At 42.0% G+C, this 51,817-nt stretch overlaps 3 protein-coding genes across 3 annotated transcripts; 1 reads left to right on the top strand and 2 right to left on the bottom strand.

Annotated features, from left to right (window-relative positions):
• Window positions 1-587: 587 nt before the first annotated feature.
• On the bottom strand, window positions 588-5,091 carry LOC308280106 (collagen alpha-1(II) chain-like; the record flags this gene model as incomplete). Its single annotated transcript, XM_080720369.1, has 5 exons — window positions 588-734; window positions 1,702-1,944; window positions 2,469-2,659; window positions 4,180-4,519; window positions 5,044-5,091. The coding sequence occupies 5 exons, from the start codon at window positions 5,089-5,091 to the stop codon at window positions 588-590; spliced, it is 969 nt and encodes a 322-aa protein (XP_080576495.1).
• Window positions 5,092-6,919: 1,828 nt separating this feature from the next.
• LOC308280105 (uncharacterized protein) lies at window positions 6,920-23,431 on the bottom strand (the record flags this gene model as incomplete). Its single annotated transcript, XM_080720368.1, has 18 exons — window positions 6,920-7,025; window positions 7,789-7,847; window positions 8,094-8,201; window positions 9,220-9,273; window positions 9,656-9,763; window positions 10,807-10,914; window positions 11,597-11,758; window positions 12,822-12,875; window positions 13,190-13,297; window positions 16,390-16,443; window positions 17,337-17,390; window positions 18,878-18,931; window positions 19,452-19,559; window positions 20,128-20,191; window positions 20,925-20,969; window positions 21,066-21,124; window positions 22,555-22,608; window positions 23,426-23,431. The coding sequence occupies 18 exons, from the start codon at window positions 23,429-23,431 to the stop codon at window positions 6,920-6,922; spliced, it is 1,365 nt and encodes a 454-aa protein (XP_080576494.1).
• A 2,129-nt stretch (window positions 23,432-25,560) lies between these two features.
• Window positions 25,561-26,334, top strand: LOC308280104 (mitochondrial ubiquitin ligase activator of nfkb 1-A-like; the record flags this gene model as incomplete). Its single annotated transcript, XM_080720367.1, has 1 exon — window positions 25,561-26,334. One exon carries the CDS (start codon window positions 25,561-25,563, stop codon window positions 26,332-26,334), a length of 774 nt encoding a protein of 257 aa, XP_080576493.1.
• Between the last annotated feature and the right edge of the window lie 25,483 nt (window positions 26,335-51,817).

The following is a 51,817-nucleotide window of genomic DNA, read 5'->3' as shown; positions in this document are numbered from 1 at the left end:
CGGATTCCTTAACGCTTCCCTTTAACGATTCCCATATGCCTAGGTGGTTCCAAATGGACCCTTAAGCCTCTATCAGAGTCCAGGGTGAAGAGCTATTCACTTCACCGCGTTGTAGTTTCCTAGCTATCACCTAGGTTTTGTTATGTATTTTTAGGTGATAGCTATAGACAACTACACCGCGGTGAAGTGAATAGCTCTTCACCCTGGACTCTGATAAGAGGCTTTATAGGTCTGTAACTCTGAGAGGGTACAAATGGAACCACATTTTCGTACCATTTGTACACTCAGAGTTATATGATGGTGCTTGAAATTTACAAAAGAGTTTGTGAACCAACCGGTATTGTAATTGTACAGCAGATGTGAAGTCCACATAATCAGCCTCTGATGGTGTGATAAAAAAAACGTTTTCCAGAAACGGCCCTCATCAATGTTGGATCCGGTTCCTCCGGATCCCAGCCCTACTCACCAACATCAAATTGTGCTTTTTTAGTATTATTTCTTTTTTTTAATCAATAAAACACGAGGAGTCCAAAGTCACTTCATCCACTTATGTATACGAAAGTCTGGAACGTTTGGGGACCACTGTTCTATGAGAAGCACACGGGTCCAATGTCCAGACCGAACTCCTGGTCGGCGCCACCGATGTCCATGGGAGCTACGTCCGCCACGGGCAGCCTGGCCGTGGTCTGAGTCCTGTACTCCATTACCGTCCTGCCCCACTCGCCGTTGGACTTCTGTTGGGAGTACCAGAGAGATGACAGGGAGATGGATGTCAGACACACTCGTTGTTAAATGCAATGCAGTGGTGGAAAAAGTAATCTATCGGGCAGTGTTGATTTCATCCACTAATACTATGACAAAAAAATAAAAAATGTTAGGGAGGGACTAGTGGAGAAGAGATCCCTGAAAAACAACTCGTTTTATGTTTGGTTGTGCTCGGGTGCTGCACTCTGAAAATACCCGATCTACAAGCTCACAACGTGTCGCGCTGGCCTACATCTTTTCACAAAAAGGCTCATCGTTTGTTGCATGCCCAGGTTCACATTGGCCAAGTTTTGCGGGATGCCTAACGAAATTAACTGATAAATAGCATTTATTTCTGAACAATAAGATTTGGGTTGAAACATTCATTATAGTTTAGTTTTACTTCGTTTTGTCTTCTAATTCAGTTAGTTTTAATTAGTTTTTAGAGCGGGTTTGCTAGTTTTTATTAGTTTTATGACAACCCTTGGTTTTAGATTATTTGGCTGCGACGAGTGGCTGCGGCCGTGCGTTTTTTTCTCGATCGAACCCAGTTCGATTTGTGCGTCTTGTCGCATGCAGTAAAAAAACTCATCTCTCCTTTTATGACTCCTTTTGGGATCCGCAGCGCCGATTCCGCACAGCATTGCACACCAAATCCAATGCGTTTTATTCATGCAGCAAACGAAAAAAAAAAAAAAAAACGCAACTGTCCTGTGTGCAAAGGGGCTTAAGTAGGCCTATTGTGTAATGAAAACTCAACAAAAGATACCATTTTGTTGGTAAACGAGAAAAACTCAATTTTGCCTATCATTTCAGTTCATTTCAGTTAGTTTTGCAAACACACACAATACAGTTTTAGATTTTTTTTAAATTCTAGTTTCAATTTAAGTTTTCGTTAACTATAATAACCTTGCCCCCCCCCCCCCCCCCCCCCCCATGCAGTGGCAGCTTTCTTACCGAGCAGCCGTCCTCCAGGACGGTGTAGCGGAGGCGGGCGTTGCCCTGCGCCCTGATGTCCTGGCCGTTGGCGCCCCTGAGGATCAGGGCCTTCTTGAGGCCGCCGCCCAGCTCGTCCTTGTAGGCCACGCTGTTCCTGCAGTGGAAGGTGACTCTCTGGTGGGCCTCCTTGGAGAGCAGCCGCAGCAGCTTCATCTGCACCGCCACCACGTTGGGGCGCTCGCCCTCGTTGCCGTAGTTGAACTGGAAGGAAAAACGGAAAGCGGTTAGAGATGATTCGCGACAAGATCGGATCGATGCGATTCAAGGATGTCCTAAAGGCTGCACGAAATGGACAAAATGTCATATCTCAGTATTTATGCCAAATATTTCAATATTGATACGATATACGATATTACCGTACAAGGTTTGTATTCAATATGTTAAGTGTTGCAACAGTGAAAACTAAGCATTATTCAAAAAAGATATAAGAGCAATTCAATGTCAGTCTTGATGTTACCATTGTGGTACCATTGTGTTCCTGTATATTCAAGTGTAACAAAAGTGAAAACTAAGTATTTAAAAAAAAAAAGCAAGTCAGTCTCACTCTTATTTTGAATTTTTCTGACTGAAAGTAAAATGTAATTCTGTGTCAAGCTTGCGCAGATAATCTGTAGTATCGCCAAACTGAATGAAACATAGCATTGCAATACAGTCAATTATTATTCCTGACAAAAGTGTCTAACTCATTATATTCACAAGTACATAAAACTCATGCATATGCTTACTCTAGTTCCTCCGTTGATGTTGGCTTCAAACCAGACTGGTTTGTTGGGCGCGGGAGTGGATTTGGTCCACCATGCTTTGCGTGGAATGGTCGCTGGGTTGGCAGAGATGCAGGTCTCTCCCGTATCCATGTCGCAGTGCACTCTGATGGCATCCTTCGTGCTGCCCTGGTTAGGATCGATCCAGTACTCCCCTGCATTGATTGGGTGGAGATGGAGCATTATCAACCCATTTGGACTTGAGGGGCAGTGGTGTAAAGCAGGGGTTTTCAAAGTGGGTGACGGGGCACCCAGGGGTGCCGCGACGGCAGTCCAGGGGTGCCGCGAGATCATTTGATAATATTTGGAATTTATTTGGACACTTGAAAAAATATTTAGGATCATTTTAAACTTGAAGTACAAAGTTATTTTCAGTCAGTCCTAACCAAAATGGCTATTACCGTATCTCAACGTTTTCCTCGCAATATAATCACTAAAATATCGTTACTGTCAGGCAGAAACCTCTGTCGCACAAAACTAGTGAAAACAGCCGATCTGCTGTTTTCACTAGTTTAGTACATTTTATAGATGATAAATACAAAACGAACCATTTTGGACATACCAGGTTTCCACCCGACAACGATGATATGCTATAAATATAAGGTGCTTGGAGTGAAAATTATAATGTAGGGGTGCCTCGGATTAAAAAAATATTTATGGGGTACCCTGAGACGAAAAAGTTTGAGAACCCCTGGTGTAAAGTAACTAAGAACAATTACTTAAGTACTGTACTTGCACTTTACTTGAGTATTTCCAATTTCCAACACTTTTACTTCTCATAGGCCAATACTTTAAAATTATACTTTTACTCCACTACAATTATTTGAAAGGTTTAGAGCTATATTTTCGTCCATGCCTTACCCCTTATCTTCTTTGCCATATGATATGTGTTTAGTAAATTATGGTCACATTCATTTTAAAATGAATGATAAAGCAGTGTGTTTCTAGGCTTTCTACTGGCTATACAGAGTGAATGCTATCGGCCCTCCAGCCAATAGCATTCATTTCCAGCTGCATTTCTGGAGCAGGTATAGAAAGATGGTGGATTTGCACTCGCTGAAAAACAGGCTTCATTTACGGTCTGTATAGAAACCAATGGCGTGGCTATGTCAATTTCTTTTTTACAGTCCTGGACCTTGATATGAAAAAGGTTGAAAACTGCTGGTGTACGGACATAGTGACCAGTGTTGTTTTTGACAGCAAATTTTTATTTAGAATTTTTAGTCATAGTCTTTTGAATAAAATGTCTTTTAGTTTTAGTCATAATTTAGTCGACTAAATATCATAAGATTTTAAGCGACTAAATCTACAGTTGATTTAGTCAACTAAAATGTATTTTGGCAGGCCTTGATGTCATTGTAATGGCTGATTTTACTGCGACGCGTTGTGAGCTTGTAGATCGGCTATTTTCAGCACGCAACATCTGAGAGCAACCAAACATAAAATGACTCTCTTCAGCACTAGTTCCTCCCTAACGTTTTAGTCTAGTTTTTATTTTGTTGACGAAATTGTCAATATATTTAGTCTTAGTTTTAGTCATCACAGCTTACTTTTTATTTCGTTTTTACTTCGTTTTCGTCAGTGAAAAAAACGCAGTCGACAAACATTTTTCGTCATAGTTTTAGTCGACGAAATCAACAATGATAGTGACGACCCCCAGCTCCCAACAACGCACCGCTCTTTTTGAACGGGTAGCACTCCAGGATGTCCTGGCAGCTCTTGGCCGGGTTGCTCTGGCTGCCGTCGGGACTGCGGAGCCCCTGCAGGTGTCCGCTGAGCGACTTGAGCGTGGCCTGGACGCCGCGGTCGGCGCGCGCCACCTCCGAAGCGTTGTTGGGGCGGGCCTCGTCCTTGTTGAACTCGGGCGGAGGCGGAGGGTCGTACTGGAACTCTCCGGCTTGGCCGCCGTCGCCGTCGTAGTCGTACGGGTCCCCGAAGAGCTCTTGGATGGCAGCGGCGGTGGGAGGTCCCGGTGGGCCGGGAAGTCCCGGGGGACCGGGGTCGCCTTGTGGACCCTGATGCAAAAATAAAGAGAGAGAGGAAACTTATCGTTGCTGTCGGGCTCTCTTTTATCTCCATATTTTAACTTTTTGTGTTTATTTTGTAAATCAATGCCCTACTTGCATCAACGCAGTCCAAAACAGTCCAAAACTGATACTTTTACTGTTACAGCAATTACGACGCCATGCCAAAATACATTATAGTCAACAAAAAAATCAACTGTAGATTTTGTCTAAAATCGTATGATATTTAGTCAACTAAAACTAGACTAAAACTAAAACATTTCAGAATACTAAAATTTGATTGAAACAAAATCAAATATTACTGTCAAAATTAACTGGGAGGAATATGTCAGTCCGACGTCTTATTACTCCGACTACGTGGCTAGTACTGGCTATGTGTGGGGTAACGGTTACTGTTAGTAATGGGGAAGAGTCGGACCAATGCAATGTCGGAGTATGCGTGTCGGAACAACTCTACGCGCCCGGAACAATGGAAGGTGGATCATGTAATTATGTTAACAAACAACCGAACTCACCGCTTCTCCCAGGTCACCGCCGGTCCCTCTGCTTCCTGGGGGTCCCATGGGTCCAGGTTGTCCCCTGTCACCCTCCTTTCCAGAGGGTCCCACCACTCCTGGGGGTCCCTAGATATAGTTATCAAACAAAAGTGAAACAAAACTAAATTAAATCATATTCAAGATGACTAAAACTACATCAAAATGTCCTGTCAAACACTAAGTAGACTGCAGAGCCAAAGCACTTTGAGATAAATCTGGTTGATGAGAAATACCCAGGGTTCCCACGGTCATGACATTCCTGGAAAGAAAATATTTTTCCAGTACTGGAAAAGTTTTGGAATTTATCAAGGGTCCTGGAAGGTCCTGGAAAAAAATAGCTATATGCATTGTCTTTGGTTATTGATTTACCTCTGAAATGATAAATTAAACATTGGCCAAATTGTCAAATATTAGAGGCAGAAATTGTGAAAATAGCCGATCTACATGCTCACAACGCCTCGCAATGCGAGGCGTTGTGAGCATGTAGATCTGCTATTTTCACAATAGAAATGTGTTATACAAAATTCCTCAACTCTTAATGCTAGCCAGGGTGCCAGGTCCCCAGTTAAAATATGATTATTTTAGGGTCACAGCTTGAAAAGGTTGAGAACCACTGGCATACACTACCTGTCTTTGAGCATTGCGCATAGGATTAAGCAACCTGTTATTGAGCTGAATTATTGTTATATAGTCCTGGAAATTGGGTTAAATATTCTGGAAAAGTTTGGGAAATTAATTGGTAAAAATGTGTGGGAACCCTGTGAGAAATACCCTTCCTCAAAAGTGATACTGTACACAGTATGTCTTGTCAACTTACCCTGGGGCCAGCGGGTCCCAGAATACCACGCTCTCCATAATCCCCTGGTTGTCCCTAAAACAGATGAGCATATCAAAATTATATATCGTTGTTGTCGGGTGGAAACCTTGTATGTCCAAAACCTTCCTTTTTTGCTATTATTTAAAATAGTGAAAATACATTCACACAACGCCTCGCACTGGGAGGCGTTGTGTGCTTGTAGATCTGCTATTTTCACTACTTTTGTGCGGCACTTTTGTATGATGAAGTAGAGCTTTAATTGACTCTATTTAAATGGCTGAAATGTATACAGAGCTAACATGGTTAATGTATACATTTCTTTTAAATAATAATCAAAATCTACAAAGTAGCTAGTAACTTAAATTGTCAAATAATTGTAGTGGAGTAAAAGTAGAATACTTGATGTAATGGAGTAGAAGTAAAAGTAATGGAAATTGGAAATACTCAAGTAAAGTACAAATACGTATGTACTTAGTTACTTTACACCAGGGACGTGCTGGGCCCCTGATTCAGCCCGGGAAAAAAGAGTTGGAGAGGCCCTCATTGTGCGCTATGGAGAGAGATCTCTCTCTATAGCGCTGCTGCTACTCAAAGATTTGCCATTTCAGATCATGACAAGTGACAAGCCAGTGGGACAATTACTGTACATGAGTTATATTTCGTCGTTGTCGGGTGGAAACCTTGTATGTCCAAAACCGTTTGTTTTGTATTCATCATTTTAAAAATGATTTAAACTAGTGAAAACAGCCGATCTACAAGCACACAACGCCTCGCACCGCGAGGCGTTGTGTGCTTGTAGATCTGCTGTTTTCACTACTTTTGTGCGACGGCCTTGTACGATGAAGCAGGGCTTTGCTTTGCGAAAAAAAAATACAAATTTGAAACTTTTTACCCCCAAAATGGAACGAAGGCAGACATTTTATTTTAATCTTTTTCCTAATGGCCGGCCTGGACCTGCCGGGAATGAACCGGCCGTTCGGGAGTTGTCCCGCTTTTCCCAATGGCCAGCACGTCCCTGTTTACACCAATGCCTTACCGTTATTCCTGGCAAACCATGGAGTCCTGTGAACCCTCTGTGACCTTTCTGACCCCTCTCTCCTTGCTCTCCTTTTGCACCGTGCTCTCCGAGTGGTCCTTGGGGCCCCTGAGAGAGAGAGACACACACACAAGTTCACAACAGTGTTGATTTCATCGACTAAAACTATGACAAATCAAATCAAATTTGATCAAATTGGAATCGGCTATAACAGTAACTACACTAGGGCTGTCACAATTATTACATAATCGTCTATTCGCAATTATTTGACGTAATCGCGATTATTTTTCATAATCGGCATAATCGTTTCCATGTTGAAAAATGTCATATATATTTTTTTAAAGTAAAACATAGTGGAAATAGCAGATCTACAAGCTCACAACGCGTCGCATCGCGACCCGTTGTGAGCTTGTAGATCGGCTATTTCCACTATCAATGTTCTTTTTTAAGTATAAAGTTGTCAAATTATGTCAATAATTTCTTTGTATATTTAGGTTATGTGTCATATCTACCATGTGCAACTTCAAAGCCTAAAAGCCAAACAGAAATGTAATTGTCAATGACAAAAACACAATTAAATAGTTAATCGCAAATATTTAAGTGACAATTACTCTGGGGGGGGGGAGTGGGACTGAGTTACTAGGGCCCAAGGTGGAGGGGCTGCACTGTGAGCTTATATACCTGCTATTTTTCAACAGTTAAAACACAAAATAATGTGTAATAATGCATTCCCAGTCTAATGAAATACATTCATGGGGGGCCCGCAGTGAATCCTTGTACCCAGGGCCCAGAATTTGGTGTGCACCCCTGTATCCGACATATATCTGAACATAACTCATAATGGTAATAAATCATGGCATTTTGTCCTTACCGGCTTTCCTCGTGCACCGTCTGAGCCCTGGGCTCCCGCAGGACCTTTGGCACCCTAAACTCCACAGACACAAACACGGAGACAGAAATAAGTTCAGATGATATAATTTCTTTCCATAACATGGCTAAACCTGATATTTTGGTCCTCATTGTGGTTGTGAATTATTCCGGAAAACGATTCTATTGAAATAAATGAGTAAATAAGAAAGCAATAAGGTGATGTCATTAAGGTGGCGAGAATGGTACAATATGTTGCAAAGTTTGCAAGTAAAAAAAAAAGAAAAGGGACTTGGAACAATGACTCACGTTGGCCCCTCTCTGTCCTGGACCGCCTGGCATGCCCACGGGACCCTCGGGTCCTGTGGACCCGGCAGCTCCGGCGAGACCCTCTGCACCGTTGCTACCTCTCTCCCCCTGCAAGACACAACCACATGCTCTGCTGTCAGTACAGTAACCTGACTCCGCCAGATGGTGGTGGTATTGAATTCAGAATAATCATGAACTTAACTCAATGCTGCCACCATCTGGCGGAGTCAGGTTAGTCAGTCTAACCTATAGACCATACATGGGCAACTGGCGGCCCAGGGGCCACATGCGGCCCCCACTTTCACTTATTGCGGCCCGCAGGTTGATATTGGAGTTGATATATTATTGATTTCAGCTGTTACAATTCCAAACATGGAAAAATGACTCACTTTAATTAGGCTAATTCAGTCTATATTAGTAGCTAAATGACTAGTATTAAAATGTTATTGTATTTTTTACGTCCAATGTATTTGTATTTAAGTTCATTTAAAGTTAACATAAGAACATATAAATGTATTTGAAATTTAAAAAGAAAAGAAGAAAAAAAAAGTTACTTTCAGGATTCCAATTAAAACATAGCAAAAAAAGCAGATCTACAAGCTGAAAACGCGTCGCACTGTGACGCATTTTGAGCTTGTGATCGGCTATTTTTGCTATGTATATATGCATTGTGGCCCTCTGGAGTGAGTGTGAAAATGTAGTGGCCCTCTCCATCATCAAAGTTGCCCACCCCTGCTATAGACTATACATGTCAGTCTAACCACTGTGGCTGGTTCTACAGACAGGGATCTCCATATATGGGCATACATGGGATTGAATGTATGATGTCAGACGTCACTACATGTCAGTCTAACCAGTGTGACGCCATAGGACTTTCAAATAACGAATAACTGGTAAGCATGTTTGGGGTCTCATAGCTTATCTCCATATATGGGTACCAGGGGTCTCGATATATGGGTAAATGGTCTGATATACATCACTGGCCAGATGGCCAAGACATGGCACTTTTCTAAAGGCTTTTCGCTTAAGGGCGAAAGGTCTGTAGAAACCTGACACTGTCCAGTCATTTTACAGTCTATGCATACTGTACATAAACATAAGTTGACTGCTGTGGGTTGCATCTTACCCGAGCCCCTACGATGCCATCCTTGCCAGTTGCGCCATCTGCTCCAGAAATACCCTAAATGCAGAGAGATAGTTAATATCCTGGCCTTCACATCCAAACACAATTCTTTAGATAACATAAAAAGAGTATGCTACAATAACTGATATAAGATAGTAATTCATGTAATACGACACAATAAGCTGTATTGATTCTCCTTCAATGTCTTCTAATCTAGTTTAACCACTGGAACGGCAGCATTCCATATTCCGGGGGGAACGTTAGCCAAAAATAGCCGATCTACTGTTTGGCTATTGTCGTCAAAGAGATTTCATGTAGAGGGGAAAATACTGTGCAAGTACAGTGCAACATCTATCTATGTAGCAAAAGGATTAACATTATTAAACCTGCATGCATTGTTAGAAAGATTAGTACAGTAAAAGCCAAAGGGATAATAAACCTCAGGTCCGCGGTCTCCGTTGGGGCCTCTGGCTCCAGGCGGACCAACACCACCAGATGGTCCTTTGGAACCTGCAACCCCAGTGCCCCCTTTCTTTCCTGGTGCACCCTGGGAAATACATGGAAAAGCTTGATGCTTATTTAAAATAAATAAATACATCTTTTGGCACGTTTCGTATTCAAGCCAACGACAACTTTTACTCATGTTGAAATCGGCTATTGGTTGCTATGGGTTGATAAAGAGACCACCACACAACTGGAATGATCAACATGTTTGTACAGCACATGATATTTAACAAAGACTATTGGTGGTGCGACTAATCAGTGTTGATTTCCTCGACTAAAACTGTGACTGACGCAGTTCATCAACTACCTTTTTGTCACTGACAACAACTAAATAAACGCTAAGCTATTAGTGGGCTGAAGTGGATAGTGTGTTTTGTAATCAAAATCTAAAAAATAACTAGTATGTTTTCAAATAATTGTAGTGGAGTAAAAGTACAATATTTGGATCCGAGGTGTAGTGGAGTAGAAGTAAAAGTACTGGAAATTGGAAAAGTAAAGTACAAATACGTACGTAAAAACTGTAATTAAGTACATTACTTAGGTACAGGGACGTGCTGGGCCCCTGATTCAGCCCGGGAAAAAGAGTTGGAGAGGCCCTTGTTTTTTTTTTTTTTTTTATATTTCGTCGTTGTCGGGTGGAAACCTTATATGTCCAAAACCGTTTGTTTTGTATAATTTATCATTTTAAAAATGATTTAAACTAGTGAAAACAGCCGATCTACAAGCACACAACGCCTCGCAGGCGTTGTCTGCTTGTAGATCTGCTGTTTTCACTACTTTTGTTCAACGGCCTTGTATGATGAAGCAGGGCTTTGCTTTGCGAAAAAAATGTATACATTTGAAACTTGGAGATACAAGGTTTTTGCCCGACAGTGACGATTTACTTTGTTGGCCGCACAGTCCCCAAAATGGAACGAAGGCCCGAGGCCGACATTTTATTTTTATTTTTTTCCTAATAGCCGGCCTGGACCGGCCCGGGAATGAACCGGCCGTTCGGGAGTTGTCCCACTTTTCCCAATGGCCAGCACGTCCTTGCTTAGGTACATTTACTTAGTTACTTTACACCACTGCAAAGGGAACACTCACGGCAGCGCCGGGCAGTCCCATCATGCCCCTCTCTCCTCTGAGTCCAGGTATGCCAACCACACCTCTCTGTCCTGTGGTTCCAGCTGGTCCCGGGGGCCCGTCGGGACCCTGTCAATCAAAACACAAGAATAAAATGTATTGATAGTTGTTTAAAACATACAAAGGAGAGGACAATAAAATCACAAGAAACACAAAAAGAGCTACAGTATTGTCTTAAATGACCTTTACAGGCAGTGGCGTCAGTTCAGCAAAAGCTAAGGTACAGTATGGCAACATGACTGGTGACACCAGTGATACCTTTTACATTATACAACAGGTAGTCGGGCTCTCAATGGAAAATAGGCTCTACAACCGTGCATATAACGAGCACAGATGCACTGTCTCTCATCAAGTAAAGAAATCAGCTGCGTTGGTCACAAAAGACAGCAAGCGGCTTTTCATGTGACGTTCAGGGACATGGCTAAATGTGGCATTAAAAAATTACAAATTCCTATCGAATATCTTAATTACAATGAAATGAAGTTGACGTATTTTTTTTAAGGGCAACAGTTGTATAATCGCAATATTACACGAGAGGGTGTGCATATAACATACTCCAGCCCTACCTACGGAACTCGCCTGTCGGCTCGTTCCTGCGGTAGGCTGTCGTGCAGGATAACCGTGTTATATGCACACCCTCTCGTGTAATATTGCTTAATTGAGCCATACATTGAATGAGAGAGTTTGCACTCAAATGGTCTTTCCTGAATAAGGTCAATACAAAATAAGGTAAACCAAGAACATGACTTACTCCGGGGCCGTCTTCTCCAGAGTCTCCCTTTTCTCCGGGGCTGCCTGGGGCCCCTGCGGGTCCACGCTCTCCCTGGAGCCCATGGGCCCCAGCCTCTCCCACCACCCCGGTGGGGCCCTGCTTTCCTGGTTCTCCGATAGACCCGGCCGCCCCTGTATTACCCTGGATCGGGAACACAAAACATTGATTGGCATCGGGCTACAGCATAGCCACGGGAACTAATTTACAGTAGGAGGGGCTGTCACTCGCTCCTCATGCACGCGCTCGTCACATGCGCAGTGCGCGCCGAAAATTATCGGTTTTATGCGGTTTTGATCGTGTTTATTCGGGTTTCCGCAGTCTATTTTTTTAGCTAAATGTAACACAATCGGGAATGGCTTTCTCTTTGCCTCTCCACATGCACCAGAGAGCAAGATATAGTCTATATTAGATGGATTTCTTGGTACCAACAGACAGACAACACGTGCCAGTTTCATATAATCATTCCGTTCCCAGAGCTTTTCAGTTAATCTACTTAGTTACTTTACACCACTGTCTACAACAGCAAGCATGATGGTTCCCAAACTTTTTAGCCTGTGAACCAAGAGAAATTAAAAGTTAGGGTACCCAAACAAGTAGTAGTGAAAATAGCAGATCTACAAAACGTTGATTGGCATCGGGCTACACTACAGTGATACTGTATGCAATGCATATATCCTGAGCAATGCCTACACATTGCCAATGATTTGCTAAGATATTAACAAGCTTTTGTGCGCTGGTGCTGCCGAGCCGTGGTCGGTGTATTAGCTGCATCAGCTAACCTTGGGTGCCATTTCGGGAAAGACATTTTCAATACATGTATGAGCAATTCCTTCTGTATGTACTGTAATTATTTGCATGACAAAATGTATTTATGAACTGACCTATACAGTACGTCTCAATGACAATGATGTGTGCGTAATTAATGCAGAGTATAATGGTCTTATGATTCTATTTTTGTATTATTATTATTTTTTGTTGTTTTACAGTAGACAATGTACTCACACCAGATCCAGGTCCCCCAACTCCCCCTGGCAGGCCAGGAAAACCAGATGAACCCTATAAACAAGCATATTATATACAGTCACTTACATGGAGCTTAACACTTAATTGACTGTAGAAACAAGACTATTACACTACAGTACAGTATATGACAATAGTTATTAGAGTTATTTGAGTTTCGGTGTGGTACAGTAACATCACCTACCATGGCTCCCTGAGTTCCTCTGCCACCCTTCAACCCTGTCACACCATCAGGCCCCTGGACACAAGTGTATAAAGAGTATAGTTTTGTCATGCTAGAACATCATATGACACAACACAATAGGTTGTAGTACTTTTTAGCTACAAATATATATATATTTTACTCCCCCTAGTATTCATGATTTCTTGAATAGTATGAATTGAATGTGTAGGACCACAAAAGAAAACTATGGAAACAAGCCCTCTGAGACTTTTGTATTATCGTTTTAGCCTTATTTCATAACTGTATCGATCAGTATACTTTTTTGCAAACCGCTAATCGATCAATAAGAACGCGTAGAGGAACTATGAAGTGGCAGCAGCATGCTGTACCTGTAGACCCAGTTTTCCAGCCATGCCTTGAGGTCCCGGAGCTCCGATCTCTCCCTTCTGACCCGCCTCTCCTACTTCACCTTTGTGTCCTGACTGACCATCAACACCCTGGAACCAGAAAGTTACAATGTTTAGACCAGGGGTCTTCAACAGGGGGTCCGGGACCCCAGAGTTACTACAGGGGGTCCTCCGAATCTTTGTGTTATAGGAACCTTTTTTCTCTTTATATCAACCACTTGAACCCTAGCGTCCATCAGAGAACTTTAGCCAAAAATAGCAGATCTACAAGCTCACAACGCCTCGCGCTGCGAGGCGTTGTGAGCTTGTAGATCAGCTATTTTCGGCCATGAGGTTTGGTGTAGAGAGGAAAAAGAGCAGACTAAGTGCAGAGTGAAAGGTCAAATTAATTTGACGGATCAAGTGGTTACCGTAAATATCTGAAATTGACATGAATCCAAAATATACTGAGGATGGTGCTGTCAAACAATTAAACTATATGGAATCTCTGGAAAGGTTGTGGGGGTCCCTGCTTCATCTCTCTTTCAACTAAGGGGTCCTTGGCCTGAAAATGTTGAAGACCCCTGGTTTAGACCCACCTCGGTAAGGTCATGTTTCTCAAAAATGGGACAGGATGGTACAAATAGCATGAATGCAGGGGTCATCGATATGTCCGTACACGGCCAAATGTGTCCGTGGGCAAATACTTGCTTTAGATTTTCTTTTTACACACCCTTATATCGTCGTTGTCGGGTGGAAACCTTGCATGTCCAAAACCGTTTGTTTTCTATTTATCATTTTAAAAATGATTTAAACTAGTGAAAACAGCCGATCTACAAGCACACAACGCTTCGCACCGTGAGGCGTTGTGTGCTTGTAGATCAGCTGTTTTCACTACTTTTGTGCGATGGCCTTGTATGATGAAGCAGTAAAAAATTGCTAAAAAGATTACACATTTGAAACTTGGAGATACAAGGTCTCTGCCCGACAGTGACAATATATAATCTTGTTATTTTGATCGTAAAACCCAATTACTGAATGTCAAATCTCCGGATTTTCTTCAGATTATGTATGACGCTTACTTACTACAACAATATGGCATATTAGGAGTCCGACTAGTACATACAAGGGGTTCTCAAATGTTTTATTTTCAAGGACCCCCTTAACTCTGAGAGTGTACAAATGGAACCAAAATGGACCTGCATTTGAACCCTCTCAGAGTTACAGACCTGTTATGGTCATTCGGGGACTGCTCTTTATGTGTTTCTGGTAATAGTATTGTCCACTGACTTTGTAGGTCCATGGCAAACATTTCATTTTGACAAAAGAATTTCTACCACAAGCCAGCATGGTGATGATGACCCCTGCATGAATGAAAATTAATGAAACAAATCAAGACAAACTTAATAAGGTGAGCAAGGAAATAAACATGGATAAAATAACTACACAACTAAGAAAAAGGCCTTGAAAGAAAATTTCAAGTGATGGAATTTGGGGGTGCAAATAGAAGGATGTCAGACTTTGCCTCATTTAGCCGGAGGAAGTTCTGAAAGGTCCGTTCTTATAAAGTGTGTTAAACCAGGGGTCTTCAACAGGGGGTCCGCGACCCCTAGGGGGTCCGCGGAGGTACTGCAGGGGGTCCGCGAAATTATTGCTTAAAAAAAAAAAAAAAATCACATTTATGTTAAAAAATAAATCATGATTCTATCCATTTTGAATAGATTGAATACATGATTACTATGCAATTGACAGATTGTTGATATTATTGACATTGGTTCTCAGTTAATAAGTAATAGGCCTATGTTTAGAAATGGTAGTGATACGGCCCACCCTGCTCGCTGTAACTTGTACATGTTTAAAATAAAAAATATGTCGTAGCCCCGACCCCCCCCCCCCCCCCCCCCCCCCCCCCACCCTACGAGGTGGTAGGGGGTCCCTGCTCCATCTCCCCATCAGTTTCGGGGTCCCCGGTCTGAAAACGTTGAAGACCCCTGTGTTAAACTGTACGTTCTCACGTCTTTCTTTGTGATATTATGAAAATACGTGTCTCCTCTTGTACATAATGGTACAGGATCAGGCCTCGTCCGTGGGAAATTCTAATGTTTTTGATTATTTTGATCATAAGAATGAATGTCAAGTCTCCACTAGGTTTTCTTCAGATTATGTATGACACTGATTTACAGTGACACTATGTAGGACAGCGGTTCTCTGTTTTAATTTCAACGAACCCCATAACTCTGAGAGTGTACAAACATTTGTACACACGTAATGGTAATTTGGGGCTAGCTCTTTATGTGTTTGTCTACTCAATTTGTATGTGCATGGCTTTACAAAAAAGCTGATGCACACCTCAAAGGTTGGTGACAGGTGCGTAGGACAAAAATACACATAATCAAAAAGGTATCTCTGATAAAAAATACAAAATAAAATCTAAGAAAGGAACCACATACAGTAAAGAACTTGCAAAAAGATTACATTTTTTGTATGTCCATGGGACAAAAAAAAGTCCATCACAAGGCAGCATCGCGATGAGCCTTGTACAGGATGTATTACTAAAAAGCCTCAGATTGCTGGATGAGTGCTAGGGCATTCACGAATAGTGATTTTTAGTATTCTAATTATTCAACCTCAAAGTATTCGAATAGTCGAATATTCGACAGGACTGGTGAAACAGTCAAATATTAAGTAAGCAAGAGGCGAACATTGTGAAAATAGCCGATCTACATGCTCACAACGCCTCGCAATGCGAGGCGTTGTGAGCATGTAGATCTGCTATTTTCACAATATTTATCTGCGGAACCGAGGTAGATTAAATATAATACCTACAATTCCAAGTGCTTGTCAGGGTGGGGGTCCCCAGTTCAAATATGTTTATTTTGGGGGTCACAGCCTAAAAAGGTTTGAGAACCCCTGGTATTGACAACTCATTGTTATGACTTCCTATCTAGCCAAGCTTTATAAACTATATATTGTTTAAAGAGAAAACAATAAAAAAATAAAAATAAGCGAATATTCGACTTGGGTGAACATCGTCGAATAGTGACTTTGATATTCAAATATTCGAATATTTGGTGAATGCCCTAATGAGTGCAGTTTAAGAAGGCAAACAATATAAAGAATACATTATCAATATATTCATCAATAATTTTTTGGATATCATCAGTTTGTGACGAGCTGCCCTCGCCACCTTCGTTACCACTTACGGAAGGTCCAGGGAAGCCGACAGCGCCTATTGGACCGGCCTCTCCTCTGCCACCCTGTCAACAGAACCCAACAACAGCACACACACACATTTACAAAACACAGAAACAACAGCGAAACAACAGCAAATCAACAGCGCCGAAATCTGACGTAATCCACGCATCCTACCTGTGTAATATCGCAGGACATATTAGAACTGAGTTCCAAAAACAAACGTAATGAGCGGTTTGACTCAAATGGATATGCAGAAAACGCTAATGTTTAAGATGACCCAATGTTATTCTCCATAGAGAAATTACTTCCGGGAACCAGAGGACGTCAGGACTTCAGTACTCATAGTGTATTATAGGTCTATTATCTTTGGTTGAATGTCATTTATTTTGTCTTGTTGAGTGAAAACACTAAGAAAGTCAGAATACATTTAGAATACATTTAGTTGAGAAAGACTGCATTAATTAGGCTCTCAGATTGAAATTGAACCGTGTGGGCTTTAGAAAGAATGTGGTTTAACTAGTGTTGATTTTGTCGACTACAACGATGGCGAAAGATTTTCATCGACTACCTTTTTTCACTGGTGAAAACAAAATAAAGCCAAACTAAAACGAAGCTATGATGACTAAAACTAAGACATATATTGTAAATATCGTCAACAAATAAAACATAACTAAAAGGGACTAGTGGAGAAGAGATCAAGTAGAACTAAAAGACAAGTCATTTTATGTTTTGTTGCGCTCTGAAAATAGCCCATCTACAAGCTTGATTTTCATCATGCAACCAAGCTTGTAAAAAATTGTTGTCGACAAAATCAACTGTAGATTTAGTCAACAAAAATGGTATGATATTTAGTCGACTAAAACTAGAACTAAAAAACATTTCAGACGACTAAAACATGAGTAAAACTAACCAAATCTAAAATTTGCAGTGAAAATCAACACTGTGGTATACTCACAGGCTGGGCTCTGGACCCTCTGCGTCCTGAGGGGCCGGGGGGTCCTTGTTCACCCTGGGGGGGAAAAAAACATTTCAATCACATTGATGTAGGGGTGTGTGTGTGTGTGTGTGTGTGTGTGTGTGTGTGTGTGTGTGTGTGTGTGTGTGTGTGTGTGTGTGTGTGTGTGTGTGTGTGTGTGTATGCGTGTGTGTGCGTGTGTTGGGTTCAAGTTTGACCTTATCTCCATTGGGTCCACCGGAGCCAGAAGGTCCAACCGAACCAGCAAGACCCTGTAAACAAACAGTCAAACCAAAGCAGGAACATGAATGAAAGGCTAAAGCAGGCATCCATCATTTGATCCAATGTTATTGGTCTACTGACACTGGCACATACACCTACAGTAGAAAGCCAATGGTGGCATTAAAGGAGTAGTTCACCCCCGAAATGACTTTATTTCTATTGATTACTCTCGCCATCGCGACTTGAGTTCAATAATATTTTTTTGTATTTGTCAAATTGCTAAAACAAAAATTTGATTATAGTCAATTTACCCCCATTGATTCCGGATGGGGGCCCAAATGCATTTGGGTCCCCATCCGGAATCAATGGGGGTCAATTTATTGTTATCAAATTATTGTCTTAAGAATGCAAAAACTCAAAAATATTATTGAACTCAAGTCTCCATAGCATGAGTAATCAAAAGAAAAAAAGTCATTTTGGGGGTGAACTACTCCTTCAAGTGTAAAATAAATGAATATTATTTGAGGGGTAAGTTCAGTTTATAATGTTTTTTAGAAAACCATTAGGATTCAGAAGACATTTTGACATTATTCTTCAGGTCCTAATGGGCATGAATAAGCATTACTCTGTAGCAAAACCAAAATACTATGTGATTGCACAGGATCAAATTCTGTGTCTTGTCAGATTGTCCGTGAGCAAGACATGACGGCTCATTGTAAGCAGGGGCGTCACACCAAATTCTGGGCCCTGGGTACAAGGATTCACTGCGGGCCCCCCATGAATGTTAACTATTGAAAAATAGCAGATATACAAGCTCACAGCGCGGCACCGAGTGCTGTGCTGCGAGCTTGTAGATCTGCTATTTTTGAAAAATCGTGAAAATGTGTGCAAGAAACCTATGTCAAGGACCCCCAAGATGATATGTATTTGGCCACGGACCCCGATCTCAAAATATTTAGTTCCAGGGACCCCCAGAAGCAAAATTTGAGTTAGAAATGTTCGCTTAAAAATACATATAGTCAAAGATTTTCACACATTTTCACAACTTTTAAAAAATAGCAGATCTACAAGCTCGCAGCGCGGCACTCGGTGCCGCGCTGTGAGCTTGTATATCTGCTATTTTTCAATAGCTAAAGTTACTAGGGCCCTTCCACCTTGGGCCCCAGTAACTCAGTCCCACTTTCCTACCCCCTGACGCCCCTGATTGTAAGTGCAGGTAGCTGGCAGTTAGGACTTCTATCTGCTGCTGTAAAAGTACTAAGATAAGGTGTGTGGCCTCCAAGGAAAGGCCCCAGCATCCCGAGTAGATGATGACTCACTCTGGCACCGTCGCTTCCAGCCTTTCCTTCTGGTCCTTTGTCACCAATGGAACCCTGTGACGAGGAGAGGGAGGAGATGCAGAGGTGATGAAGATGCGCAGCTTGCAAATCGGACATTTTCAGCAAGCATCCAAGCGTAAAATCAGACATCAAGACGCCATCAAGGCCCCGCCAAAACACATTTAAGTCCAGAAAGTCAACTGTAGATTTGGTTGGTGAAAATCGTATGATATTTAGTCGACTGAAACTAAACTAAAACAAAAACATGTCAGATGACTGAAATACCACTAAAAACTAAATAAAAATGTATTCATATAAGTAAAAACTAAATCAACATTTGCTATAGAGCAGTGGTTCTCAAAGTAGATTTCAGGGACTCTCTATTTTCCTTCATGGGGGTCTAAATTGACCCTTACTAACTGTAACTTTAACACTGTACAAATGCAAATGGACCTGTCTAGGGTCCATTTGGTTCCATTCGTACACTGTCAAAGCTAAGGGAAGACGTTCAAATTTCAAAGTTTGAGTTCCACTGCCATAGAGAAAATAACACCGGCGCTGTACTGTGACTTACTGAGTCTCCCTTTGGCCCGGCGGTGCCATGAATGCCTCTCTCTCCAGGCATGCCCTGAAGACCTGGAGGGCCTGTCTCTCCAACACCACCCTTGAGGCCGGCGTTACCCTGGTGGACAAACAACGTCAGACAAAAGATCCCCCGGCCTACACGGTGCCTTACATTCTCCATACAGTATGGACACAAAGGGTATCCTTTGTGTCTCCATAGGGAACTGCTGTCGGTCAACCAAATTATTGTCTTAGGAATGAGACAAAAACTAAAAAGTCTCCATGGGGTGAGTAACCGACAGAAAATCTGTCATTTTGGGGTGAACTATCACTTTAAGTGCAGTAGTTGAATAATGTACTTAGTTATAGATAACTTCACACGATCTTCTCTTACTTTTGACATTTAAATTTACCTAGGAAGGTTGATTCTGCTTTTCAAAGGGAATGGAGTGGTTCTTGTCATTTGCAAATTTCTTCAAAAAATGCATTCTCAGTAAAAAAATGTAAAAGGCAAAAAAGGGAAAGAAACCTGTGGAAAACATGCATTTGCAGGACATTTTCAGGAAAGGAGCAGTAAAGCCCGGAGACTTGAAAGGGCACATCTTTTGTTCTCTAGACTGCTGAGTAGAAGGTACATATTGTTGTTGTTACCTTTGGCCCCTCGGGTCCCGCGGTTCCTGGACTACCTTTGGAACCCCCAAGTCCATTTGTCCCCACCTCTCCTCTCTCTCCGGGGTGGCCTCGTTCTCCCTAGAGGGAAAAGCCAGTGACAGGATCAATCAATAATTCATATCATTGCAGTGGAATAAAAGAATAATGTTTGCCTCTGAGATGTAGTGGGGTAGAAGTAAAGGTAGAGAAAATTGTAAATACTGAAGAAAAGAAAAAAAAAACTCAAAGTGTGGTACTTGAGTAGATTGTAACTTAAGTTACTTAACGCTAGGGGTGGGCGATATGGAAAAATACAATATCACAATATTTTCCCAAACTATATCACGATACACGATTCTTTTTCACATTGTTTTTTATGGTTATTATTCAAGTTACTTGACAAAAACTAGACTCTCTGGGTTCCTTTTGGGAGGTCTATTAGACCTCCCAAAAGTTACATACTTGTAAAGTTCAAATTAAATTTGAACTTTACAAGTATGTAACTCAGACAATATATAAATGAAACCAAATGGACCCGTAAGGGTCCATTTTGTTTCATTTGTATACTGTCTGTCAGAGTTAATAACAGTGGAGACTTTGACATTTTAAAGTTTGAGAACAACTAATTTAGACCAAAATGCAGGATTCAAATTGAATTCTGCAAAGAATCTCTGTATTAACGATTAAACAAGGCTCCCTCAGTTGTATCACGATATATGCGATACCTCTGAAAAGGCGTATCGTGGAGACATTGTATCGTCTCAACGATAATTATCACCATATCGCCCACCCCTACTTAACGCCACAGTATGGTAATAATAAACAACCTTACCCTTGCACCGTTAGCTCCGGCGGCTCCACCGTCTCCTGCAATACCCTGCGAGTAGCAAGAATGAATAATGAACAGTGGTGTAAAGAAATAGAAAGACAAACAGTATGTTTTAATCTGTGTTAGTGGATTGTATAATCTTACGATACCTCCGCGCCTGGTTTTCCTGACTCTCCGGGAGTGCCTGGTAATCCAGGTAATCCCTGAAGGGAAAAGACCACAGGTTTAAGGCCCAAAAATAGAAATACTTGAAATAAAAATTTGAAAAAAAAAAAAAAAACAGATGGTGTTGTAGGAGTCCTAATAAGAGGAAAATGTAATGTTTTTTTTTTTTTTTTTCAAAAAAATGTTTTTGTAAGGTTTTATAGCCATAAATCATAAATCATAAATTATGCTCTAATTTACATATGGGGGATATTTTTCACAATAATAACATACATGTTCTAGACATTCTAATGATCACCCAAAAAAAAAAAAAAAAAGTACAGGCATTTTACTTAGGTTTTTGTGAGGAATAGCTTCCATGAAAAAGTGAGATGTTGTTCGTCAAAACTCTGGAATGTCAGCGGGTGTGGCGGGTGTGAATGTCAGCCTCTGTGGGGGGTATTTATATGCAAATATTGTGGCCAATGGCATTGTAATACTAAACAATAGAATCCAATGGTGATGTTTAGGTGGTAGGGGGAGCTAAAATAAAATGATTTAAACCTTTTTTTGGATAAAATACAAACGTTGTAATATTACAACAGTGGGCCTTAGAGGGTAAACGCTGCAATCACCTGAAATCATAGCCTTGTTGTACAAAATAACCTGCGCATTTAAATGTTTAAAGGGATATTCCACTTTCAACAGGGAAACAGGGGAAGGGCCTCTCTCCACATACACACCCATTGTAACTTCAAACTTTATTTTAACCATGATAGATTCATTAAAAACACCCATTATTTTTTCTGGTGACTCATACTACCCTCCGAATACGTGAGCAGGCCGTGTTTTATCCATAACTTTTTTTATTTATTTGTAATAATTATTTGGGAAAATGGAAAAAATGAAATTCAAAAGAATAATTATTAAAAATAAATGAAAAAAGTTAAAAACACGGCCTGCTCACGTATTAGGAGGGTAGTATGAGTCACCAGAAAAAAATAATGTGTGTTTTTAATTAATCTATCATGGTTAAAATGAAGTTTGAAGTTACAATGGGTGTGTGTGTGGGGAGAGGCCCTCGGCCTGGAGGGCCTGGTAACATTTACATCAAATATCTAAATATTGAATCAAGCAAATTAAAAAATGTTCAGGGTGTTCATAAAAGCCTGATTAGACGATACAATTAACAAAAGTGAAATATCCCTTAAAGTCACTGATTACTGATTCGTAATCAGAAATGTATCACTGTATGTATCTCTGTCGGGTGGAAACCTCATATGTCCAAAACTCGTAAACTTCAAAAATGGCAAAAAATATTGTTTTATCATTATCATGTGAGGCGCTGTTGTATGATCAAGCGGGGCGTGAATTAAATGTGAAAAATAACACGAAAAGTTAAAATATGGAGAGGTGAAGAGGTTTTTGCTTGACAGCAACGATATATAATGTATAGTAATGTTGACTCCATGACTGCATTTCCACAAACCTGGAAGCCGATCATTCCCTGGGGTCCCTGCTCTCCTCTCTTCCCCGCAGGTCCCTGGAGAACAAAACACAAATTAAAACAAATATTTTTTAGGGTCCCCAGATGATTAGCTTAATGAAATGTATTTTTCTCACTCAACGGTAAACAAATACCACCATACAGTATAAGAGGGTATCTGCACAATTATAAAGTGACAATTTAAGGACTTTCTATACCAAAAAAAAAAAACTGGCCAAACTGTCAAATATTAGGCCTACGTAAGCAAGAGGCAAACATTATGAAAATAGCCAATCTACATGCTCACAACGCCTCACAGTGCGAGGCGTTGTGAGCATGTAGATCTGCTATTTTCACAATATTTATCTGTGGAACAAGTCACATTAAATGTAATAACTACAATTCCAATTGCTTGTCAGGGTGGGGGTCCCCAATTCAAATATGTTTATTTGGGGGGTCACTGCCTAAAGAGGTTTGAGAACCCCTGGTGTAGGCTACAACACTGACTTAAGCAGCAAGCCCCGCTGACGCGTCCCACGGAAAAGGCGGCACGAGCCGCGGACGCAAACGGCCGGATGCGGACGTGTCCATGGACGCGTCCCGCGGAAAAAGCGGCACAAGCCACGGACGCAAACGGCCGGCCGCGGACGCAAACGGCCGGCCACGTGGTCGTGGACGCAAAACAAATTGGATGTCTATTGTATGTATTTTTTGATGGAGAATTCAAATATGACCTTCTTTTTTGGATAGGACCACTCTAGCCTGCATCAATTGGTATTTTTTTAATTGTTAATTGTAACCTATCCATCAAAATTCAATGAAATCCAATGAAATTCACTATCTATCAATCTTTTTCGGATAGGACAACTCTAACCTGCATCAATTGGTATTTTTTAATTGCTAAGTGTCTATCTATCTATCCATCTATCTATCTATAGTATACCAATGTATTTGGTTTCTCATGTTCAGCAGAAGTGTCCCTGGACAGAGTGGTATGTGGAGACTTAACAGACCGACTGAATGACTGAAAATCCTAAATGAAGTCAGTGACAGATAATGATCTGAAGGCTGCCTATACTTCACCTTTAGTGCAGAAGAGAGTTCAGCCTCAAGAACTTGCACACATGGAACTGTGTCATGGCACTAAACAGAGCTCTGTTAAATACTCTCAATAATGAGTCTGATGGACCAATCAGAGTGGTGCTAAGGGGAGGGACCAACAATAGACAGAAACTGGATAATGCTTTGTTAACTGCCCCACTTAAGTCCCTGCTAGTCTGAACACCTTTCCTCTCATAACACTACTACTACTACTACTACTACTACTACTACTACTACTACTACTACTACTACTACAAGTCTGTGTAATGCAAACGTCATTGGACCCGTTTTGACCATCTGTTTGCCTGTGTCTATTTATGTCCATATATGGAGATATTCTGTATCTGTCTGTCTGCGTCACTTTTATGCCCATATATGGAGATCTCTGCAGACACAGTGCCGGAAGAGCCTGATGTCAGACATCAGCTCCGCATACAGAGAATCCGAACCTTTCGCACCGGTTCCGGAAAATTGCGTATCAGGTCGGGTCAAGGCCGGGCACTACACTACCTGCTGCAACGGGGAACGCGCATGCTGGAACGCGCGTGCCGAATTTGAAGCCGGTGGGACGAACAGTTCTCGAGATATGTGGATTACATACACACTCACAGAGATTGTTTGATGTCAGAATGCCCATATATGGAGATATCTGTCTATCTGCATCCATTTTATGCCCATATATGGAGATTTCTGTATCTGTCTGTCTGCATCAATTTTATGCCCATGTATGGAAACCTTTGTGATTATGGGTCAATTGTATGCCCATATATGGAGATATCTGTCTATCTGTGTCCATTTATGCCCATATATGGAGATCTCTGTATCTGTCTGTCTGTGTCCCTTTTATGCCCGTATATGGAGATCGTTCTGATTCTGCGTCCATTTTATGCCCATATATGGAGATTTCTGTATCTGTCTGTCTGCGTCAATTTTATGCCCATGTATGGAAACCTTTGTGATTATGGGTCAATTGTATGCCTATATATGCCCATATATGGAGATATCTGTCTATCTGCGTCCATTTATGCCCATATATGGAGATCTCTGTATCTGTCTGTCTGTGTCCCTTTTATGCCCGTATATGGAGATCGTTCTGATTCTGTGTCCATTTTATGCTCATATATGGAGATATTTGTCTATCTGCGTCCATTTTATGACCATATATGGAGATCTCTGTATCTGTCTGTCTGTGTCCCTTTAATGCCCGTATATGGAGCTCTTTGTGATTATGCGTCCATTTTATGCCCATATATGGAGATCTCTAAGCCCATATATAGAGATATCTGTCTATCTGATTACACACACACACACACACACACACACACACACACACACACACACACACACACACACACACACACACACACACACACACACACACACACACACACACACACACACACACACACACACACACACACACACACACACACACACACAGAGACTTCTCACATTTATGTAAGATGATTTAAAATAGTGAAAACAGCCAATCTACAATAAACTTAGATACAAGGTTTCTGTCCCGCAGTGACGTTACGTGTGTGTGTGACTTTTGCACACTACATTTCATTTTACAGCTTTAATTACAACTTAGTTTGTAGATTCTGATTTAATAGTACTATTTGGTAGTAGTACTTTTACTTTGGTACTGTTGGCCTAAGTAGCTAAAATGTTTAACAGTACCCTTTTTTGTTTGCTATTTGTACATTGAAATTGTATAAATCTATGTTTTCTATGTCCCTAACCCATGGCGCTCAGTGCACACACGCACACAGTTTGTGTTAGTGACATCACATTGACAGTTTGTGTTAGTGACATCACCATTGTCACATTGAAAAGCGTCTGGTTACAAGTTACATTTCAAACCAAATTCATACACAAAATAATTTTCAAGCCTGTGAGGAGAGAATGGCTGAAAATGATTGTGGTGGTATTCTGCTGGCTGCTGGAGCCGTTCTGGGCTGCTCTGGTATGTTGTACTGCTTCTACAGGGAGAAGAGGAGGACGGTGGACAAGCTCAAATACGCTCCACTGTTGACCTTAGACGGAAGGCTCGCGGATATGGTGAGAACCGGCCTGGGGAATCGGTGGCCGTATGTCGTCGTGGAGGGGACGGTGCAGCCCGTGGGAGAGCCTCTGCGGAGTCGGTTCCAAGAGGGCACCGTCGGGGTGGTTCACCGCGAGTGGCTGACGGAGCTCAGCAGGGTGTGGAGGTCTCAGAGTTGGAGTCGCAGCCAGCGAGTGCTGCACGACAGAGTGAACTCCGTGGACTTCAGCCTGCTGGGGTCGGACCGGGCCACCGCCGTCAGGGTGCTGTATCCTCCGAACCTCACCTCCCTGCTGAACGTCACCCACAAGAAGTCCCACCCGGCCACGTATGGCCAGGTGAAACGCAAAGGCGGCGCCATTGCGCCCTTCGTGACCCAGACGATAGAGACGGAGCAGATGCTGAAGGTGGGCTACAGGCTCACGGGCGTCGGAGAGTTGATCCTGGACACGGACGGGGTCCTGAAGCTGCGTCCTCCGGCGGACGGTTCGAGGTACTTCCTGACCTGGATGGATGTTCACACGCTGCGAGCGGAGCAGAAGGAAGAGGCGGCAGTGCTGTGGTGGATGGCCGCTGTGTTGGGCGTGGCCGGGGGCGGGATCCTGTTCCTTGGGGCGGGATCCTGTTCCTTGTAATTGCTGATTGATAACGATGATAACACAATAGCTGCAATACTCTCCATAGATATATTGCAAGAGATGTATTTCATCAACAATATATCACAATATCTGTAACTGAAATAGAAAAAAATCACACTCAATGTGAAGTGAGCGGTGGTCGTGCTTGCATAATGTCTTCAATTGGTAATTGGTGATGTAATACAGGCTACACACACACACACACACACACACACACACACACACACACACACACACACACACACACACACACACACACACACACACACACACACACACACACACACACACACACACACACACACACACACACACACACACACACACATTGCTATGGCAAAACGCTGAGGAAAAAGACTAGGATATAGGTCTAGGATGTAATTGGTGATGTAATATGGCTACACACACACACACATATTGCTATGGCAAAACGCTGAGGAAAACACATTGCTAGGGCAAAACGCTGAGGAAAAGTGGCTACAGATAGATCTAGGATGTAACTGGTGATGTAATGTGATGTAATATGGCCACACACACACACACACACACACACACACACACACATATTGCTATGGCAAAACGCTGAGAAAAACACATTGCTATGGCAAAACGCTGAGGGAAAAGTGGCTACAGACACACGCACAGCCACTCTATGGAGCGGTTTACCACCGCTCAAAAAATACCTATAGAAGCCAAAAGTCTTGAATTATGCAAATTCAAAATCGTATTAGATTTTTGTGCATAACGAACAGTAAAACACTGACTGCAACCTGTAAAATAACCCCTCTAAAATATTTATCTTAAAAAATGTACATGGGAAAAATAATGCTTTCCTAATAGTGTTACGACCCTACAGTATGTGTCTAGGGGTAGGAATTGCAACGTATTTATAACAGACAAATATATTTACAATGAAATGTAAAGTTTAGTGGTGATATTTACATGGGGTGTTTGCAAAAAAGAAAAAGCCTCTGTCTTTATCTGATCACATGCAATCCCCTTTATGCCAGGTAAAAGAAAAAATCTTCATTATAAGAAGTAGAGAGGGGTCTGTGGAAAATCAAAACCAACTGAAGGTGACTAGCTTTTCAGTCATTCATGTCGGTCTGTTATGTTGCTGAACATGAGAAACCAAATACATTGGTATAGAGAGAGAGAGAGATAGAGATAGAGAGATAGAGAGATAATTTCATTGAATTTCATTGAATTTAGATGGATAGGGTACACTTAGCAATTCAGAAATACCAATTGATGCAGGTTAGAGTTGACCTATCCAAACTAGACCAGGTCAACCTGGTTGTGCCAGACCCCCTGTCTGTCATCATCATTTATGACATCATGCCTTTTGTAGGCATGTCATCATCATGTCATCATCATATATACCCTTTATATAGAAAACCCGGACAGACCGACATTTGCTTATGTAGGCCTACCCATTTCATGGGTCTGGCAAAAAGATAGATAGATGGTGAATTTCATTGAATTTAGATGGATAGGGTACAATTAGCAATTAAACAATTAATTGATGCAGGTTAGAGTTGTCCTATCCAAAAAAGATAGATAGATGGTGAATTTAATTGAATTTAATTGAATTTAATTGAATTTCATTGAATTTAGATGGATAGGGTTCAATTAGCAATTAAACAATACCAATTGATGCAGGTTAGAGTTGTCCTATCCAAAAAAAGAAGGTCATATTTGAATTCTCCATCAAAAAATACAAGTACATACAATAGATAGATAGGGTACACTTAGCAATTAAAAGATACCAATTGATGCAGGTTAGAGTTGTCCTATACAAAAAAGATAGATAGATGGTGAATCTCATTGAATTTCATTGAATGTCATTGAATTTCATTGAATTTCATTGAATTTCATTGAATTTAGAAGGATAGGGTACACTTAGCAATTAAAAAATACCAATTGATGCAGGTTAGAGTTGTCCAATCCAAAAAAAGATATATAGATGGTGAATTTCATTGAATTCAGATGGATAGGTCACAATTAGCAATTAAACAATACCAATTGATGCAGGTTAGAGTTGTCCTATCCAAAAAGAAAGGTCATATTTGAATTCTCCATCAAAAAATACATACAATAGACATCCAATTTGTTTTGCGTCCACGGCCGAGTCCACAGCCGCAGCCGGCCGCTTGCGTCCACGGCCGGCCGCTTGCGTCCATGGATGATGTAATACAGGCTACACACACACACACACACACACACACACATTGCTATGGCAAAACGCTGAGGAAAAAGACTAGGATATAGGTCTAGGATGTAATTGGTGATGTAATATGGCTACACACACACACATATTGCTATGGCAAAACGCTGAGGAAAACACATTGCTAGGGCAAAACGCTGAGGAAAAGTGGCTATAGATAGATCTAGGATAAACTGGTGATGTAATGTGATGTATGGATGCGTAATGTGATGTCATGGACGCGTCCTGGTACAAGTGGTTCTCAAATGTTTTATTTGTTATATTTGCGGCCTAGATCCACCAAACTCTTGAGCGTGTACACATGGAACTCAGAGTTACAGACCTTCAATGGTCATTCAGGCCTCATTCAAGGTGTTTCCGGTAGTATTATCGTCCGCACAGTTTGCATTTCCTTGGCAAAAACTGAGTTTAGACAAACATGTCCACCACAAGCCAACATAGTGATGACCCAGACTTTTAGAATAGCATTGTAACTGTACTGCTGTACTGTTTAAATCAATGAATTGGTCAATCAGTCGACATGGCTGTGATGTGAGCTGATTGATAGGTGTAGAGCAGTTGTTCTCAAACTCAAGGCTTACAGACTCAAGGGTCCACTGTAAGAGTGTAAGGGTCCATTTGGAACCCCTTCATGGAACCCAGAGATTCCCCGGGACCCCACTTTGAGAACCACTGGTGTAAGAGCGGCTGTAGCTCAGTAGGTAGAGCAGCTTGGCCAATGACCCAAGGGTCAGAGGTTCAAATCCCGGCTACTCCTGTCTACATGTCGAAGTGTCCTTGGGCAAGACACTGAACCCTGAGTTGCTCCCGGTGAGCTGGTTGGTGCCTTGCACCACCACCGGTGTATGAGTGTGTGGGTGAATGTAATGCACATTGTAAAGCACTTTGGATAAAAGCGCTATATAAATGCACCATTTACCATTTAAGAGGCATCATGAAAGGTCAAGCGATGCAGCCTATCCCCAATCCCATTCACTGTGTCTCAGAGTGTCCTCGCCAAGCTGAGACACCGATCTCAGGCGGCGGCCATTTTGCTTTTACATCACGCGGCATCAGTAAGGTGTGGTTGTGATGAGGGGAATACTTACAGCGGGACCAGCTGGACCTGCTGCGCCCGTTTCCCCATCTTTTCCATTAAGTCCCTGAAAGAATAGTCATACACACAGTCAAAACCCACCTTTTCAGACTCGCATTCCCTCCCTAATCATAATCCCTGTAGCAACTCATAATGTAATAACGGCTCATAATGTAATAAGGGCTCATAATGTAATACATTTTTTTTAATAAAAACTCATAATGTAATAATCAGCTCATAATGTAATAAAAAAACGAGTGCATAACGTAATAACCGATTTTTCAATAATGTAGTAATGTAATAATGTGTTACATTAAGAACCTCCACATAGGAGGCTCATAATGTAATAAAACTTCATAATGTAATAATGTATTTTTATTACATTATGAGCTGATTATTACATTATGAGCTTTTATTACATTTTAATTATTACATTATGAGCTAGTTTTTTATTACATTATGAGCCGATTATTACATTATGAGCTTTTATAACATTTTTTATTACATTATGAGCTGTTATTACATTATTGGTTGCGGGTAACAAACCTTGCCAACTTTGTTGATGAAGAATGGAGCAACTATCTGCTAAACATGCAGCAAATGAATACATATACTAGGGATCATTTAAAGGGAATACACGATGAATTTTAATTTTTCCAATTTTTATGTGTTTTTTTTGGTGTCCCACCAGCAGGTTCTATCCTCACAAAGTCCTATTTCTGACCATTGTGTCTTTCTCAGTTTATGGGCAGATGTAAGCAGGTTTCAGAACGGGCTATCTGATTTTAGGTCCGATTGTGTGCTGAGTGGGGGTTGGGGAGGGGTGGGCAGGCCTGAGAAGGAGGCAGGAGGAGCTGGAACTTCTATCTGTCCCTCACTCTGGCCCTAAGTCTGGCCCTCATAGGGGTGTGAAAGAATATTCGATATTCGAATATTCGTTCGAATGATAACAATAAAAGAATATTCGAAAGTAAAAAATTGAGCTTCGAATTAATTTATATTTAATTAAAACAAATCTACCGCACTTCTCGCGAGATTCTGGGCGCATGGAACGTTAAAAGGTGGCTGGTCTCGCAAGGCAGAAGTCTCCATTCGCTGCTGCAAAAGTGGGCTGATCTACAAGTCCACAATACGTCGCTGATCCAATACGTTGTGAGCTTGTAAATTAAGGGTGCCTATTTAGCTACACCGTCATACAGCGAAGAATAAACCTCCAGCTGCTAAACTTTCCCTTCACTCACACTGTCCCTCCCACACAGTGTGCCTCACACACAGGTGCAGCTTGACAGGATGCAAAGCACACTGTGTGTGAGGGACAGTGCCTGAGCCTGTGCATGCTAACTAATGTTGATTAACGAGTCAAGCTGAAACGGGCGACTCATTTGGTAGTGACGGGAAGGAACGAGACTTTTCCACCGAAAACACAATACAAAAAAGCATGGATTTCTTCTCTCACCGAGTCAGTCTCCTCGCACGCAGCCACGGTAAAACTCCCTCCGTCACTCACACTGCTCTTGTAGACTACCTAATTTGGTTCAAACCAAAACATAATCCATTGGTGTGATTATAATTGCTTGTTTCATGTCGTGGCTGTTCCACCTCAATCACAGCTGCTGTGACGCTTCGCAACGAACGACGATCCGATTCTGCTCTTGCTTTTACCAACGCAGGCACGTGCACACAGACATCAAACGGGGCTTGAGCCCCTGCCCTTTTAACAGAGAATTGTCCACCAAAAGGCCCTTTTAGAAATGTCAGCCCCTGCCTCTCTTAACATTCTTTTCACGTCCCTGACCAACGCGGACCTGCACACAGTAAAGCGATAGAAGCGACTGTCTAGAATAAACAGCTTCGAAGTGCGAATGCTTCGAATTATTCGATATTTTTGAATATTCGAATTTATTCGAATCAACGGTGGATTTTCGGGCGAATATTCGAATGCTATTTTTGGCAAATTTTCACAGCCCTAGGCCCTCACTCTGGCCCTGACCCTGTACCTCACTGTGGCCCTGACCCGGTACCTCACCTTGGCCCTGACCTGTACCTCACTCTGGTCCTAAGTCTGGACAGATCGAAGTGGTGCGCTCTCCTCTGCTTCCTGGACTCTTTGAATTAAGTGTGTGTTATCGATGTTGCATCAACACCCAGTGTCGATACAATCACGAACTGTATGTTGAACATTGTGGATATTCGTTGTACAGTTAAATGATCCCCATAGGTATTCATTTGCTGCATGTTTAGCAGATAGTTGCTCCATTCTTCATCAACAAAGTTGGCAGGGTGTGTAGCAACCAATAATGGAATAACGGCTCATATATAATAAGAGCTCATAACGTAATAAGAAATGTAATAAAAACTCATAATGTAATAATCGGCTCATAATGTAATAAAAAACAAGTGCATAATGTAATAATTAAAATGTAATAAAAGCTCATAATGTAATAATCAGCTCATAACGTAATAAAAAATACATTATTACATTATGGAGTTTTATTACATTATGAGCCTCCTATGTGGAAGTTCTTAATGTAACACATTATTACATTATTACATTATTGAAAAAGCTGTTATTACGTTATGCGCTCGTTTTTTTTTTACATTATGAGCTGATTATTACATTATGAGTTTTTATTACATTTTTTTTATTACATTATGAGCCCTTATTACATTATGAGCCCTTATTACATTATGAGTTGCTACAATCCCCTTTAGTTGGTAACCTTTCAACTAGTTTTTTCTTTCTTAAAGGTCTCATGACATAATATACGTTTTATTTATTTTTGTATTTATTTATAGGTTTCCTGAACTCAATTACACCACCCCCAAAAAACATAACTTTGAACATTCAGTGGATTTTCTGAGAAAAGTGAAATAATTAGCGCCCCTGTCTTTGATGTCATAGTCCCTTAATCTCGCCCCTTCTCCGCTTTCTTTCTCCCCCAGTGGTGGCAGAGCAGAGGCGATGATTGACAGGCAAAATGCCTCAACAGCGACACCCGCAGGCAAAAAGTATTTTCTTTTCATAGTAACTGAAAAGGCCTTAGAACGCAGAGAGAAAACAATAAATGCCACTGGAGTGGAGGTTTCAGTTAAAACCTTTTAATACTGGTTCGAAGGACCATGATAAAGACTTTTATGTTTTGTAAAAACATCATGTCATTATGAGACCTTTAATGAAGTTGTTTTTATTCTGTTTCTGTAAAGCGACTTTGAGTACCTATGGCTGTCCCGATTACAAATTCAAGTTGACGATTAATTGTCAAAAATAATTGCGATTGGCGATTTAATTGTGGTTTTGGCGTTGAACATTGGAACGTAATTAAAAAAATGCAGAGGGCACATGTGACAAATAACTGAAATATACAAAGAAATTACTGCCATATTCATGGCAATAGCTCATCTAAAAGCTCACAATTACGCATTGTAAGTTTGTAGATCTACTGTCTCAGCTATGTATGAACAATTTTCAACATGGAAACGATTATGACTAGGACAAAATAATTGCGATTATCTCAAATAATTGGGGTTAAAGGTGCAAACCTACCCGTGGACCGTTAGTGCCAGCGCTTCCAGCCTCTCCAGTCTTACCAGGATCCCCCTGTAGAGCAACATGTGATAGTAAGTTAATGGTGGTGGTAGTAATAATAAAGGATACAATTTTAAATGAATGCTGTCACACCCATTAGAGCATTGCTTGCTTCTGATGAAAAGCGCCCATTCATTTCACTTAAGAATCTGTCAATAACAGGATAGAACGAGTGCTGTCTCATGTAATCCATGGTGTTGTGACTTCTCTCTACTGGAGCCTCGACTACAAAAGCATCCACGTGTCGAGGTGTCTTTTCTCGCATGGTCTGTGAGGGGTTGTGTGATGCCAGGTCAAAACAACTCGCAGATAACTTTTATTGACATGACAAATTTATACGCATGCTTGCGTTGCGCTAGATGTGTATAGACATGACATCATCATCATACCTGATTGCAACTATCTGATTGCATTAAACAACATAAACAACGTTAAACTCACTTTGCCACTTGATTTGCCATTCACTTAATGCATGCCCTCTATAGGCAAAAGCATAAAAATTCGCAAAATTCGAATATTTGGCATTTTTGGGTAGTTTATTCGCATTGCTTCGCTAATTCTCCAGTGCGTAAGGAAGTCGGACCTTTAGTGAAACTCACAGTGTGCTGTAAAATGCAACAAACTAAAGAAGAGTTACTGACAGCAAAGCCTTTTGGTCCCGGAGCGCCCATCGTACCGGATGCTCCCCTGGAACCAGCTGGACCCGCTGAGCCCACTTTACCATCGTCTCCTGCTGCTCCCTGGAGGGGGGGGGGGGGGGGGAGAGAGACACACACACACACACACACACACACGGACACGCACACAGACACACATAGAGAGAGATCAAACATGTCATTCTCCACATCCAGTGGTTGAATTATAAACTAGACCAGTGGTTCTCAAACTTTGAAATTTGAAAGTCTCCCCTTAACTCTTGACAGTGTACGAATGGAACCAAATGGACCCGTCAGGGTTCATTTGATTCCATTTGAATACTGTCAGAGTTACAGACTTGTATGGCTCAATTTAGACCCCCATAAAAGAACCCACAAAGTCCCTGGAATCCACTTTGAGAACCACTGAACTAGACGATCAATAAGTTGCTGTGAGACAAGTCACCACTGTATACCATTGGTCCTTGCTTCCCCTCCTCTCCTCCTGCGCCGATAAGACCTGATAGACCCTGTAAAAGATACGTTTGGAACAAGTTTAGAATACAATTTCTATTTAGAAGAGAAATTCCTAACAATTACATATTTGTGACACACCAACTTTTGAGTTTGCCCACTTAGTTTGACCAATACTTTAACCATTACTATTTAATTAACACATCAGTCCAACACCTTTGTGTGGCGTGCATGATTAGGCTATGGACCGGACCCCCATAACTTCCATTTGTATAGGCTACTCTCAGAGTTATAGATCTGCAAGGGTCCATAACAATCAATAATTTTGGCATACTTTGGCAAAGAGATAGGCATGGAAAGATTCACTCAACTCGATTGATTCACGATTCTTTTTAAACAAATATATTTTCCACAAAAATATATATATTTTTTCTCTCTTAAAGAAATACAGTTTTTCTTCTCTTTTATACTTTTAAAATACTGTTTTCACTTATCCTCTTCTCAATACAGTAGCAAATTACTGAAAAAAACCTTTTATATCAATTCTCTTACAAATATCCTGTATTTTCTTCTTTTTGTATGCCATTTTTTGCTTCGTGATAAACAACCGAACGTACCCGTGCACCCGTAAGACCCGCCTCTCCGTTGCGTCCCGGATCTCCGTTTGTGCCCTTGGCACCGAGAGAACCTGGCAGACCTCGCTCACCTTGGGCACCCTTTTGCCCGGGCAAACCATCTGCACCAGGGAAACCCCTGTTTCCCGAAGCTCCCTGCAAAGTGACAGAAATGATATAGTTATTACTACGACCACTCTAGTTGCTTTGCATGTCATGTGCAAACGTACCTGGCAATAGAAATATGTATCGTGCGCGTTATGATCACGTTCCGTTGATCAACTTTCACTTTCAGTCAAGTGCACATTCATGGACTCTGTTTAGTGGTTCAATACAGTGAGCGGTGGAAAAAGTACTGGCATTTTCTGCTTTAGTAAAAGTATCAATACATACTGCAATGTAAAAAATACTCTGTTAGGGCACGGTTACTGTCTTTTATTCTACCTATGAGGGAGGATTCTGCCAATGCATTTCAACGGTAATGGAGCGGTTTGCTGCCAAGTAGAAAGCATTCATTATGCAGAATGTCCCCCAAATATACACATAATAACTAATAGTTTTCCAATAATTGTAGTGAGTAAAAGTACAATAATTGTTTCTGAGATGTAGTGGAGGAGCAGTATAAAGTATTGAAAATTGGCCATACTTTAGTCAACTAAAAGTAATTGTACGTTTAGGTGTGAAGGACCCCCGGTTTGATATGCAGTGCATTAGGCCAAAGACCCCTGTTTGCAGGGGCGTCACACCAAATTCTGGGCCCTGGGTACAAGGATTCACTGCGGGCCCCCCATGAATGTCAACTATTGAAAAATAGCAGATATACAAGCTCACAGCGCGGCACCGAGTGCCGCGCTGCGAGCTTGTAGATCTGCTATTTTTGAAAAATCGTGAAAATGTTTCCATGTCAGTGATGCTCAAACTTTTTTCATGTGAAGGACCCCCCATCTCAAAATATTTAGTTCCAGGGACCCCCCAGAAGCAAAATTTGAGTTACAAATGTTCACTTAAAAAATACATATATTCAAAGATTTGCGCACATTTTCACGACTTTTCAAAAATAGCAGATCTACAAGCTCGCTTGTATATCTGCTATTTTTCAATAGTTAAAGTTACTAGGGCCCCTCCACCTTGGGCCCTAGTAACTCAGTCCCACTTTCCTACCCCTTGTGACGCCCCTGCCTGTTTGACACAACGCTTATCTCTGGGACCTCAGTCTACGGTGTGAAGGGAGGTTTCTGAACTCACGCTCTCTCCAGCAGGTCCAGGGCTACCGACGGAGCCGGGATCTCCACGCAGACCCCTCTTTCCCTCCTCTCCCATGGGGCCTAAGGGACCCTGGGCACCTGGGACACCCTAGAATGATATACAAAACCAATCAATCAATCAATCAATACAACGTTTGACAAATCATTTGACGAATCAATCAAACAGGTAACCATTCAACCAATCAGTCAGTCACTCCTCCATGCATACTGTACACCACTGGTTCCCAAACAGTGAGTCGGGAGTGGAGCCCATGCATTTGTGGGTCACAGAACGATATTTATGGTTCACAACTTGAGTAAAAATGAAAATTTTCTATGATTAAAAATAAACATTCCGTTTCTGTCCACCTCAATGTTTATGCCTAGTCCAAGCCTACGTCAGAGCACAGCAAGCTTCTGGTGGTGTTGCTTTGACTATGTTGTCTTCCCATCATGCTGCATCTTACTTTCTTTCCATATAATCTGTATTCTTAAGCTGCTAAATCTCCCTCACGGGATCAATAAAGGTCTTATCTCATCTCATCTGGTTGCCGCTCTATCTCGCCACACAGCGGTATAGCGGCAGAGTTGAACCTTTCTCAACTCGCTCCTCGCCGTAAACATTGCATTGAAAACCACTGCTTTCTCGGAACGCGGCAGCTGCTGGTGTGAATTCAGGGCAAGCCAAAATACAATTATGACATCACTTCATCTACTGTTTCATGGTTCGGACACCTAAACACATTTTAACGCAGGACATCTGTATGGTACAACGTTTTTATTCATCTATTCGGACACAAACATTAAACAATATTTCTTTCCAACGATAAGCATGTGTATGGCAGCCATGCTGAATGAATTTCAATCTCACCGATTCTCCTTTGGTTCCTGGTTCTCCTTTGAATCCAGCCACACCAGCATCTCCCTGTGAGAGAAGCAGCTTATAGATCGTCTATTTTCAAATGGCCGAGATGTATATAGAGCTGAAGATACTGTAAGTTTTTGTAATCCAAACTCTACAAAGTAACTAGTAACTGACGTTTTCAAATAAATGTAGCGGAGTAAAAAGTACGAAATTTGGATCCGAGATGTATTGGAGGAAAAAGTGTTGGAAATTGGAAACACTCAAGTAAAGTACAAATACCTCAAAATTGTACTTGAAGGAGTAGTTCACCCCCAAAATGACTTTTTTTCACGCCATGGAGACTAGAGTTCAATAATATTTTTAGTTTTTTGTCAATAATATTTTTAGTTTTTTGTTTTTTTTAAGACAAAAATGTGATAACAATAAATGTACCCCCATTTGTTCCGGATGGGGACCCGTTTCCAAACGGGTCCCCATCCGGAATCAATAGGGGTAAATTTACTCGAATCAAATTTTTGTCTTAGGAATGTGACAAAAACCAAAAAATATTATTGAACTCTACTCTCCATGGCATGAGTAATCAATAGAAAAAAAGTCATTTTGGGGGTGAACTACTCCTTTAAGTATTGTAAAGTACTTCAGTAAACGTAACTTAGTTACTTTACACCACTGATAATAGAATAATGTGTCAGGCCAGATGAGGGGGTGTGTCAGTGTGTACCAGTGTTCCCTTGGGCCCTGTCATTCCTGTGGAGCCCTGAGGGCCAGGGGGTCCGGGAGGCCCCAGCAGACCCGCTGGACCCTGGATTCCTGCGATACCCTGCAGGTGAGAGCAAAAGAGAACATGAACATAGAATTTAGAGATGTACCTGTAACATATCGGGGTATCCTTCCCGACACTGCCTGATCCGACACCAGGCACTGCACTCCTTCGGGTGGTCTGCGACGCTCGTGGGAATTTGAAGTGGGACGGTTGAACAGTGTCAAAATACAGTACATGGATTACAGACGTATAAGTACAGAGAGTCGGTGCATTTATTGTAAGATGGAAATGGCACAGACAGGGTCACCGACACAGATAGCAGCATTTTAGGCAGCATCGGCAGCTTTTCCCATACTGGTGTTGGTGTCGGAACAACTCTTTTAGAATTCACTGTGGGCCTTTATACAAAACTGCACGCCGGGGTCGCGCACTGAAAATAGCCGATTTGCAAGCTCACAGCGTGTCTCAGCGCAACGCGTTGTGAGCTTGTAGATCAGCTATTTCCGGCGCACGACGTTGCACGCAACAAAGGGTGTATTTACGACGAGTTTATACTATTAACACTTTGTGGTCATTTTCTCATTTTCATACACCGATGGCCTACAAAAAAAAGCAAATTCAACCATAACATTGAGGCGAACACATGAGGCACACGTCCAGAGGGACATCAAAGATCTTTGATTAACAATCATAACCATCATAAATGTAATCACTTAAACTCCACTCCAGCATCCGTGAATTAGCAGATCGACAAGCGTACAATTAGCATCACAATACTTGTGCTGCGATGCGTTGTGTGCTTGTCGATCTGCTATTTTCATACGAAAGCTTTATCAGACAACTGAAAATTCACTGGCATGTGGCCCTGGGGAACTCCGCACAGCCGTATTAAAGTGGTTAATGGTAATAAATTGCAGCGCTACTCACAGTTGGACCCTTCGTACCAGCTCCTCCGTCTTGTCCCGCGGGGCCCTATCGAAGAGAAAACAGTCCACATTAACGCCATAAAACATCCCCCACACTGCATTGGCTCATTTAAGTTGTTACATATCTACGTTGTTATACCTTTCAAGCTGGGAACGTGTCATCTTAGTCGTTATTATTGTATATACCAGGGGTCTTCAACAGGGGGTCCGGGACCCCTAGTTCCCCTCAGAGTTACTGCAGGGGTCCTCCAAATCTTTGAGTGATAGAAAGTTTTTGTCTCCTTTTTTTATATTAACCACTTGAACCCTAGTGTCCATATTCTGAGAACCTTAGCCAAAAATAGCAGATCTACAAGCTCACAACGCCTCGTGCTGCGAGGCGTTGTGAGCTTGTAGATCGGCATTTTTTTTGGCAAAGAGCTTTGGTGTAGAGGGGAAAAAGAGCACACTAAGTACAGAGTGAATGGTCAAGTTTATTAAGTAATGATGGTTCAAGTGGTTACATTTCTGAAAACACAAATTGACATGAATCCAAAATACACTGATGATTGTGCTGTCAAACGATGAAACTATATGGAATCTATGAAAAGGTTGAGGGGGTCGCTGCTTCCCTCTCTCTCAACTAAGGGGTCCCCGGCTTGAAAACGTTGAAGACCTCTGGTATATACCATACCGTATGTTGTCGGTCAGAAACATCCATATGTTCCTAACCCTTCCTAACCCTTTTTCATATAGTAATGCCGTACTTGCAGTGTTGGGTGTAACAGCATTAAAGACCTATATTTCCCTGTTCTTTCTGTTGCCAAGAAGGAAAAATCTTTCCATCTGACGCATTCGCGTTTTCCTGAAATAATGAGCTCTTGCACGGTCTTACACGAAAACCGGTGACCGATCACCGATGCCATGCAGTCTGTGATGATTGTGTAATCATTCTACCGTATTCAATGGGTCACCACTTTTGGTGTGACAACGGTTTACCATATTACTGGTCTTGTTTACATTCATTTGAGCTTGAGAGAAGACAGAGAGGTTGCCCTTTAAACCAATTTGAATTTGAATCCTGAAAAGTAAAGGTTTTGTACATGATGAGGTTTACACTCGACAGAGACGATTATAGCAATTTTTGTACCTTTCCTCTTTTAAAAATAAATCTTTTTACATTAAAGACCACACTGACCGTCCGTCACGTGACCCAACACTCACCTGCTTCCCCACATTCCCAGAATTTCCTGGATGACCAGAGTCTCCTCTGGCTCCCTGTTGACCTTCGATGCCTCTTGCTCCTGTAGGTCCAGCCTCTCCCTATAGAAAAGAGAATGGCATGGGGGATATACCGGTAGTTCACATATCGTCACCTTAAACCCATTCAGGCCTATGAATTATTGAATGCTTTAACCAGTGAAAAATAGCAGATATACAAGCTCACAGCGCGGCACCGAGTGCCGCGCTGTGAGCTTGTAGATCTGCTATTTTTGAAAATTTGTGCAAATCTTTGAATATATGAATTTTCAGAGCGAAAGTTTGTAACTCAAATTTTGCTTCTGGGTGGTCCCTGGAACTAAATATTTTGAGATGGGGGTCCGTGGCCAAATAAATATCATTCACATGAAAAGGTTTGAGCACCACTGACATAGTAGTCTCTCAAGAACAGACTAACTGAGCTCCAGTTCAAGTGTAAAGGACCTTTTCTTTGATGATGGCTGGCCAGATTGCTGACATAGAAACATAGGGTTTTCAAAAAAATCTTAGAAGGATTCAAAAGACACTTATAGAATTGGGTCAAAATTCAAATTTTCACGATTTTTCAAAAATAGCAGATCTACAAGCTCGCAGCGCTGCACTCGGTGCGGCGCTGTGAGCTTGTATATCTGCTATTTTTCAATAGTTAGTAGCATAAAATAACGATACACAAAATGTGTACCCATTCTGAATGGGTTAATAAACTAATGGCCTAGCATTTCTAAGCCAATCATTTGATGACCAGTGGCAGGGACGTGCAGAGAATGTTAGAGAGGCAGGGGCTGAAATATCTAAAAGGGCCTTTAGGTGAAAATATTGAAAATAGCAGACCTCCAAGCTCACAACGCGCCACACTGCGATACGTTGTGAGCTTGGAGGTCGGCCATTTTCACTACTTGCATTCATGGTCTGGAAAGGGCACTTTTTTACAGACGGATAAAAGGGCAGGGGCTCAAGCCCCCTTTGAAGTCTATGTGTGCACGTGCCTGACCAGTGGTTTCCGATAGGAGACACAAATGCAGGTAATTTGTGTCTCCATTTGTATCTCCTACCACCTCTCTGGTAACCGATTCAGCCAGTACAGTTCTTGAGTAAATGTACTTAGTTATTTTACAAGACTGCCTTACACTCTACCTACATATTGAAATATGAACAACAACACATGGTCACTAACTCACCTTCATTCCTGGGTTGCCGGGGTAACCTATAACGCCGGCGGGACCCATGGGACCCTGTGATGGTGACACCACTGTCAATGATCTGTTTCAACTGTCCCTTCCCATTCAACAATAGTCTGGTGTGTTCCAAGAAATATCATTCCACTTTTTTCAAGATGTTTATTGTCACAAGGACATGCACGGTGAAAAGCTTAGGTTGCTGATGCTCCATAATATACAGAAATACAAACCCTTAAAGGGTTCAAAAGTGAAACGTTTAAAAAGGTTTAAAAAGAAAGATAAGTATTTAAGCATTTAACTATTTGCTAAGCATTTAATTACTTACCATTGGGCCTGGTTTACCGACATGACCATTCGGACCCCTTTTCCCCTGGGGGGGGGGGGGGGGGGGGGGGGGGGTGGAGAGAGAGAAAGAGAGAGACAGAGACAGAGTTAACCGTTCAACTCATAGAACGTCTAATCATGATACTCAATAACTCAAGTTATGGCTGATCTACGAGCTCGCGAGGCATTATGATCTTGTAGATCTGCTAATTTCAGTGTTACATTGTTCATTGCGGTACCAGAGATTCAGTCCGCCTGTAGATTGTTCAGGAGCACGCACAGGCATGGATGTGCACTCGCGCAAGGATGCGTTCCACTCGATTTGTGAGCCAAGTACCCAATCGTTGTTGTCCGGTGGAAACCTTAAGTCCAAAACCGTTCGTTTTGTAGTTATCATTTCAACGCCTCGCACCGCCAGTGCTTGTAGATCTGCTATTTTCACTAGTTTTGTGCGACAGTCTTGTATGATGAAGCAGGCTTTACCTTACAAAAAAACGTACAAATTTGAAACTTGGTGATACAAGGTTTCTGCCCGACAGTGACGAAATGGTCGCCCCAACCCTCACACGGTTTCTGGATTTCACGCGGCATGGGCATGGGCATGGGCATGGGCATGGGCAGCATCTTTGATGTTCATTACAGTAAGATAAACAAATCGCACCAATTTTGGTGGGGGCTTGCTTGACAGGGACAGTTTAGGAGAGACGGACATTATACGACAGCGTAGGGATGGGACGATACGAACATTTCGTGTCACGATTATTGTGACCAAAGAAACTGTGATTTACAATATTATCACAATAATCAAAATATCCCCAACATCCATTATCCTGGGGCGGAACATTTATCAAAAATAGCAGAACTGTGTTTTAACTTGTGCGCTTGTAGATCTGCTATTTTTGTGAAAAAAGGAGTGAAAAAAAGCATCAAGTACGTTATTTCAAGGTCCGTTTTACCAATTATAGAGGGTTTAAATGGAATCCGATATGCTGCTCGGCAAATAAAAGGTGAATTGATCCCGGTGCATGACGAGGATAATTTCACGTTATATTTAAATCTCCAGGATACGATAATTGTAAGTGTAAACAATAAACCATAATAACGATTATCGTCGCATCCCTAGTAGGCAGTGTAGGAGAGACAGACAGTGTTACGACAGCTGAGACGCAGACAGTGTGGCAGAGACAGACAGTAAAGCTGAGGTGTTTCTTACGATGGGTCCACTTGGTCCAGCTCTGCCTCTCTCCCCAACCATTCCCACGGCTCCCTGAAACAGAGAACAAAGTCACTGATGGTGGTGTCTTTTCACTCTGTTTAAAATGGAACGAACACAAGGACGGAGTCGTGCCTTACCGCCACTCCAGGAGGTCCCATTCCACCTGGGGTACCCGAAACGCCCTGCATAATACACGCACGCACACACGCACGCACACGCACACACACACACACGCACACGCACACACACACACACACACACACACACACACACACACACACACACACACACACACACACACACACAAATTATGTAATTATGTCCACATATTCAGACAGTATTTGTCGTAAAAAAAAAATTGCTTTACTTAATGAGTCTTGATTACAATTAGGCTAAATCAAAGAGACTCTACTCACAGGCTGTGACACAACACAGGTTCACTGTACTCATACTGTACCTTTGATCCGGCTGATCCCGACTCTCCACGTTGGCCGGCAAGACCTGCATTTCCCTGTCGTCCGGAATGATTTGACCGTTAGTCAACCACTAGTACACAGGGGTTTTCAAAAATAACAGATCTACAAGCTCAAAACGTGTCACAGTGCAACACGTTTTGATCTTGTAGATCGGCTATTTTTGCTATTTTTGTGTGACAGAATGACGAAGTTCAAGTAGGACATTCATTTACGAAATAAGTTAAATTCAGAGATGTATACGGTTTCTGCCCGACAGTATATGCAATGTGGCCCTCTGGAGTGAGAGTGGAAATATATTGGCCCTCTACATCATCACAGTTGCCCACCCCTGGTGTAGAGGGACAAAAGTACAGTACCAAGAACAGAGCTAGTGAAAGGCCAAGTTTACAAATATATTTTGTATATATTGAGGGTTTAAGTGTTTACTGTACATGGCGGCGGCGCTCTCTACAGGGTGTCGCTCAGGAAATCGGTCTATAGCCTATATGCATTAACATTAGAATTCGTTGTGTGGACCTACTGTACCTTATGGCCTTTCAGTCCGGGGTGACCAGGAAGTCCTGGGAATCCTCTAGCACCCTGGGGAGAAAGACAAAGGAAACAGTCACATGCACATAGAGACTGTATTGTATATAGATGACCAACATTGATATCCACCCTCTCGCTATATGGCTTGGTCTGATATGCCAGGCCCACCCCCTGCTGGTTAGACTCGAGCAATGTTACTTATCTGTAGTTTCAAATCACAAATAAAAAAGGAAAATGTTCGCCAACTACCTTTTTTTCACATAGGAAAACTAAGAACTAAATAAAAACTAAGCACTTATGACTAAAACTATGACTAAAATGTTAGGGAATGACTAGTGGAGAAGAAATCCAGTAGAACTAAGAGCCAAGTAATTTTAAGTTTGGTTTGCGCTCTGAAAATAGCAGATCTACAAGCTCACAACACGTCACGCTGCAACGTGCCGTGAGCTTGTATATCTGCTATTTTCAGTATGCCAAAAAGTGTAAAATTGCCATCACGACGCGATCAAGGCATACCAAAATACATTTTAGTCAACTTGACTCGCTATATCAAGTGTAGATCTGACATCACGCTCTGGCTTCACTGTGTTGTCACACTAACATAATCACTTTTATGCCCATATATGGAGTTCCCTGATGTCATCAATATTAAGCACATATCTAAAAGGACTTCATATGGGAATGCCCATATATAGAGCCCACATCGGCCACATACCACACTAACAGTGTGTATGTGGGTGAGATGAAAAAACCTGGGTGAAAACAGGAAACAACGGTATGACTTTCACATAACGAATTATAACTCAGTAAGCATGTTTGGGCTCTCACAGCTTATCTCCATATACAGTACATGGATCTCCATATATGTGTACCAGGGGTCTCCATATACAGGTAACTGGTCCGATATGCATCACTGGTCAGATAGCCAAGACATGGAGCGACCTCGCCCTTGTCGCCCTGAGGCATCTTACTAGTAATATTTGCGACCTTAAGCAACACTACGGCAACGGCAGATGACAACGGTAAACGGAAATGATCCGCGCTCGATAGATAAACCTGCCGTCGCCGCAGCCGTCTCTACTCCGGCAGAAGGTCCCTTCCCACGTAGCGCCTACTCCGTCTGCTGCGTGTACGTGTCGCCATGGGAACCAAAGCGTTCAGTGAAAGGGGTGGGAACCCGTCACCGCCGAGGCTTTGCTTAACCATTTTGATCGCTACGGCGATTACGTCATAGCAGCCGTAGTCCGCCTGGCGTTGCCGTCCTGAAAATCATCTAGCTTAAAGTCGCTAATATCATAACAGAGGTGACGTTAGGATTGGCTGGTTACCGCTGAGCCCGGGAACCCTGGCTCTCCTGTTGCTCCCGCAGGACCTGCTTCTCCCTGGACCGCAACGAACAGAGAGAAAAGACACGAGAAGAACCTTCAATATTATGCTTGTATTTAAAATAATATATATTCTTTTCTACCTAATATGAGAGTGTTTTTTTTCCACCACTGCTCGCACACACACACACACGCACACGCACGCACGCACACACACACACGCACGCACGCACACACACGCACGCACACACACACGCACACGCACACACGCACACGCACACACACGCACACGCACACACGCGCGCAGACCTATACATTTTGACTCACGTCTGGTCCAGCTTTTCCAGGAGGTCCTTCTGGTCCTCTGTGACCAAAGCCACCCTGCAGACACACAACCAATCATCTGTTAGATACACAACCAAATATTCAATAGATACACATAAAAAAAGCTGACAACGGTCTCCCCTCGAGTCACCGTCTGAACAGCAGAAACGGAGGAAACGACAAATCATGTGATATCAAGGTTCACGAGCAGAAGTGCAGCCATACTACCCATGGTGAATGTAAACAAGGAAATGGAAGCAGCGTCAATTGTCTATCTGTGGGTCACCGCCACCTAGCGACATGGCATGCACATTACATCATTTTCAATGCTGGTGCGTTTCCATGTACACACACACACACACACACACACACACACACACACACACACACACACACACACACACACACACACACACACACACACACACACACACACACACACACACACACACACACACACACACAAAGTCGGTTGAAGTGGTTCTAAAATCAGAAATGACAAAGAGGCTTCTCCAGGTTCTAATGGCTCAGAATGGTCTCACCATAGGTCCTGGCTCTCCCCCGTCTCCTGGAATGCCTTGTGCTCCGGAGGGACCCTGTACACCCAGGGGAAATTCAAAGCAGAGGTCAGAGGTCAGACCAGTTGTTAAAGTATAGCAGAGGTTCTCAAACTTTTTCTTTTTTTGTCACGGGTCAACCGCTGTAAATAACCTTATTCATCCAAGGCACCCCTGCGTTGGGCACGGGTGCCAACATTGGCACATGGGTGACGACTGGCAACACTGGCATGTACGGTAAGTGTGAGATGTTGTGCCGGTCCCTTAATTCATATCTATATACAAATTACATCCTAGACATGATGATTCTACATCCTTACAAACTCCTAACTCTGACCGGGGAGGGAGTCTGGGAGACCGTAGAAGAACAAAAATTGTTAAGCAACCAAAATCTGTTGGAAATATGATATTTTGACGTGATGTCATACTTCAACTTAATGTTGATATGGCACACTGACTATTAACTAGAAAATGAAAACATGGCACTTCATGTCAAAAAAGTTGCCACCCCCTGCTTTATAGCAGGGTTTGTCAGCTTGATACAAGTCCAAGGGTGCCTCTGGATACTTTGATAATATTTGAAAATTCATCAATATCACTTCGGTTTAACCTCTTAAAGACTCTAGACTTATTACTTGCACTGTACTGCTCAATATGCCGACGGGCCGCTGTTCCGACTAGCGTCGGCAGGTTAGTTACTCGTCACGGTTACTGAGGTTAGGTTTAGGGTTAGGGTTAGAGTTAGGGTTAGTTTTAGTGTCGGAATACCGGCCCGTCGAAGCTCTCAACGCAGCTGCTATTTTTGGTAAGGAGGTTTGGTGGTCCGTCTTTCAAAGTATAGAGTGGTTTAACTGAAGTGATACTCATAAATTCCAAATATTATCAAAGTATTCTGTGTGGCCCCCTTGAGTCCCACTAGTATAGAGGCTAAACAACGTACCTGTGATCCTGCCTGACCGGGAGGCCCTCGTGGTCCCGATTCTCCCTAAAATAACATCACATCACATCAGACATCACATCACTAGGGCTGTCACGATTATGACATTTTACATGACGATTAATTGTCACTCAAATAATTGCGATTAACGATTTAATAGTGTTTTTGACATTGGCAATTACATTTCTGTTTGGCTTGTAGGCTTTGAAGTTGCACATGGCAGAACACATAACCTAAATATACAAAAAATCACTGAATTTGACAACTTTATACTTAAAAAATAACATTGATAGTGGAAATAGCCGATCTACAATCTGATCTACGATCTGAAAATGTTTGAAAATATATGAAAAATTTTCAACACAATTATGATGAATTGATGATTATGACAGAATAATTGTGATTATGTCAAAGAATTGCGGATTTTGCCCTAAAATCACACAAATCGGTACACAGTATGTCTACACTCATGTCATCAACATGGATCTGTCCCATTTCCCATATTCCCTCCTGATTGCCTACCATTGCCTTCTAAAGTTTGTGTATGGGACCTGACGGTCACTTATCTCACGATTTAGGGAGTCTTAATGGTGTAATAATTGTGACAACCCTACACATCATGGTACGGTACGGTACGGTACGGTACGGTACGGTACGATTTATAACTCTGAGAGTGTGCAAATATTATAGCAAACAGACGGACCCTTGTCCACTTTGTACACTCTCAGAGTTATGGTGCTGGTTTGAGGACCACTGTATTACAGCACAGCACAGCTAATCATGACTAATTGCTGTTTACTGTGAACTAACCATAAAAGGTCTTCAAGCAGCTGAAGATCGGCAGTTGATTAATTGGTGATGATAATAACGGTATTGATAATGGTGACCTTTTTTCACTGACTAGAACTAAATAAAAACTAAACAAAAACTAAGCTATAATAATGACTCAAACTAAATACTGTATAGGCTAGGGATGTGAAAAAAAATCGGAAATCGACGCGTCGATCGACTCACGCTCACCGCGACTCAAAAAGTACGAGTCGAAAAATCGAAAAATATATATATTTTTTTATTTTTCAAAAGTTTTTCCCCCAAAAAAGGTTTTAATCGTTCAAAAACGTTATAAGCGTTAATGTTTTCCATATGTGAGAGGACCGTGTGTGTGTGTGTGTGTGTGTGTGTGTGTGTGTGTGTGTGTGTGTCTGTGTCGGAGACGAGTGCATGCCTGCATGTGTTGTGCATTCGCATGCATGCGGCGCTAGTCAGGTCCGCGGACTATTGGTTGAGAAAATCTGCTGGACCGGGCTGATGTGCGCGTCATAGCAGTGCGCGCTGACTTGCCTGACTGTATCAACTCTATGGACTGGATGCTTTTGTTTACCTCCTGCCTCTGCATGCATGCTTGACACGAAAGCTCGCTTGTTAATGGCAGCGTCGCCGTCGTGTGCGATGATCGCAAAATACACGTTAATGCGACACACCCGTTGACTCGGTCGGGGAGAGAGCGAGTCAGACACTGCTCCACATACACTAGCCTGGGGTGCGCTAGCCTGAGCGCCCCCACTACGTTCCATGGACTTTGTAACTCCGCTTCTAGTCTCTAAAGAACAGACTCCATGCTAACGCGAGGAAGAGCAATTGTTTATTATAATTATTATTAGGGCTTTGATGCAAGTTCTGATGGGTGCAGCTGCATACGTTGTGTTGCTTAAAGTAATGCGCCGTTGTGCTCTCCTCTCAGCTGCTGCTTAGCGAAAAAAAAAAGTGAAAAAAGTCGATCGACGCGTCGATTTTCGGCCGCGACGCGTCGATTCGCCAATAATGCGTCGATTAACATCCCTAGTATAGGCCTGTTGTCAATTTCGTTAACAAATAAAAATTAGACTAAAACGGTGGGACTAGTGGGGAAGAGATCCAGTAGAACTGAGAGACAAGTCATTTTATGTTTGGTTGTGCTCAGGTGTCGCGCTGAAAATAACCGAAGTACAAGTTCAGCTTGTAGATCTGCTCTATTTTGAGCATCCAACCAAGTGTAAAATCAGCCATTACGATGCCATCAAGGCCCGCCAAAAATACATTTTTGTTGAATAACTGAGTAAAATATGACTAAAACTAAATGGCATTTTTATTGAAAAGACTATGACATAGTGACAGTGAGAGTTGTAGCAATGAATTGTGTGCCTGACACTCACCCGGCTTCCTGAGATCATCTGTGCATGGCCTGACTTCTCACTGAACCCGGATCCCATCTGGGACACCAACTGGCCCTGTAGGAGCACACATGCTTCAACATCAGCGGTGTAAGGCAACTATAAGTACATTTACTCAAAGGGACTGTACACAGGAAATGCCTTGTTTGGGCATTTCCTGCTCAGAGCAGTTTTTCTTGTATGCACTAAAAACCTCACCTGATGACACGTGAAGGTGAGTTTCAGTGATGTCATCAGAATCTGCTGCAAGTCACATGACAGAAGACTGTCATGTGACTTGACTTATACCAGTGTTTTGATGCTATGCCCTAGAGCACAGAACATAAAAAGGTAGACGCCTCTTCCGGCTCTCTGGTACCCGTCTCGCATTGATAGGCCTTTTTGATTGACAGGCTTGGAATTATTCAGTGTGCGTAACAGACACGGAAGGTCGGTAGGCAAATCAGAGGCAGGTGGGGGCAGGTCTTTTCGTACGCAGCTCTTAAAAACAGCTGTGTCGTGCAACACTAGGAACTGACTCTGTTGAATTGAATTGTAGTCCTTGGATAAGTCCCGGAAAAGACACGCTGTGATTGGCCAGTAGTTTTTTTGAGTGGCTATAATAATTATTTCCCTGTCTTTAGTGGAACGCCCCCACAGCCCTTCAACTAAATAAACTACATTTGTTTTCTACTTCCTGTGTACATGGTCTACTGTACTTGAGTACAATATTGAGGTATATATATTTTTTACTATACTTGAGTAGGCCTACTTTTACTTCTACTCCACCACAATTATTTGAAAACTTTAGTTACTGTACTAGTTTCTTTGTAGTTTTGAAATTATTATTACAAACATACATTAACCACAGATTTCGGCCATTTGAAAATAGACGATCTACAAGCTCAAAATGCGCCGCGACTTGCGATGTGACGTATTGTGAGCTTATAGATCAGCTATTTTCAAAGGTTTTGTATACATCTGAAAACGTGTGAAATGGGTCATTCTGCATCATGAGTAGGCCTACTTTCTACTCTTTCAGATAGGAGGTTTTTAACCTAGAAATAGTTAGGCTATTTCTTTGTTAAATAACACTTTTACAGCCCTTAATTATTATGCTCCTTTTGAGATCAAGACATTCTACAGGTCTGTTACAAGTTACCAGTAAAACATTTTATCAACTCACCCTCTTGGTGTGGTAAAAGTGTCACCACCTGACACCAATCATTAGCAATCAACAAGGCAATGCAATCAACATTTTGCCACTTACTGAATGGGGTTCTATTCACATGATATATATATTTTTTTTTTACAAAATGAGGGGCAGAACGATCTTGCAGACAGACTGACCATGTGCAGCATAGCCTGTTGTCCTCATTTCAAGTGAAATCCAAAACTCATGACATTTGCAGATAGGAGGTTTTGCGTTTTGGCCATGGATATACAGAGTATATTGTGATTTATACCATTACTGACACTTGGTGGTGTTAATCTGCATAATCACCTAGAGGGCGATGCAAGCCAAGGCAAGTTGTGTTACAGACCACAGTGGTGTCAGTCATGGTAAATCAAAATACATCACTTTATGACATCATGAAATCATCCCCTCCTTTGACCATGCACACTCCTTTTCCCCATGCAGCAACACTGTGGGTGTGGCTAATTTCAGTTGGGTCACCACCCACCTGAAAACCATAAACCATTATACTTACACAACCATAAACACTTTTTTGAAATAAATCTTCCAAGTGTAATCATAATACCTGATGATCTGAGTTAATTATACAGTAGTAGAATGCTGAGCTCAATCTTATTAGGCATGTTTTGTTATTGTGAAAAACGTTTTGAAATCGTGAAAAACGGGGCATTAGACTCACCCCAGGGTGCACGTGTTGACCGGGAGGTCCTGGTTCTCCGGGGTTTCCTGGGATTCCGGGCTCTCCATCGAAGCCTTGTGGTCCTGCGGCGCCCTGTAGGTTGAGGCGGTAGTGAGTACAGTTCTCAAATTCTGCCCGAACCCGACCATACCCGAACCCGACCCGACATTTAGGGTAGGGTAGGGCCTAAATTGTATGCTAATTAGTCGGGCCGGGTATAGGGCCTCGGGCTCAATGAAAAAAGAAAATATATATTTGTATTATTTTATTACTATTACTCTGTGATAGAGTAATGAGAACCCGACCATACCCGAAACCGACCCAACATTTAGGGTAGGGTAGGGCCTAAAATGTATGCTAACTAGTCGGGCCGGGTAGGGCCTCGGGTCGGCCCAGTTCGGGCCGGGCCTTCATTTTCAGGCCCGTTGAGAACTCTAGTAGTGAGTTTTCCCGGTGCAACAAATATGGCCTGTCACAATCTTTTTTTTGCATAATCGTCATCATTAGTGTTGATTTTGCCAACTAAAACTATGGCGTAAAATTTCAGTCGACTACCTTTTTTCACAGAAAACTAAGCTATGGTGACTAAAACTAAGACTAAATATATTGGTAATTTCGGCAACAAATAAAAACTATACTAAATGTTAGGGAGGGACAAGTGGAGAACTAAAAGACAAGTCATTTTATGTTTGGTTGCTGTGTAAAATCAGTCATTATACAACAGGTAGTCGGGCTCTCAATGGAAAACAGGCTCTCCAACCGTGCATATAATGAGCACAGATGCACTGTCTCTCATCAAGTAAATAAATCAGCTGCGTTGGTCACGAAAGACAGCAAGCGGCGCCTCTCTCCCCACACTATGCTAGGCGGCTAGGCTAGCGGTTTTCATGTGACATAGTAG

Source organism: Nannobrachium achirus, assembly GCF_963921795.1.
Source record: "Nannobrachium achirus genome assembly, chromosome: 24".
Taxonomy (NCBI): Eukaryota; Metazoa; Chordata; class Actinopteri; order Myctophiformes; family Myctophidae; genus Nannobrachium; species Nannobrachium achirus.
Note: the sequence above shows the minus strand (reverse complement) of the source record. Positions and strands in the feature narration are given on the sequence as shown.